General features: G+C 50.7%; 2 protein-coding genes across 5 annotated transcripts in view; both read left to right on the top strand.

Annotated features, from left to right (window-relative positions):
* The window catches only part of KLHDC8A (kelch domain containing 8A), a 20,437-nt gene extending 6,889 nt beyond the window's left edge, over nt 1-13,548 (top strand). For 2 of the 4 annotated variants that reach the window (XM_011957742.1, XM_011957740.1), the window contains 5 exons: nt 6,041-6,605; nt 9,837-10,001; nt 10,236-10,451; nt 11,036-11,137; nt 12,048-13,548. In XM_011957742.1, the coding sequence (XP_011813132.1) occupies nt 6,230-6,605; nt 9,837-10,001; nt 10,236-10,451; nt 11,036-11,137; nt 12,048-12,241 (1,053 nt within the window). In that variant the 5' untranslated portion in view covers nt 6,041-6,229 and the 3' untranslated portion in view covers nt 12,242-13,548. Of the gene's footprint in view, nt 1-1,204; nt 1,420-5,364; nt 5,701-6,040; nt 6,606-9,836; nt 10,002-10,235; nt 10,452-11,035; nt 11,138-12,047 lie in introns of all 4 variants that reach the window. The other 2 variants (XM_011957741.1, XM_011957744.1) reach the window with 2 other exon arrangements.
* Nucleotides 13,549-27,047: 13,499 nt separating this feature from the next.
* NUAK2 (NUAK family, SNF1-like kinase, 2) lies at nt 27,048-47,416 on the top strand. The gene is made up of 8 exons (XM_011957745.1): nt 27,048-27,438; nt 36,986-37,106; nt 40,404-40,555; nt 40,914-40,979; nt 43,155-43,274; nt 44,130-44,262; nt 44,947-46,275; nt 46,309-47,416. The coding sequence occupies exons 1-7, from the start codon at nt 27,079-27,081 to the stop codon at nt 46,008-46,010; spliced, it is 2,016 nt and encodes a 671-aa protein (XP_011813135.1). The 5' UTR covers nt 27,048-27,078; the 3' UTR covers nt 46,011-46,275; nt 46,309-47,416.
* Nucleotides 47,417-63,749: the final 16,333 nt, after the last annotated feature.

Genomic DNA, 63,749 nt, shown 5'->3' on the forward strand with positions numbered 1-63,749 from the left:
ATGCACTGGGTGGCAATAGAGGAGGAGGTGGCTCCGTGGCCTCTCACCTCACCTCATGCTGGTGTTTCAAGTTTCTGACACTGCTGGTCAGGAAATTCTTCCTTGTTTATAACTCAAATCCTCAGGCTTTATTGTAAGCCGCATTTCCTCTTACGACTTTCTCAATAAGCACAGGGAAGTAGCTGAGGTCTTTGAGAAGCATCCCTTCCCGCACGCACTAAACAGCAGAGGAGTGTGCGGTTTCCCAACCCTTTCTTCTCTACATTGTTCAGCTCCTGAATCTGAAAACGAAGATGACCCCCGCCCTTCACTTATCATCCCATATCTGGGGTCCACTTTCCAATGTCCCAATTTTACCTAAATAGGCAGGAAGGTGCTTACAGATGAACAGATACATTCTTTAACGGATATTCACTAAGCCTCTCTAGGTTCCAGGCACCAGCTAAGCACTGGAGCGGGAGGGAGCAGGGCAGATAGCTGAAGGAATGTGGCTGATTCAACTCTCCAATCAAGGCTGCGTGGTCAGGAAGGGAACTTGAATAGCTAAGGCCATTCTGCAGGACTCCAGCCCTCCACCTGCAGGGCAGCAGTGCCACGTGATCACATACAGATCCTGGTTCTGACTGCTGGCAACTGTGTCATGCCATCGCCCATCAAGTCCACGTGAGCTCTAAATCCTTCCTCTGGGCTGATGTTGGGACTGGTGGGGAGGAGGCCCTAATGAGGCTTCTCTATGCTGGGGGAGGAACTACCCTTTCCTTGGTCTGCTGGCAGCCTCAGTCCTAATTGGATGAGTCAGCCTCTCTCCCCACTCCCTGAATAAGGACCATGCTTCTGGTAAGGAATGAGAAGGTGATTAGCTAAAGGAAGGGCACAGCTGTTCTCCAGATTAGAATGCAATTTAGGTTGCAGCAGATGAGATTTCAGCTAGCTAGGAGAAAAGATATCCGGTCTAAGACACAGGCCCAGAAGTGATTGGCTACAGGAGGGTGTGGGCCCTGGTAAGGCTGCCTATCTTGTGAAACTGGCACCTGCTCTGGGGGACACACTACCCTGAAAGTCAGAGGTACAGAAACTTGCCATCGCAAAGGGAAGAAAGACACTAGTCTTTATGAGGTACCTACCACATGCCCAGGAACTATGCCTGGCACCTCCTTCTTCCTACAACTCTAGAAAGTAGATTTTCTTATTCCCTTTTTCACAGATGAGGACACTCAGATTCAAGGACGCAAGTGACTTGTGTATAGTCACACAGCTAGGAGGTCGCTGCACCAGGATTCAGATCCAGCCTATCTGATGCTGACCACATGGTCTGTGGGGTGCTGCAGAAAGAAAACTGCATAAAGAAGGTGATCCTGGCCTCGGGGAGTTCCTGGTGTGCGCCTCCAGCCAGCGTGGTTCCCTGCAGAGTGCACTCCGGTACAGAGTATTTCTAGGGAGGGCTAAGGAGCAACTAATCACTAAACAACTCCTCTTTCCTCCTATCCCCCCAAAATGTTCCCTACACTTGGAATTCCACCAGACCTTGAAACCCTTCACACAGTTACTGCATCCATGGCCTGCCACACTGAGAATCTGCCTGGTTTATCGGGAAGAAACTGTCCCCCACAACACCCCCAATTTCCCCGTAAGGTACCGCAGTTTGGTGAAGGCAGGATCCTGCTGAATGCCCACCAGACAACAGAGACTGAGTAAAACTGTGCATTTCACTGTATGTAAATGAGACCTTAACAAATCCAAGACTTACTGAGCCTGTCAAGGTGGTGCATGTCTGTAATCCCTGCTACTCAGGAGGCTGAGGCAAAAAGATGACTTGACCCCAGGAGTTCAAATCCAGCTTGGGCAATATCGCAAGACCCCATCTTTTTTTTAAAAAAAAAACAAAAAAACAAAAAAAACCCCCAAAACGTACTGAGTGACTTTTTCTGGGGCTGAGCATCCCCAAGTTTCCCTGATGCATCAATACCTATAATAAAGACTCCACAGCACCAAAGGCCTAATCTTTAGAGGCTTTTATGACTTTTCCCTCCCCTAATTCCCCAACCTCCCACCCTACCTTGTGACCAAGGCAAAAAATCTAACACTTACTTTTTTTAAGAGAGACAGGGTCTTGCTGTGTCACCTAAGCTGGAGTGCAGTGGCACAATCTTGGTTCACTGAAGCCTCTACTTCCTGGGCTCAAGTGATCCTCCCACCTCAGCCTCCCTAGGAGCTAGGATTATGTGCCACGAAGCTCGGATAACTTTTATTTCTTATAGAGACAGGGTCTCGCTATGTTTTTGAGGCTGGTCTCGAACTCCTGGGATCATATAGCCATATGCCTCAGCCTCCCCAAGTGCTGGGATTACAGGCATGAGCCACCTCACCCAGCCTAAAAACGCAAACCCCTTTTAAGGCAAAAGAGAAACCCTGGCTCAATGTTATGCAAGATTTTAGAGCAAGAAGGATTTAGATATGACTTGAGGAAGAACAACTTCCTGACCAGAAAAATGGTTACACACTAGAACAGGGTGGGGAGGGATCAAAGGAGTCACTGGACATTCTCCCTCTGCTTGGCACTCCTTAAGGCCCCATCTTGGTGCACTCAGCCCAGGCAGTGGAAACCACAGGTGACTCAGGGAATCTTAAGTGGCAGTTGCTAGGTTACAAGCTTCCTCGATGTGCACTCAGTGTAAGGACTGAAGGATGTTACCTGGCGGAGACGAAGAGAGATGGGGGAGATGGAGAGAAGCCAGGACTTCCAGAACAAGCAATTAGGTCATGGTCTGGAAGACATCCTGTTCTTAGTACTTTTCCAAGGGTCTGAGTCCCTAGATCCCACGGTCTGCATAGAAGATGGTGCCTGTAGGATATGAGCCTTAGTTTAGAATGGGGGCCTATTCTAGGGCTGGATCCCAGCACTTCTTTACCTGCACTGCCTGGCACAAACAGTATGGGCAGCCGCTGGAATATCCTTGGGAGCCTGGGCTCCTTTCTTCACCGCAGTGGAATAAAGACCAGAAGCCAAGTGGAGAGTGGACCTGCTTGGTTTCATTCATAAGGCACAATTCTTTCATTGGTGATTTAATTGTGATAAAGTGAAGGAGTACTAGATCTGGAATTCATACCTTGGACCCACCCTGAATGGCCTGCATGGTCCTAAGTAAGTCACTTCATCTCATTAAGGCTCAAATTCCTCATCTGTCAAAAGTGGATACTGATACCTACCTGGCAACCCCTCCCAGGGCTGTTTTAAGATTACGAGAAAATGGCCATGCAAGGGCTTAGATGATCTCAACAGCTGACACAAATATAACATACAGCGTGGAGCTCTATCTGTCTGCTTATTAAGCTGCCCCAGCTGGGATGGTGAGGGCTCATTTAAGAAGCCTGGCCTCACTGCTTTGGTAGAACGCTCAGTGGGCAAAAGAGGCTGAGGATGGACTCCAACAAGCCCTTTTGAGGAAGGTCTATGGCTTTAAATCTTTCCGATCACCCATTCTGATTTTGTGAAGACAGTTCAAGCTGAGGTAAATGTCCGTTCCCTATTTCTCCAGGCAGTTAGAGACTCCTAGGACGAAAGGGAAATGTTCAGTGTTTCTGTGAAATTTCATTAATTCACACCCCATGCTTTTGGAATTTGAGTTCTGACTGAATAGGGAAAACAGACACAGCTTTCCTCTGTGAAGGTTCTAGAGGTGCTTACTTTGTAAGCACAGAGAATTCAAACTAAAAAACAGTGGAATTTTTAAGCCAAGAACTCAAAGTAGTAAAATGGGCCCGCTGGATGGAGTGCAATTCTGCAATCTCGGCTTGCTGAAACCTCGCCTCCCGGGTTCAAGTGATTCTCCTGCCTCTGCCTCCTGAGTAGTTGGGATCAGGTATGCGTCACTGCACCCAGTTAATTTTGTATTTTTAGTAGAGACGAGATTTCACCATGTTGACCAAGCTGGTCTCGAATTCCTGACCTCAGGTGATCCACCTGCCTCGGCAACCCAAAGTGCTAGGATTACAGGCATGAGCCACCAAACCCCACCTCGACTGTATAATTTTGAGGGTGGAAGGTTTGTTTTGTTTTGTTTTTTTGAGACAGAGTCTTGCTCTGTCACCCAGGCTGGAGTGCAGTGGCGCAATCTTGGCTCACTGCAGTCTCCACTTCCCAGGTTCAGGTGAACCTCCTGCCTCAGCCTCCCGAGTAGTTGGGACTACAGGTGCATGCCACCATGCCTGGCTAATTTTTTTGTATTCTTAGTAGAGATGGGGTTTCACCATGTTGGCCAGGCTGGTCTGAAACTCCTGACCTCAAGTGATCTGCCTGCCTGGGCCTCCCAAAGTGCCTGGATTACAGGTATGAGCTACCTCACCCGGCCGGAACTATTGTATCTTGACTGATCAATTTCAAAACCCTGGTTGTGATATATACTGTACTATAGTTTTGTAAGATGTTGCCATTGGGAGAAACTGGGTAAAGGGTATTCTTTCTTACAGCTGCATGTGAATCTAAAATTTTCTCAAAATTGTAACTGTAGTTTAAAAAATATATCGATATAGATCTATCAAAAATATATAGATATAGATCTATCTATCTATCTGTATAAGAAACTGAGGCTTAGAGTAGTTAAACAAGTTTCAGAGGCAAGATTCAAACCCAGGTCTTCCAGCCTCCCAAGCCTGGGTCTTTCAAGACTTGGCTACATTTGAGAGAACCAAGTAGGAGGAAGATTCCATCAGCCTTGCAGTCCACCAGACCAGGTGGTTCTCTGGCCTCATGGGCACCTTTGTTACTGGGGGCTACTGTCCTGTAAAGGGTATTACAGGGTGGCTTGCAAGGATTGTTTGTCAAGCCCTGTGGGTTGGTGCCGAGGACAGAGATTTGATCATCAGGTTTCCCCTTCCTAAAGCTTGTGAAGGGTGATGGTGGCGGTGGTGGGTTGTGCATGTGTGTGGCAGATGGAAAAACTGCCTGTGTGTGTTCGTCTATGTTGGTGTCTCTGGCTGTGTCCACATGTCTGTCTGTGCATCATTGGTCAGTGTCTCTGTGGATGTGTCTATTTCGGGGGGGAGGGTGATGTGTAAGTTACGCATCTATGTGCAAGTGGGTGTATATGTTATATTTGAAAGTACCTGTGCGAGGTCTGCGTGCATCGCACCCACATAAGTTGTTTCCATGAGGTTAAACTACATGATAATACCTCCCCCCAAGCAAAGCTGGCTATTGAGTCAGCCTGTCACGAACTGAGTCTGTGTACTGTAGATAAACTGGGTAATTGGACTCTTTGCCTCTTCATCCAAAACAAACACAAAAGCCCGCCCCCGCACCGGAGGGAGTCTGTGCCCGTCATCTGGGTGCTTGGTTCTAGTGCCCTGCTTTCCTTGACCCTGTAGACAAGGTGAGCGCTTCCCCGGGGGCCCGGGCGGCGCGGCTTCTGTAAAGAGGTCACAGCACGCTGTGTCCCGGGACGCACGCGGATTCCTGCACAGGTGTGGTGGTTGCGGATGGGGACCGAGCGGAGCGGGCTCGCCGGCTTCCTCCCCGGCGGCGGCTCCGCTTCTCCTTCCCGCTGTTCACTTCATCTCCTCATCTGCATGTGTGACAGCGGCGCGCGGACTGGGAAGGACAGAGCGCCCTCTCCCCGGCTCCCGTGCAGCCGGGCGGGGGCTCCGGGCTCCCCGGTGATGCGTCGTCTGCGCCTCGCCGCCGCGCTCCCTGGGCCTGGCAGCGTAAGTGATGCGGGGGCGGGGGCGCCGAGACTGCGGGGAGGGGGCGCGGGGGAAGAGAGGCGTAGACACCGAGAGACGCTAACTCCTTCCTCCGCCCGGGGACTGCCCGTCGCCCGGAACCCCTGAAAGCCCCAGCCCGCGGATTGCTCCGGCAGTGTCCGAGCAGCGGGTGGGGAGGGGGCGGGGACCAAGCGGTGCAGGGCCTGGTGCCGCCGCCGGGGGGCGCCCTCCGCCGCCGCGTCTTCCGGGTGAAGTTGACCAGGGGCTGCGGAGCCCTCCTGGTGCCCGCCGGAGAGCGCGTGGCCCCGGCTGCCCTTGATTCGCCGCGTTCCTCCCGCAGGGCCAGGCGTGGACGCCACCGGACCGCTGAGACTCGGAGCACAGTGAAGTACTGGCCGGCGTCTGGCTGGGGCTGGCGCTCGAGAACCCGATGAAGGTGGTGAGAGGGGCCATGGGAGCCGGCGCCGAGTAGCCGGGGGACCCCGGCGCTTGCGCCTCTCCCGGCGCCCGGGCGCTCCCCGAGGCTGCCATGGAGGTGCCTAACGTCAAGGACTTCCAGTGGAAGCGCCTAGCGCCACTGCCCAGCCGCCGGGTCTACTGCTCCCTGCTGGAGACCGGGGGCCAGGTCTATGCCATCGGGGGATGTGACGACAACGGCGTCCCCATGGACTGCTTCGAGGTCTACTCCCCCGAGGCCGACCAGTGGACCGCCTTGCCTCCGCTGCCCACAGCCCGGGCAGGGGTGGCCGTCACCGCCCTGGGGAAGCGGATCATGGTGATCGGGGGCGTGGGCACCAGTCAGTTGCCCCTGAAGGTCGTGGAGATGTACAACATCGATGAGGGCAAGTGGAAGAAGAGGAGCATGCTGCGTGAGGCCGCCATGGGCATTTCTGTCACGGCCAAAGGCAAGTGGGGCCAGGGCTGAGGGCGGCCAGAGAGAAGGAAGTGGGGGGGCCACGAGGGAAACACGCATTTGCTGTGGGCTGTGGAGTTTAGTGCCATGTTTCTGCAGACCGCATGCGTTCAGCAGAATGCCTGCACCTCCCGCCGCCACACCCCAGCCCCTGAAACCTGCCTTGCAGGTGCCACCACCCCCAGACACCTATTTGGGGTCCTGACAATACTCACTCCATCCTTTAGTATCACCAGGCCCCACTGAGAGGGGTTTGGGACCTGATTCCAGGGGCCTCTTCCACCTTCAACCTCCCCTTCTGCCTCCCAATCTCAGAGATGCTTAATGGAGACCAGAATGTTCTGGGGGTTGTGCTCCTGAAACGTCTTGCCCCATTTCACTAAGTCCTCAGCGCATGTATGTCCTCACTACATGGTTTTGTGATTCCCATTTTCCTTTCTCAAAGCCCCTCATTTCATTCTTTTCACCCCTAGTACAGCCCAGAACCTAGAGCTCTGAAAGCTCTTTTGCTAAAACACAAAGGGTTTCGTGGGAGATGGTTCAATGGGAATGAGGAGACACCAAGTTCAGACACACCTGAGCAGCACAGGCTTGCAGTGGGGTGCAACCTTCCCTCCGTCTCCTTTTCCTCCCTCCCTCTTCTGCTAAACCATACTAGCTGCATGTCAAATCTACTGTAGATTGGGAACCAGTATTTCTTGAGCACCTGCTCTGTCCCTGGCACAGTGCCAGGCTCAAGGAAGGAAGGAAAGAGGCAGAAGATCTGTTCCCTGCCTTCATGAGTCTGGATCTGACCAATGAAGGTGACCAGAGAGAAACTCTAGTGCAGAATCCCCCAGGGCAGCACAGCCAGTGGGGCTTCTGTAACCTCCCAGTAAGAAGGATGGAAGGCCTGGAGGCCTACAGAGAGCAAGGGAGGGAAAAAGTACATCTTCATCCCAGGCCTCAATAAATGGTCTTGAAAGATTAAGAACTAACGTTCATTGAATCCTTACCATTGGTGCTTTGTATACATTAACCCCTTTGATTCTCACAACCTATCCAATGAGGTAAGTGCTAGTGTTACTCTGATTTTAGAGAGAAGCAGTATAAGGCCCAAAGAGTTAGTTAAACCACTGGTCTGAGGTGACACAGTGATGATTGAATCTGTGCTCTTACTATGGCACTGAATGAGTTCAAGAGTTAGTTTAATAAGCATTTACATGCCTGTGTGCCAGGCATTGTGCCAGATGCTGGGGCTATAGATTTAACAGATTCTCAAGGGCCTACAATCCATTGAAAGAAACAAAGATTATTCAGTAACATGTGGCAATTAGGGTGATGGAATAGGGTGACAGAAGAGCCATCATTCAGGAGGCACTGAGCCAGTGCTGTCGACCCAGCCTTGTAGTTCAGGGACACCCAGATGGGTCTGAAACGATGAGTAAGAATTGGGCACAAAAATAGTAGTGAGGAGTGGATGGGAGGATTCCCAGGAGGAGGTGTTTCAACTAACACAGGATGGGATGGGTGGAGCTCGTGCAAGGTGAATTCCTCATTAGCAGGCACCGTCTTCCAGCCTCAGGCTAGGGTTGGCATTTTTTTTTTTTCCAGTAAGATTGGAAAGTAGGAGGAAATAGTACTCATCCCTACAATCACCTTAAGAATAAAGGCCTCCTGGAGCCAGAAGCAGTGAGGACTGGCTGCTGGCAGACAGAATCCCAGGCAGGGGTGGCTCCCTGAGAGAGGCTCGGGAGGTCCTGGGGTGAGACCCAGGGAAACACAGATGCCTTGCCCATCCTTTCTGGTGTAGTGAAGTCCTTTGAAAGGCCACCTACAGTCACGAGTAGTAGAGAATGAGAGGACTCACTTCTCAAAGTACCCCAGCTCACTTCCTAGGCACGGTTTCTTAAAGAGGCCAGCACTCTCTCCAAAGCTTCACCTTCATTCGCCCCTCGCCCTATATCATTTAGTCGAAGTGACTCCTGGATCCCACAAGTCTCCCAATGTGTGAAGGAAGATGGCATTCCCCCATGGGGCTGGCAGACACAAAGAGACCAGCAGCAGTCCAGTGTCCCATAGGCCAGTGACAGCATGACTCATCTTATTTCTAAAGGCCCCTGCCATATCTAAAAACTTCCAGTTTGTGAATGCCTGGGGAAAGGGCATCAGAAGAATATCTCTACTTGTTGAGGCCAGGCGTGGTGGCTCATGCCTGTAATCTCCACACTCTGGGAGGCCAAGGTGGGCGGATCACCTGAGGTAAGGAGTTCCAGACCAGCCTGGCCAACACGGTGAAACCCTGTCTCTACTGAAAATACAAAAAAAAGTAACCAGGTATGGTGGCAGGCATCTGTAATCCCAGGTACTCTGGAGGCTGAGGCAGGAGAATCGCTTGAACCTGAGAGGCAGAGGTTGCAGTGAGCTGACATCATGCCATTGCACTCCAGCCTGGGTGACAAGACAAGACTCTGTCTCAAAAAAAAAGAATACCTGTTCTCTTTGCCTTCCCCTCTGGCTGCCCAGGGAGGAGGACAGTGAAGGGGACAAGACCTGCAAATAGTTTTCCAGGCCTAGACTTCATGCAGTGTTTCAGGCTTAGCCAAAGGGCTGGACACTAAGGAAGATTAGTATGTACATTTACATACTAATGTACATGTACATTAGTATGTACATGGCATGTAATCATACCATGGCTTCAAAACACCCAGGCAGCTGGGCGCAGTAGCTCACACCTGTAATCCCAGCACTTTGGAAGGTGGAGACAAGAGGATTGCTTGAGCCCCAGAGTTCGAGACCAGCCTGGGCAACATGGCAAAACCCTGTCTCTACAAAAAATACAAAAATTAGCCGGGTATGGTGGCATGGACCTGTAGTACATGCCACCATAGCTACTTGGGAGGCTACTTGGGAGGCTGAGGTGGGAAGATCTCTTGAGCCCAGGAGGTCAAGTTTGCAGTGAACCGTAATTATGGATTATCCCACACTCCAGCTTGGATGACAGAATGAGACCATATCTAAATTAAAAAACGAACAAACAAACAAACAAAAACAGGCTCTCAGGCTCAGCTGTAGCAGGGACTTCTTTGAATGGTGCTATCAACCACACTGATACAGATATAACTCACTTTGGCTGAGCAGTGGTTGAAAGCTTGGTCTGGCCATGGGAGGCAATGGATGCTGGTGGGCCTGCCTTGCTGTACCTGTGAGCTAAGCCAGGGGCATGTATGGCCTTTCTTCTTAGATTACCGAGTATATGCGGCAGGTGGGATGGGCCTGGACCTACGTCCACACAGCCACCTCCAACACTATGACATGCTCAAGGACATGTGGGTATCGCTAGCACCCATGCCCACCCCGAGATATGCTGCCACCTCCTTCCTCCGAGGCTCCAAGATCTACGTGCTGGGTAAGGATGGGTTACTGTTCTATACCTACCCTCCTTCCTTCCCTTGGCTCAGTTCCCATGGGAAGCAGTGCCTGTGTGCTGAGCATCTCGTCGGTACTGGGGATAATCACACTGCCCAGCCCACCGGGAGCTTCCTGTATGAATGAGTAACTGTCAAAAGGGGAAACCCTTTTCGCTGTCCCTGTCCTCAGGGACAACCCTTCTGCCCAACCTCTATCCTGCTCTGGCCCCCAGGGGGACGACAGTCCAAGTACGCAGTCAACGCTTTCGAGGTCTTTGACATCGAGACTCGCTCCTGGACCAAGTTTCCCAACATTCCCTGTAAGCGGGCCTTCTCCAGCTTTGTGACCCTGGACAGCCACTTGTACAGCCTGGGAGGCCTGCGGCAAGGTCGCCTCTACCGGCAGCCCAAGTTCCTGCGGACGATGGACGTGTTTGACATGGAACAGGGTGAGCTGGTCACCCTCCCCAGGAAGCTCTGGCTGCCCACTGCCCTTCTGGCTGGCTCCCCATCCCTTACACCCATTCCAGCCATCCTCCAGGGCCATTTACCCAGCTGAGCAAGCTTCTTGGAAGTCTCAGCACCCCTCTCCACTCAGGGATACTCTTGGAATCAAATTCCTTCATTGCTATAGTTCCCCTTTTTGCTTGGTTGGTTTTTTTCAAAGCCCCTTTTCTACCTATATTGTCTTTTCTTACAATATTCACACAGGACCAGGTCAGAGAGGGATTTTTCTTACTTTTTACTGATGGAGAAACATAAGGATCCTGACTCCTATCCTCACTGCCTCTATTAGCCTCCTAAGCAGAAGTCAAGGTGATGATGATGCCTTACAGAGCAGCAAGCATGGGAGAGGGGGAAGCCACAGAGAATTTCAAACAGCAGGAGGAACTGTGTACTCCCCAAGCATAAAGGATAAATAGAGTGAAGACACTGCCCAGGGTGAAAGCTATTTGGGCCATAATCTGTATTTGGTGGGAGTGGTCTGTATCTCATTCTCTCTATATAACCCACCATTGTCCATGGCCTATAGGGGGATGGCTGAAGATGGAACGATCGTTCTTCCTCAAGAAGCGGCGGGCAGACTTTGTGGCTGGCTCTCTGAGTGGACGAGTCATAGTGGCTGGGGGACTTGGTAAGGATGGCGCTTTCAGGCTGGAATTTATTGTAGTTCTGGTGCTCGGTGGATCCTTGGCACTTTGCATATTCAGGAAAGGGTACTGGCTCCTTGCAGACCACCTGCCTACCACTTTACTCCAAAAAATTCAAAGCACTCCCTTTCTTCCAGCCTGGATATTACCTATCCACTATGGGCCCCAGGTGTGGCCTTTCTGTCCTCCTACATGGGGGAAAGTGTGACACAGAGAGAATAAGGGACACCCATAGCCGTGCAGCACAGGCTTGCTGAGCACAGATCCCTAAACGGGCATGACTGGAGACAAAATGTGGAGGGGATTAGCCTTGGTCTTCCTCTGACCAATCTCTTCTCCTTGGATACCCAGCCCAATCATGGAACAGGAAAGCAATCTGATTAAATAAGTTCAACAGATGAATCTTGGATTTGACATATTAACTCTGCCAGAGATTACTGGTATTTTGAAGGAAGGACTTAAAGTGACAAGTCCCCCATCATCAAGGCAGAGAGGTCCAGGCAGCAGGGCTTCCAGGTACCCCAAGTCTACTTAGTGTGGACAAACTCCCACTTTACTCATGCATGAAGGAACCGTGTGAGCTAGACCATGTTGGTACCTTTTTTAAGAAAGGGCAGCAGTGAGGCAGTAGTGTGCTAGAAAGCTCTGGTGAAAAGCAATGGGTAGGGAAAGAAAGCTTACTCTTAAAGAGACAGAAAGGAAGAAGGTAGGAGGGACAAAGTGGCTGCTTGACAAAAGCCACTGGCTTAGTAAAGGGAGTTATCCTGTAGCCAAGGAATCTGACCTTGCTTGGCTTCTGCTTGTGGGTGCCCAAGGGAGGAAGGTGGGGTGACTGTGGGGCATGGATTGGCGGTTGGACTCCTTTGTAAGGTCTGATTCCCTTGACATTTTCAGGGAATCAACCCACTGTCCTGGAGACGGCGGAAGCATTCCACCCAGGGAAGAACAAATGGGAGATCCTCCCTGCCATGCCCACACCCCGCTGTGCCTGCTCCAGCATAGTCATCAAGAACTGCCTCCTCGCCGTGGGAGGTGTCAACCAGGGTCTGAGTGACGCAGTGGAGGCCCTGTGTGTCTCTGACTCCTAGCTGTCTCTGGGTCCAGTACCTTTGCCCTGGACCATATCACTTCACTCTTGACATGAGGAATGATCTTGTCCAAGCAGTCAGGGCTGCTTCCCAGAATGTCAGCTCCTGTTAGCAGCCAGTAGAGTCTGGCCTTGGGGCTCTAAGTGACCTCTCTATAGCTCCAAATCCTACCAATCTCAGAAAACTGTAAGAGGCACAGATGACTCAACCAGCTGCAGAGCTGACTCTGAAGAGAGTCTCCACTTACTGCACAGGCACAGAAAGGCACAGGAATATTTCCTACCTCTCCCTCCTGTGAGTCCCATCTCCCCCGACCCCCATCTCCAGGAGGCAGGTAGAGCAGTTCTGACAGAGAGGATAAACTGCTATTGCTGTCTTTCCCCAGCTCTAAACTAGTTTTAAGGTTGCTTAGGATGAAAAATGGAGAATAATTGGGGGTTCCAAACCCCTTTCTTCTCCCTTGGTTTATATCTCTTCACCATTTGGTGGTCAACTGTGGGCCTACCCTGGACCTCATCTACTCAGCGAGAATTGGACATGAAGCTAGAGGCAGCTGTCTTGGAAGGGAAGTCAGACTCACTTGGACAGCCCAGGCCATGGCAGGAAGAATCCCTTCCTCTTGGGGTCCTTGCTAGGCATGTGATGATGGAGAAGGAGCAGTCTCCCGGCCATGGGTCTGCTCCCCACATCTCTCCTAATTCCGCTTCACCTTCTTCCACCCCCTCCCCACCAGAGGCCTAGCCCTTTTGTCACCGAAGGCCCCCAGAGGGTTTCTGTGTGAAACCTTCTCATTTACACTGTGGCATCAAAATCCACAAAAGATAGATTAATTGCACTCTGGTTAATAGCAGCAGCACAATGATTAAAATCTATATTCCTAACTTCTCTAGCACCCTGGTGTGGGGGTGGGGCAGAAGGGTGTCTTGAGGGGCAGGGAGGACCCCATAAAACAATCCCTCCGGCATTCTCAGGCTAAGGAGGGCCCGCAGTGACCACCTGTTCTTGGCTGTCCCCTCTGAAGAGCTCTGCCTTCTCACAGCCACCACCAGTTACCCCAGTCCCAGGAAAACAGCACATATTCTTCTTCTCCTGCCTTGAGACTGTATGTTAATCTTCCATTCAGAACTCATCAGCAGCTCAGTCCTTCTTATGTCTATTCTCAGTTCATTCAGCCAAAGCTCATTTTTGTCCTATCCAAAGTAGAAAGGGTTCTTTTAAAAAACTCGAAGAATGTGCCTCCTCTTAGCATCTGTTTCTGACTCCCAGTTATTTTTAAAATAAATGATGAATAAAATGCCTGCCCTGAAGGGTTCTGGAGGAGTCAGGTATCACTCATCAGGTGATAGTGTAATTCTTTCTCCAGGAGGCAGGAACAGAGGAGGATCACCTATCTGGATCTGAGGGGTCTAGGGAGCCTCCTGGAGGGAGGGAGTATGACACCTTCAGCTCAATCTTCAAGGACAAGTGGAACCTGAGTCTTTACAGGATACGGATTTTTTCCCCCTCCCTTTCTCTAGGTACTTGGACTTTTTTCCTTACTTCTGTCCAAGAAGGGCACTGCCACCTGCTGGCCCAGCATTTCCCTTCCCCTCCCCGGGCTGGGAGGCCTCCGGTAGCCGCTGCTGCCCCCTAGTGAGGAGACTGCAGAGAGGCCTCCCCTGCTGCTTCTGGATCCCTATATTTGAGTTGAGCCCCTGAAGTAATTGATAGAAACAGGAGCTGGAGGAGCTGCAGATACTATAAGAGATGATGGAACTGTGCGTTAGGGGATGCTCTTCCAAAGGCATCCTGTCTCCTCAATCCCCTACCCAAGGAAGGTGTTTAGCAACAGTGGTGCCTCCACCCTTTCCAAGAGAAACCCAAGCCTTATGGGAGGGGGCATTTCCAGGCACACAAAGTGGTCCTATATGCATGGATAGGGCTGAGCTTTTTTTTGAGACAGGGTCTTGCTCTATTGTCCAGGCTGGAGTGCAGTGGTGCGACCAGGGTTCACTGCACCCTCCACCTGAGTTCAAGCAATCCTCCCACCCCAGCCTCCCAAGTAACTGGCCCTAGACTCAAGTGATCCTCCTGCCTTTGCCTCCCAAAGTGCTAGATTACAAGCCTCAGCCACCATTCCCAGACAGTGAACCATTTTTAAATGGTCAGACAGAACCTTGGGAGTACAGAGAGCTCTAAAAGGTTGAATTAGCCGCTGGAATCTGTGAGGGTAACTCAGGGCTGGAGCTGGCATCTGCTAAGGACTCACCCCTTGGAAGTCCATTCTGGAAAGACTTTAGGGGTGCCTCACTGAGGAATGAGGGAAATACTGAATGTCTGTTAAGCCATGTGGTCCTGTACCTCATGGAGCTACAGAGGCAGCACAGGATCTGGGGGTAAGATGGCCTGGCCCAGGCCTCGCTCCTCCACCCCCATAGGCTTTCCCGTTCCCTTTCCACTTTGGGAAGGCTCCTCACCTTTCCTGTCTTCATTTCCCAATATACACAACAGCAATCATAATGCTGTCTCACAGGTGGTAAGGCACTTCCTTCAATCCTCAGATCAACTCCATGAGGTAGGTAGTATCCTCCCATTTTGCAGTTAAGAAAACTGGGACTCTAGGGTCTCAAGCTCGTAAGCAACTGAACCAGGTCTGATTCCAAAACTTGTGACCACAGCACTGCATAGCCTCACATGAAATTGTGCTATACTATGTAGGAAGTTGAAAATGTCTCAAAATCTAGAAGGATGGAGACTGTTTCTTAAGGAATGAGTGTATTAGCAAGGAATGGGTGAGAAGGGCTTCCTAATGTGAAATGGGCATAGATTATTCCTAAATGTATACCCCCAGGAAAGTTCCCTTCTAACTTTTTCATTCCATTATTTAACATTTAACACCTATTCTGTGCCTGGCATGGTGCTGGATTCCTGCCCTAGAGCAGTTACAGTCTTGGGAGGAAGACAGGGGACCATGGCTGCCGTTACTGTTTGATCAGTATCAGCCTTTGCTATTGCAACTCAGAGGCACCCCACTCACAGTGGTTGCAGACAGCTGAGATGAATTGAAGAGTTCAGTGCAGGTTTCCAGGAAATAAATCTCAAACTGCACTTTGAAAGAAGAGGGAGGCCAGGTGCGGGGGCCCACACATGTAATCCCAGCACTTTGGGAGGCCGAGGTGGGCAGATCACCTGAGGTCGGGAGTTCGAGACCAACCTGAAAACATGGAGAAACCCTATCTCTACTAAAAATACAAAATTAGCCAGGCGTGGTGGTGCATGCCTGTAATCCCAGCTACTTGGGAGGCTGAGGCAGGAGAATCACTTAAACCTGGAAAGTGGAGATTGCAGTGAGCCGAGATCGTGCCATTGCACTCCAGCCTGGGCAACAAGAAACTCCGTCAAAAAAAAAAAAAAAAAAAAGAAAGAAAGGAAGGAAGGAAGAAAGAAAGAAAAAGAAAGAAAAGAAAAGAAAGAAGAGGAAGACCAGCCAGGCAGAGGAGGATGAGCACAGAATTTGCAGCAAGAAAGATGGCTTCAAATCATGATTGTCATGTACTAATTGATCTTGGGTACATTACTTAACCTGAGTCCCAGTTTTCTTATTTGTAAAATGTGCAAAATAAGGCCTCACTTATGAGGCTAAGAGCTACCCGCTATATGTAAAGTGATGTATGTGTGTTCAGTGAGTAGCTGCATTATTATTTCATTGTTGTTGAAGGAGAGGTAGAGGTGTTCTCAAGCCCACTGAGGGAAAGGGTTTGGCTTATTTGGGGGAAAACATGTAGTGGAGAATGTAGAGGGGGGATGTGGGAAGATGGGGCTCAAAATGCAGTCAGGCAGACCAAGAAAGGCCTTACTACATGCCTTGTTAAGGAGTCTGGAGTTTATGCATGTGGGAAGTTAGAAGTAAATTAAGGGTTTTAAGTGTAAGAGCAGTGTGATCAGAACTGTACCTCTCTAGCATGGGATATTCCAAGTTCTTTTCTAAGGAATAGAAAGTAAGTGAAATCACTAAGGCATCATCTAAGATCAGAAGAAACGGCTGGGCATGGTTGCTCACGCTTGTAATACTAGCACTTTGGGAGGCCAAGGCAGGTGGATCACCTGAGGTCAGGAGTTTGAGACCAGCCTGGTCAACCTCATCTGGTGAAACCTTGTCTCTACTAAAAAATACAAAAAAAATTAGCCGGGCATGGTAGCTGGCGCCTGTAGTCCCAGCTACTCAGGAGGCTGAGGCAGTAGAATCACTTGAACCTGGGAAGCAGAGGTTGCAGTGAGCTGAGATCGTGCCCCTGCACTCTAGCCTGGGTGACAAGAGTGAAACTCCATCTCAAAAAAAAAAAAAAAAAAAAAAAAAAAAGAAGGAATCCCAGCTGCGGTTGGAGTCCTAGGACAATATGCAGACCAAGCTTTTTAGGCCTTCTCTTGCGGAAGGCCCACCTACTGGGCAATCAGAGAGGGCCAGGAGGCTCCAGAACTGCAGGAGAGTGGACTAGTCCACGCCCTCCATTACTTCCCTTTCCCCAGGATTGTTTTCTAACAATCTCTTGCATTTGCACTGGACTTTATGACTTGCAAAGCTCCTGCATGGGAGGTAGGGTACAGTTAGTCTTTTCCAATCCCCATTTTACAGAAGAAGAAACTGAGAACTGGGAACCGTGTGACTAACCTAGGTGGCACAGCTAATAAGTGATAAGAATGAAAATCTAACCCAGCTTGGTGTACAGTGTCCCTCTCCCCTCACCTGCTGCTGTCTGTAAGCTCTATGGTAAGGGGAATAGCAAGGGAGGTCAGTGTATCCATCCATGCCGCCATGTGACCTACAGACCATGCCCAAAGCTTTGAGCCAAAGGACTCCAGCTTGAGAGAGAACTCAAGTTGTAGTTTGAGTGAGATCAAACATGAGTAAGGGCAGGAGCTTCATGTCAGGATAAAACACCAGCAGAAGTACAACACAAGGCAGGATTCAGGCAAACGCTGACGAGGAGGGCACACAGAAGGACCCAGGCAAGCTGGGCAGATCAAAATGACCATATGTATTAGTTCCCTAGGGCTGCTCTAACAAAAACACCACAATTAGGCGACTTAAAACAGAAACGGATTGTGTCACAATTCTGGAGGTTAGAAGTCTGAAGCCAAGATGTCAGAAGAGCTGTGTTCTCTTGGAAGGCTCTCAGGGTGGGGGTGGGGAGGGCAGGATTCTTCTGTGCTTCCTCCTAGCTCCTGGTGTTTGCTGGTAATCTTTGGTGTTGCTTGGCTTATGGCAGCATAACTCCAGTCTCTGCCTCCATCTTCACATGACCGTATAAGGACAACAGTCATTGGATTAAGGCCTATCCTAACCCAGTATGACCTCATTTGAACTCAAGTATGTCTGCAAAGACCCTGTTTCCAAATAAAGTCACATTCACAGGTACTAGGGGTTAAAACTTCAATATATGTTTTGGGGGGTGTCATTCAACTCAAAACTCAATGTAATGGATCGATGAGCAATACGGGAAAAGCAAGAGCTCCCTAAGGACTGAGCACCTCTGGGAAGGCTCCCTGCAGGAGCCCACTGTTATAAGTGAGCCTGCAGGGAAGGGAGAGTTGAGGTGCCAAGCACACTGAGCAAAGGGGTCTTTTGGGGAGTGGTGTGAAAAGACTTCAGAAGGCACGTTGGAGTCTGTGCAAACCTTGAGTTGGGGAGTTAATGCCTCAAGAGGAAGGGTTTGGGGCAGGTCAGCCTAAGTGTGATGGAGCTGTTCTGGCTGTTCCTCTCAGACCTCACCCCTCTCTACCCACAGGGCAAGTGGTGACAGAGGAGGGAGAGACAATCCCTGGGGGAAGGGGAAGGGCCAGTTAGCTGCAAAATGTCTTTAGAGTTTGTGTGTTCCCCCATGGTATGATCCTTTTTATTTTAATGGTTTAATTGTGGGCTGTTTCCCAAATATTTCCAGTTCATTTTGAGCTCCCCAGGCAGGTACTTGGCTCAAAGAAGGGGGAGAAGCCCTGTTCCTCACTCCATAAAGCAGAGCACCAAGAACCCACCATCGCAGCACAGAGGGCAAAGTGTACTTCTTTCCAAGAGTGAGCTCTTTGTGGATCCTGTGCAGCTGCTATTTCATACCAGATGAGCTTCCCGCAACTCCAGCCAGCACACTCTGGACCCGCCTGCCCCAACACACACACACACACACACACACACACACACACACACACACACACTCTCCACACTCTCCCCCTTCTTTCTTACTCTCATGCCTGCACATTCACTCATGTCACATACACGCTCTCACACATCCCACCAATACACTCACACACGCTTATCCCACAAACCGCCCACTCTTACACACTCACCTTATGTAAACACTCACATATTTACGTTCACAGGATGATTCATGCTTACACACACACCTCACATTCATGCTTCACACTCACCTTGTGCCCTTACCCCTCAAATCCACACATGCCTTACACACACTTATCCTCATTTGTAAGCATCAAATAATACACCTTACACTCTTACACCATCATATACACACCCATATGCCCTTCCACACACATGTTCATGCACATACTTTTGCTCTTACACTCACACACTCACATTCCCAGACTCACATTCTGAGCACGCATCCATGCTCAGGGTCCTTTAATTTGGGGGTGAGTGGCTGCAACGTTACCCAGGCCTCACCACTCCCTCCGGAACCCCAAACTGCAGTTTGCCATCGTGGCTAGGGGAATCTTTTGCACCCTTCTAAAGATGGTGAGGTGTTTTACAGGTGAGGAAATGGAGACCCAAGAAGTCCTGTGACTTCCACAAGAGCTCCTGAGCTCCATGAAGCAGGGAACCCGGTCTTCCTCACTTACCCTCACATGCTTAGCTTCCTGTGCCTGGCACAGAACCAGCACTTGATATACCTGTGTTGAGTAAATGACTGGATGGCTCCCTGAGGGGAAGAACTGGGAAAGATCCTAGTGAGGGGAAGTCCCAGTTCCTAATTTAGCCAAAGTGGACTCTCCTGGCTCTTGAGACAGTTTCTTTTTTTCATGCATAATCCCTCAGCCACTGCCCCCCTCCAAAAAGGAAACAGATGACTAGGAGGGTCCATGGGATGAGAGCTGGAGGCCAGAGACTCATCTGAACACTTGGTGCCTGAAGTGACATTTCCGAGTTGATGGGTTTCCAGGTGGTTGGGGAGAAATCTATCCTCCTCCCTTCAGCGTGCCTGCAGCATGGACAGTGGGACAGGAAGGAGCTCCAGGCTGCCAGCTGCTGGCCTTCTGCTCTGCTTGGTTTCTCACTGGGCTGTTGGGGCTCCTCCCCTGGTCAGCCTTGGAAGGGAGCACATGGCTGTGCCAGCAGGGCTGTGAACCCCCATGGCCCCATGCACTGTCTCAAGGTGGCCCACCCTGCCTTCCTTACCTGAAGGATGACACAGGACCTTGGGGCACTCTGCCTGCCATTCAACAGACAATGGGCCTTAGTCCTAATCACAGCCTAGCAATTCATAGTCTCAACACCAAACATTTGTAAGGGAATAGTAATTTACAAATCCCTTTCCCAGGCTCCCCTGTTCCAGATCTGATGGGCCCATCTGTAGAAGGAGACTGGACTGGAGCTTCCCTTCCAACTTCATCTTACTCCACCCCAAACCTTCGCTCCCAGTGTCTCGGGGCAGCCAGCTCAACCCTGGGTGGCAGGTGACCTCGTTATCTTCACTCCTCTCTCCCTCACACAGCCACTAGCTTAGTCCAGACCGTCACCATCCCTTGTGAGGACAGTTTCAGTAGCCTCCCAACTCCATCCCCTACCTTCAGGCTCCCCACCAGACCCCCTCCACATGGCGGCTAGACTCCCTCTGTTCTTGTCTACAGATCTGACCATATCCTTGTGGAGCGTAAGCAGCCTCCTTCTAAGGATCCTCATGAAGTCCCACCCTTCCCACCTCCCCTTCTTACCTCTGCCCAGTGCTCCCTGAATGCGTCCAGCTGTTCCTCAACTCCTTGTCCTGAACAGCCTGTCCCCTCTGCCCAAAATGTCCCCTCAATGGTGTACCTGGCGAATCCAAGCCACTGTCTCCCCACCCCACCTCATCCCCATGCACACAAAACTTTTAAGGTACTTCTCAGGACTGTAATGATATTATTAACTCTTATAGGCCCCGGGCATCACACAGAGTGCCTGGCATGCGACATCTAATTATGTAGCAAACAACTGAGTTGAATAAAAGCCAGAAATCAAAGAGCCCAGAGGCAGCACCAGTGTTGAGGGAATCTTTAGGGTGCTCCCTTTCCCTCTGAGTTCCTCGATGGCCTGCAAATGACACAAGGAACCAGATCCAGGAAATAAGCAATATTTCAACTCCCCCTGCTTAGGGATTGACTGTGGGCACTCTCAGGGGTCCTAGGTCAGACCTGAGCTTTTCATGAGTTGTGGGTGAGAACCAGCTGATTAACCCAGTCTGGCAATAATAGCCCCTCAGTACCAGATTGTGCTAGTGTTATTTGGGGCCAAGAGAAATGCTGGCTCTTGCCTTTCCTTACCAAGGGCCAGGAGCTGGTGACCCAGCTAAAGAATGTGCTTTGCTTGGGGTTTACATTCCAGAATCGGCTTGGGAGGCCAAGGGCTCAGGTTGCCAGTGGGAGCCAGGCACAGGGCAGGGGGGTGGCAAATGGACACACCTTTCTCCCACCTCCCTCCTGGGCACACTTGCCATGCCCTGCCCTGCCTGGTCATTCCGAGTGGAGGTGGGGCCAGGAGGAAGACCCTCAGCCCCTTCATAGGGAGCAGCATTTAAATGGAGTGTGAAGTGACCTCGTATCCACTGCCATAAACCCCCACCTGCTGGAGAGCCTTTAACAGCTTACAAAGTATCTCCAAGTTTGGGGTCTTCTTTGAACAATTAGGAACTAAGGGCTGGGAGACTGAGTCACCTGTCCCAGGTCATGTGGCCAGCAAGCAGCAGAGTTGGGTGTAGCACCTCATCTCCTGACTTCCATTCCCAGGCTCATTGTACCTCCTGCCACGTCTATATCAACAGCCTCTGTACCCCAACGTCTAACCCAAAGCCCCGACTTCACAGGGTCAGTGAAGGATCAATAAAACAGTGAGTGTGAAAGGGTGGACGGTAAAGATGGGGGTTACTTTTCTTTACTCATCCTTTACTCACAAAGGATCTCAGGTGACTACAATGTAATAGAGCGAGTTAGTAGAAAGTACTTGAAGACCCATGGAGGAATCCCATGAAAATTTTCCCCAGTCGCTGGCATAGCTTCCCCCTCTCCACTTCCCAGCACCCACACTTCCCAACTCCACAACAATGGAAGTGATACGTCCTCCATGACTGGGGAAAGGACACAGGAGTGAAGGGCAGAAAAAGAGAAAAATCTCTGGTTTTGCTACTAACAATGGGGTAAGGAGACCCTTTCTAAAACATTGACTGGAAGTTCTAGACTTTATTTATTTATTGAGACGGAGTTTCGCTCTTGTTGCCCAGGCTGGAGTGCAATGGCGCGGTCTCGGCTCACTGCAACCTCTGCCTCCCAGGTTCAAGCAATTCTCCTGCCTCAGCCTCCCAAGTAGCTGGGATTACAGGTGCCTGGCTAATTTTTGGTTTTTTAGCAGAGATGGGGTTTCACCATTTTGGCCAGGCTGGTCTCGAACTCCTGACCTCAGGTGAGCCGCCCACCTTGGCCTCCCAAAGTGCTGGGATTACAGGCGTGAGCCACCGCGCCCGGTCCCTCCGGACTTTAAATCTACACATATATCCACCCACTCCACCTCCCAACTCTCAGAACAACTTCCTTCAGGTGTTCAAATCTAGCACTAAGAGTTGTTAAGAGGTCCTTTTCTTTTCTCTCTCAGGTCATCAGCTCCTTCCTCCCTCCCTTGACACAAAGCTCCAGCCCTGGGCTGTTTCAATGACTGCTTCCTAGCTCTGAGCTTAACTGTCTTCTATCCCAAATCAGATCAGCTAGAGCTCAGGGCACTCTGATAACCCCTCGCTGTCACACACACACTAGGCGGGCATACACACTCGTCTCTCTGCCAAAATTGGGGGAGGGAACTTGGGAGGACCAGAGCCCAGCAAAGCCCCAGGCAGACTGATGGGAAACTATCAATCTGATGACTTCACTTCTAATTTCATCCCACAGCAAACCCAGGAGGTAGTCATTTCAGATGAGGAAACTATGACACAGAGCAATTTAGTGTACTTGAGACTCTGGGCAAGGCAGGAATCCTCTCTAAGCCAAAGTATGGTGGCTAAGAGTGCTGTTTCTGGGGCCAGATTGGACCCCAGGCAATCTGGCTTCACCACTTGACAGCTCTGTGACCCTGCATAGGCCCTTAATTGCTCTGTGTCTTACCTTCCTCACATCCAACGGGGATATCATAGGCTAGTCCCTACTTCATAGAGTTGTAGAAAGGATTGAATTCTTTAATACAGGAAATAAAGGGAACAGTGGCTGGCACACAGTATGTTAGCAGCATAAAAGAATAGTTCTTATTTATACATGAAGTGGTGAAGACAGAAGTTATAGTCGCAGTCAGAGCAAAGCCTGAAGCCCAGGATGCCAGATTCTTGAGCCAAAAACATTATGCCAGCCTGGAGATGCGAGATGGAACGGGGCTCCTAAATGTCCAGTACTGAGGGAATCAGTTACCAGGTGGCAAAAGAAAGCGAGTGGCTGAGATTTCTAATTTGTCCCTGCTTAGATATTGCAGAGAAGTTACAGCAGATTTGAAACGAAACCGAGAGTTGGTTTATCCAAATCTTCTTTTACAGATAAGGAACCACCCCTAAAAGGGAAAGTCCTTGGCTGCGGCATGGCATGGGTTGGTGGTGGAAGTGGAACTGGACCCCGGCACACCTGCCTCCTGTCTCTCTGCGTGTGCTCTCCCTCCCACTCCAGGCGGGAGACAGGGCAAGCTCTTCGGCCTGGGGAGAAGAGCTAGCTTCTCCTTCAGTCACATCCCCTCCCAGGCCTGGTCTGTGAATAACATTCGGTTTCTCAGGGTAATTGAGAGCTTGAGGGCTGTCTTCAGTGTTTGCGGCACAAAATTCTCCAAACTTCCGGCAAGACGTACCAGAATTTAGAATTTAGAACCAGGGCTGGCTTAATAAATGTTAGATATTTTTATAGCTGTTATTACAATTACTCAGTCCATATTTGTTGAATGAATGAATGAATGAACAAATGAGTGGCTTACTGGAGGAACAAATGGCCTAAACCGACTTCTGTTTGTGGTCACAGCTTTGGGCATCCCATAAAACATGCTAGGCTTAGTTTGGTCAGAAGAGGGCAGCTTTGAGCTAGGCTTCCCAATTTGCCAGCGACTAACAGGATTTGCATCCCTCTCTTGGCGGGGAGTTGGGGAATACTACAGGCTGTAATTCATCCTCAGGGCTCAAGACTCATCTTACAGGTTATCTGAGATCTGCCTTACCTGCTCCCAACCCTCACCTGACCCCCATAGCATGGCCTTGGTGCCTCTCACCTGTGTTCCTGCCTGCACCCTGCTCCCACCAGGACACATGATAGCAGTCCACACTCTGAGCTGCTTTCAAATCCCCTTTTACCAGTCTGGACCCACCCTTACTCCCCTACAGACACACACACAGATTGTGAAGCGTTTAAGGACAACGACAGACATTTGTTCCCCCTTGTTTTCCCAGCACAGCACATAGTAGATCCAATAAACAGCTTTCTCCCATGACCCCCTCACACATGGATCAGCCATGGGACTTGGGGCTGGGGGTTAGGCGTTTCCCTTCCAGGAGTCAACAGTGGGGCAGGCAGGATTGAGAGTAGCTTAGCTCAGCCCAGATATCTCAGCACATCCACACATCCGACCACATGACCCAGGAATTCCCCAAGACTGCTGGTGGCAGAGTCCCTGACCAACACGGATTCCCAGTCAGGCACTCTCGCTCTCCCACCAACCAGACCTCCTTTAAGGAATTTGAGATCTGAGTTTTAGCAGCTTAGATCATTTCCGAGTCACATGCTGTTCTGGCTCTGTGTCTTCCTTGCCTGCCTGCTGTGATCTTTGGTCACCCATGGTTCCTCACCTAGATGGGAATTCAGATTGTAGTCAAAGGAAGCTGGAGCAAGGGTGAGAAGGTCCAAGAAGAGGTTGCAGATGACTCCCCGCCGACCGTGGCCAGATAGCTGGTAATGGAGTCGGCCTAATCACATGTAGGTGTTTTTAGTTTCATCTTTGGATTCCATCGCACATCCATTCCTTCAGTTCATAAGCATCTATGGAGCACCTTTTGGGTGACTCACAGCACACTGGGTGTTGTGTGCTGGAAAAAATTACAGGAGTATAGCTAAATTAAGCCTTAAAATAAGTATTAGGCTCATCTGTGTAATTCTTTCATCTTATTAAGAAATGTTGATTCAGCTGGCCAATTGCCCCTTGTCCTTCAGGTCTCAACTTAAAAAGCCCTGGCCTTAGGAACCTACCCCTGACCAGCCTCCTCCCACCTGGGATATATATCTTAAAGGTAATCTGAGCTGGGTGCAGTGGCTCATGCCTGTAATCCCAACACTGTGGGAGGCCGAGGCGGGCAGATCACTTGAGGTCAGGAGTTTGAGACCAGCCTGACCAACATGGAGAAACTCCGTCTCTACTAAAAATACAAAATTAGCCAGGCGTGGTGGCACATGCCTGTAATCCCAGCTACTCAGGAGGCTGAGGCAGAAGAATCACTTTAACCCAGGAGGCGGAGGTTGCGGTGAACTGAGATCATATCATAGCACTCCAGCCTGGGCAACAAAAGCAAAACTCCATCTCAAAAAAAAAAAAAAAAAAAAAAAGGCAATCTGTTCTTCATCCATCGTAGACCCTTCTCCCTCTGTACAGGATTTACTTGTTTATTTCTCACTAGACTCAGAACACTCCAAAGCCAGGGATCTTGTCACCACTGTATCCTCAGGCTCAGCACCTAGTGGGCACCAGTATTTGTGGAATGAAGTAATCAGTAGAAGGCCACAGAACTGGTTAGTGTCAGAGTCAGGACTCAAACTCAGGTCCCCCAACCCTAGGCCCTGTGCTTGCTCTTATGTTACCCATGCTTCCTTTATAGAATTGTAATCGTCTGGATGAGCCCCCAGGAATAGAAGCAGATTTCAGAGGGGAAAGGAAATAGCAAATCAGGGCAACTATCTCTGGGGCTCATCCTATTTGCACAGATAACCCATAGCAAAAGGGGAGGCTGGTGGAGGGAGGAATGCCAAACCGGCCACCATCTCCTGTGGCCCTCCAAATTTGGGACAGATACATTGGTTTCCTGTGTAAGATGGATCCTCTCCAGTCACAAAGGAGATAAAGAGCTCCATGGAGGGATGGAGACATCCGTAACTCACACTAGAAAAAAAATCAAAGGATCAGTGGAAGTAGAAAAGTGGGCAGCCACTGGGGGTGAGTCCTTCTCCATCCTCAGCATGCCCTGGATACACAGGGGAGGCACTATCCTCCTGAAGGCCTGAGGGGAAGCCTGGCTCCCCAGCATAGCTGGAATCCATCCACGGCCCTAAACTGGCTGGCAGAAGGGGTTTCCCTCAAGGAAGGGGATCCAGGTCTATTGTCCTTCATTCTCTTCCTTGAGGACCAGGGTCTAAATCCTGCCACTTTGTTACCAGTTGGGTGGCCTTGGGCAGAATAATACTCATTTCACGGGATTAGGTTATCAAGATGGCCAAAGGGGAAATGTTCCCTCTCCCCCATTTAAAGCAAGAAGGAAAACCTATGGCCATTCTCATTTCACTCTAAATGAGCACTCAGAGTGGAGATTCTGGACCTAGCAACTCCAGGCCTCAAAAACCAAGTCAAACCTCATAACCTACCACCAATGCTCCTGGCACCAAAATCACAAGAAAACTTTGGGTGGAGCAACTATTTTCAGATTTAGGGACACAGGTTAGATAGCTGGCATATAAAAATTTTAAATAAATACATGTCCCTTTGGGTTCTCTCCACCTTCGGCCAACACATCACAAATAAATTCCACCAAGTGGTTGAGGGAATCTACTCAACCTTAGAAGTCCTCTTTTTTTTTAGACAGAGCCTCACTTTGTTGCCCAGGCTGGAGTGCAGTGGTACCATCTCAGCTCACTGCAACCCCTGCCTCCTGGGTTCAAGCGATTCTTCTGCCTCAGCCTCCTGAGTAGCTGGGATTACAGGCCCTCACCACCATGCCCGGCTTTTGGTATCTTTAGTGGAGACGGAATTTCATCATGTTGGCCAGGCTGGTCTTGAACTCCTGGACCTCAGATGATTTGCCTAAGAAGCCCTCTTTGAGGAAGAAGAAAGAAGTTTCCAGGCCATTGGATTCCAATATCCAAGTAAGGTTGATCTAACTGAAGACAAGTGAACTCGAACCATAGAATAGCTTTGCACTAACCCTCCCACTAGGCTGGATTCTGCCTTTGTCCTATCCCAGCTCCCTTTCTCCTTTATGGACTTAATAAAGTGGTCAAGCAATTATAGATTTTGGCTTGGGACAAGCAAATTACTCAGGATGAAGAAATACTTTGGTGACCTCTGAGCCAACTGAGAACACAGTACAATAAAACAACAGGGCATTAACCAGGACCAAGCACCACTCAGAGGCAAGTGTAGCCCCGAGGGCCCTCAGAGTAAGGTTCTGGGCCTCAGGCAGCCTCTGCTAGAATCCCCCAGTCCCCATTCCTGGTGGGCGGGGCTCCATTGACACCTTTCCCGGCCACGCCTAGGGGGAGGAGGCGGGGCCTGGGACTCCGGAGAGCCAATGTGGACGGCCGTGGTCACGCGCTGCCGTCGAGCAGGCCAATGGGCGCCGGGGGGCGTGTCCAGGGCCTCGGACTCAGGGCGTTTATAACTACTTGGAATGCTATGCTTTACTGCGCGCTCTGGTACTGCTGTGGCTCCCCGTCCGGCTGCGGGACCTGTGCCCCGCGCTTCAGCCCTCCCCGCACAGCCTATTGATTCCCCTGCCGCCCTCGCTCACCTGCTCGCCATGGAGTCGCTGGTTTTCGCGCGGCGCTCCGGCCCCACTCCCTCGGCCGCAGAGCTCACCCGGCCGCTGGCGGAAGGGCTGATCAAGTCGCCCAAGCCCCTGATGAAGAAGCAGGCGGTGAAGCGGCACCACCACAAGCACAACCTGCGGCACCGCTACGAGTTCCTGGAGACCCTGGGCAAAGGCACCTACGGGAAGGTGAAGAAGGCGCGGGAGAGCTCGGGGCGCCTGGTGAGTGCAGCTCCCTCTCGCGGCGCGGGGCGAGCTCGGGCTTGGCCGCCGGCGGGGAGCGGAGGAGGGCGGGCGGGGGCTCGCTCGTTGCTCGGCGGAGAGGCCAACGTGATCTTTACCGCGCTGAGCTTGCGTGGCTACCGCGTGGTGTCCCTGGCAAATGTGTCGGTCCGTGATTGCAGGGACAGTGGTCGCAAACTTGCGAACCCCAGCCAGCAACACCACACTGCTGTGATGATTGTCAAATAAAAGGGAGGCTATGGATAGTTGGCGCGGAAAGACGAATCGTGTCGTGTCCTGGGATAAGATTAGTTGAATTTTGCTGGGAACAGACTGTTCAATCGAGTACAATGGGAAGAGGAAGTACAAGGCACCCCATCTTAATAGGTATTTGGTAAATATGTGTGTGGTTGAATGAATGGATGAGGTGTGGAGTTCCCCAACTCCAAGAATCTGGCAGCCCAGCGCACTGGAGCTCTGGCACAGCGGGTAGGTTTTGACATTTAGGTCCTTTCCAGCTCTAAAAGTTAGTTGAAGTTTCATTATGATGAGTTTTTGATTCTGGAAAATGTGAAACCACGTCCACTGTACCAGAGACACCTTTCGGTTTGAGGGCCTTTTCAAGAACATGCCCTGTTACTTTGGTGCGAGTGTAGTAGTTTAGCAATCTGTGTGACCTTGGGCAATTTCCTTCATCTCTGTACTTTGTTTCCCCTTTTGCAGAACTGTAGAAAACACAGCCTGCCTCACAAGCTGCTGTGAGGATTGAATAAGATCGAAATGTGAACTTTTATTGCTCCTGACACATAGTACTTGCAGTGAGAACTTCTGGAAGGCCAGCCCAGAAAGGATGGCAAATTTGTCAAAAGTTAGTTAGCAGTGGTTAACTGGTTCTCAAACTTGAGTTTAAAGTACATAAGAATCACCTGGGATGTTTGTTTAAAATACATTCTCTGGTTCCACACCCGGAGTAGTTTATTCTGAAGGGCTAGGATAGGGCCATATAATGTATATTTTAATCAGCCTTTTAGAGCAGGTGGTTTAGGCATTATTATGTTTTGCCAAATCCAGTTGGGTGCTGGTTGTGAGGGTGTGTGTGTGTGTGTGTGTGTGTGTGTATGTGTGTATGGTTTGCCCTGTTGGCTACATCAGCAGTTACTTCCCCAGATTGTGTTTGCTTTTGCAGCCAGTAGCTGGTTTGAAATTCAAGAAGTCATTTCATTGGTGAAGGAGAGTGGATGTTGGAGAAAGGGATAGATTATGGCCCCATCAATAGCACCGAGTATGTTTTTCCTGCTATCGCCTGGCACAGTCCCCAGTTGCCTGCTGCCAGGTTACAGCTATTGGGCAATCATGTACTTCCTGGCTTGCCTTTTCTTTCTCTTTCTACAAAGTCTGAAGGCCTGGTGAAGCTCCAGGCTTGAAGCTGTTGGACCCAGGCTTTGTCAGGGGCTTAGCTGGAAAATAACTGCTGGTGGCTTGTGCTGCATGCCTCTTGGGGGTGGGGAGACTGGGTCGTGGGGACTGGGGTGGCTCAGAAACTGAGAAACTGAGATTGAAGTTCAGAGATCCCATCAGGCTCTTGACCCAGGTCACTGTGGGGTGTGTGTGTGTGGACATGCGTGAGAGAGAGTAAGAGAGAGATCTCATTTGATTCCAGAATGGGATGAACTAGCTTTCAGTTTTCAAACCTCAGTGGATTTAGACAGGGATTCCAGCTCTTATTACATCAGAAGATACTCCCTGGCCTCATGCCTCTTGCTCTATGTAGGAAGCCAAGATCAGTAGGCATGGGACCTGCTGTGAACCTCACTGATCCATAGACCACCCAGTTCTGCAGCTGGGAGCTTGCTCAGGGTCTCCTTCCTTCTTGGAGAGCGGCTGCCTGCTGTGCTAATGGTTTCTCAGTTCTGGAGCATTGCCTCTTCCCCACCCCACCCCACCCCACCCCTGCCTCTTGACTGTCCTCTGTGAATCGTGAATTGAGAGAGCCCTAGTATCTCAGGATACTTCAGTGGGGGAGAGGGGTGTGGGAGCTTGCCCAAGACCTCCCCCAGAATGAATTGAGATTGTTGGTGGGAGCTAGATTCAGAGGAAAGCCTGCTGGGTGACTTCCATCCCAATTTTCTCTCCACCTTTCTAGCATGCTTCCCGCTCCCAACCTGTGTAGATGGGATTTTCGGGGCCAGATGGGATTGGCAGAGGGGAAGGGCAGGTGGGCGGAACTAATGGAACTAACTAGGAGGGCATCAAAGGAAAAACAAATATTTGCTCTGGCTCTTCAGTACATTCCTGGTATCCAAATGACATTTCCTCCTGGGACTCTCCCAGCTCCCCCGGCCACCCCTCCCCCTAAAGAGAAAAACACATGCTGGGGTCTCTGAAATGGAGTCCACCAAAGCCTTTGGATGATCTGCATGGAAGTCTTACCTTCAAGGGGCACCATGAGGGGCATGAGTCCAAGTGGATGGTGCTCTGGAGCGAGAGTGCTTCTGTCTTTTTCATGTAGTGGAGTGCAGTGCAGGATTTCAAGATGCTTGAAAATGACTGAGGTGGTCTGATTCCTTCACTGACAGATAGAGTAGCTGAGGCCCGCAGAGGGGAAGTGACTTATCCTATAGCTGGTGAGTGGCATGCCTACAACATGGTCTCCTGGATGACCAAGTACTGAGTCCTAGACTGGGAGTTGGCCTTGAGATGAGCCCGGGCTTGCCTCAGTGTCTTTGTTATTCCAAAAGTTAGCTCCCGCTGCCTTTCCCAGCGCTCCAGGCTGTGCTTCAGGTGGGAAGAGTCACTGGGAACCAACCCCTACCCTCACATACAATGACTGTGTTGAAGGATTCGGGGTGGGTGAACTACACTGTATTCCTGGGTTTCAAACCTTGTTGGGGATGCTGCCTAGCTGAGAGTCAAGGCTGCGAGCGTCCAAATCGTGGCTCCATTGCTTACCAGCTGTGCAACCTCTCTGTACCTCAGTTTCCTTATCTGTAAAGTAGGGGTGATAATCATTCCTACCTAGTGGGATTCTCTTAGGATTAAGTAAGACAGCATATGTAAAGTGCATAGCACAGTATCTGACACACACAGTGTTGTTATCCCAGCAAGGCTGGCTTTGATGAAGTCCTGCCCTTCCCTTTCCTGGGAAATCCCTGTGTCCTGGAGGTCTGTCCTACCCTAAGAAAGAGTAAGGATTGTGCTGGGCTTCCCTAAGCCAAACCACTTTGGTTGCTGCTTTGTTCAAAGTCCTCGTTTCTCCTTCGGCCCCAGCTCCAGAGAAGGACTCCTGCCTGGCTGGCTGCCAAGGGCTTGCTTGGCGGAACACTGCCCTCCCTGCTCCCTCTGCACCTGCCCACTCAGTGGCAGGGAGGGAGGCTGCAGGCCACTCTTGTCCTTGAGCCCCAGCCAAACCACACAAGAAGGCTGGGCAGGGAAGCTCTTTGCCCAGCAACCCAGTAGAGGGGGCTGGAGGATGGCAAGGAGGGGGCAGCACAGTATGGGGAGGTGGCTCAGGCTCCCTTTGGAGCCTATTCCTGATCCCTGCCTAGCTCTCTGGCTAGTGTGGTGGGATGGTGAGCCACCCCTAGGCCCATCCCCACTCTGCCCAGCCTGGGCCAGCCCAGCCCAACCTCTCCTCCGTTATCTAAATGGGTCATCCTCCAGCTCCTTGCCCTGCCTCCCAGACAGCAGCTGCTCCACTAAAGACCAGAGAGGAATCAGGAATCTTGGCTCCAGCTCCAGGTGATAACTATGACCAGAGATGCCCAGCTTGTACCTTCTCTCCCTCCACCTGGAACCAGCATCTCTGGATCTTTTTCTAAGACCTTTCTACCATCCTCTCCTGAATCCAGATCATTCCTGATCTGAGTCCCTGGGAGGAAGGCGGTGTTTACCAGTTGAGCCACAGCACCTACCTCTCCAGGGTGTTGGTAAAGGAGTGGGCATATTTGTATGTCTGTAAGTGGGATGGGGTAGCTGGGTGATACTGCACAGCCTGGCCTAGGGCAAGATATAGGGCATTCCCTTCTCCAGGGATGGGAGGCAGGCAGGGAATCTCCATGGCTGAGATGGAAGCTTCTCCAGGCACCATCCTTCCATCTTCAATCCTGATTGTGGGTTGTGGAACCTTGAAAAATTCAGTGCACCTTTCTGGACTTCAGTGTGTGCTGTTTGCAAACTAGGATGAGGAATTAACCCTGCTGCCTTTTCCAATGTTCAGGACCGCAGGGCAAGAAAACCACTGGGGCGGAATCAGAAATTACGCTCGAGCAGGCTACTGTGGCCATAGTATGGGGCTCCTTATAATAATCCTTGGCTAGCACCTTCCTGGCATAGTAGCAGATGGCCCATTTCTGATGAAGTTCAGCCTAGAATTCTAGAGTTTGGAAGGGTGTGTAGAGATCCTGATGTGCAAATTCGTGAATGTCTCTTTCTGGCCTTTGCTCAAAACTTTCTTTCTGCCTGGAATGCCCTAGTCATCCCTCCGTAGCCCGCCTCCCTTGGCTTAGCAAACCTCACTCATCCTTCAAAATCGAAAGCAGTTTTCTCCCAGAGGTGGTTTTCCCTGCTCCTCCTATAGGCAAAGGAAGTTCTTTCCAGTGCTCTTGGAGCCTCTCTGCAGGCAGGGACATCAACTACCACATTCATCACAATAGAATGGAGTTTATTTAATTGTTAGCCCTCCCGCTGGACTGTGGGACTGTCCAATTTTTATCTGAATCCCTAACACCTATCACAGTGCCAGCCAGGCACATAGTAGGCACTCAGCAGATGATTTAAGAATAAATATCCTTTCATTTTTCAGATGAAGACATGAAAACCAGCCAGATAGGTTAACCAGACTTATTGTCTGGTCAAGTGACTTATCTTGAGTTGCATAGCTCCACAGGGACAAATAAGGATTAGATACCTGGGCTGTTGATGCCCTCTCCACTAACCAGATATTCAAGTTTACGTTATTATCATTGAATCTGGTTTTCCTTCCCCTTCTGAGTAGGGTGGCCATATAATGTACTATCTGAACTTGGATACTTTGGAGAGTAAAAGGGGCAGTATTAATAATTAGACCAGGACTATCTCAGGCATGTGGCCTTCCTGCCTCTGGGTGATTAGTTCAGCAATTGTTACCCTCTTCCTTGGTTTTAGTCATCTTATTTTTATTTTTTATTTTTATTTTTATTTTTTTTGAGACGGAGTCTCGCTCTGTCGCCCAGGCTGGAGTGCACTGGCCGGATCTCAGCTCACTGCAAGCTCCGTCTCCCGGGTTCACGCCATTCTCCTGCCTCAGCCTCCCGAGTAGCTGGGACTACGGGCGCCCGCCATCTCGCCCGGCTAGTTTTTTGTATTTTAGTAGAGACGGGGTTTCACTGTGTTAGCCAGGATGGTCTCGATCTCCTGACCTTGTGATCCGCCCGTCTCGGCCTCCCAAAGTGCTGGGATTACAGGCTTGAGCCACCGCGCCCGGCCTATTTTTTATTTTTTTTAAGACAGAGTCTCACTCTGTCACCCAGGCTGGAGTGCAGTGGTGCAATCTCAGCTCACTGCAACTTCCGCCCCGCTGGGTTCAAGCAATTCTCATGCCTCAGCCACCAAGTAGCTGAGATTACAGCAATGCATCACCAGTCCCAGCTAATTTTTGTATTTTTAGTAGAGATGGAGTTTCACCATATTGGCCAGGCTGGTCTCGAACTTCTGGCCTCAAGTGGTTTGCCCGCCTCAGTCTCCCAAAGTGCTGAGATTATAGGCATGAGCCACTGCGCCCAGCCTAATCAACATATTTTTATTCTAGAGAATATTGCCCGGCTATCTTGCAGATGAGAACAAAGGTCCCGAAAAATTAGTCTTTATAACCAAGTGAACTCCACCCGTGACTAGGAAGAAGAGGAGAAAATCTTATCTGAGCACTGCTCCCATCAGTCAAAGATCATCAGCCCAGTGACTTAACTAGTAAATATTTGTGATTTATGTTCACCAGTAACAACTGTTGGACGCTTTCTGTATGCTGAGCTCTGTCCAGGCCTGAGCGGTTGCTCTAATTTACTTTGACAGGCCAGCCAACAGTTAGCTAGAGCCCTCTCCTGTGCGGTCAGGATAGGCTGGAGAGTAGTGGCCCAACCACACCAGGGCAGTGATGCATGGCTCTTCTTGTCTGCCACCTGCTTGGGGACTGATGGAGGCCTGATGACATAACTTGTTTGCTTCCTGGAAAGTGCCAGCCATACTGTGATCTGCTGGGACCTAATATGGATACCAGGTGGGTCCCTAAGCTACCCCCTGATACCAGAGCACAAACTTGCAGGAGGCTGGAACTGTTCAATGACGATTAACAATTCTGATGTAGAATCATGGGCTTCTGGAGTTGAAAGAGATGGATCTTGGGGTTCAACTTGTGCACCCTCCCCCGTGCAGAGACTCCTCCCAGCCCCTCTAAGACGCCTTTCTCCCTTTTTTGGAACCTCATTTATTTTAGGCCTTGTCATCTTTAGAGTTCTGCCCCCTAAGCCTGTGATGATTTAGTTCACTATTGTATCTGCAAGTACACAACGGAACATCCAAGATGTGCCTATGTGTACATCTTAAGTTCTGAAATAGTTTTGATTATCTAGATATGGGATTTGTGTTTATATATGATTGATCATTTTCTCTTTATGGACCTTTATCTCTGAAGAGCTCATAGAACTTTATCCATTGTTTTATTTTAAACAAAGAATTTTAGTGAGAAAATAACTTGTCCATAAAATCTCCCCTTCAGGGAGAGGAAAAAGGGTATGAGGTGAGAGGTGTGTGGGAATTATCCAAGCTGAATCCAGGAAAGAGAGGTGCCTCCTAGTTGAAGGAGGATTCAAGCCCTCTCTACGCCTACCCCTGGCCCCCTGCCCAATTCCAAGCCCAGGTTTTTGTTTTTTGCTTAGCTCACTAGGGAGAGATGTATGGTTTGGAGCAGAAGGGGGATAGCCCCATCGCATCCCCTGCAGCTGCAGCATGGGCCTCTCCAGCATCTTGGGGAGGAGGCTCCATGGTGACCATCCCTCCCACCTGCCATTGTCCTCCCTGCCTTGCTCAGGGAGGGCCTGAGAGCAGGGCCTCCCCTCTTTCAAAGATGAAGCTAGGGGGGAGGAGCAGGGCGGAGGGCACGCCATCCCTGGCCCGTTGCCGGGGTGACCGGGCCAGGGCATTGTGAGCAGCTTCTCTTATGGGATTAGGGCTGTTCCGCATTCTTGTCCGATGGAGAACACAGGCCGGCAGGGCCTGCTGCCCCTGCAAGCCAGAAGCCATTGTCTGCCTCCAGAGCCCTGTGAAAGGGTGGATTAGAGGCTCCTCCCATCGAGCAGGGGTTTTCTTTTTTCTGTCTCCCTTTGAATCTTGAGGGGAGGCAGACCCTCCTGGGAAATTGAACGAGGAGCTGTTTACCACAGTCTAGGTCTTCAGATTTCTCACAACTTGCCTATCTCCCATAAGAGGAAGACTTGTATTTACCATTTGCGTCGTTGGGCAGCACTTGCCAGGAACTGGCCAGCCCTATGACACCCCACCCCCACCCTGCTCCCGCCCAGCCCTGCAGCCTCTGAGGGCCCCGTGGCATCTCTACAGCTCATTTCATAGACTCAGAGCAGGAAAGCCCCTCAGATCTCTTAGTTCAACCTGTTAGTTTCACAGAAAAAAAAAAAAAAAAAAAAAACCCGAGGCTCTTGAGAAGCGGTGGGACTCGCCCAGGGGGACAGTGACAGACTCCCCAGGCAGCGTCTCTCCCCAACTCTGCGCCTCAGGCCCTGCTCCCTGGTGTTTTCTGGGGTTTTGTCCAGGAGCTGCTGCTGAGGAGGGTGGAGCAGAGAGGAACCGAGACCCTTGTTGGCTCAGAGCTTTGCTAGCTGCACCGCAGGAGCCCTCTTTCCATTTCCTCCTGCCTCACTCCACCCTTCTGCAGCCCACCACACATACTGCCCAAAAGGCTTAGTCCTCCTGTGGTGTTTTTCTCTTGCTGGACTAGGGTAGCAAGCCCTGAGATAACAAGCAACTGTTGAGTTGTTTGTTTGTTGTCAAGGGAGGAATATTTCTTGTCTGAACTGAATAGACTGGTATTTGGGGGCTTTTTTTTTTTTTCTCATAATTTTGGGACCAATTTTTTAAAACGTGGTAAAACATACATAATATAAAAGTTACCATTTTAAGTGTACTGGTAGCGTTAAATTTAATGTTGTTGTAAACCAATCTCCAGAATTCTTTTCGTCTTACAAAACCGAAACTATACACATTAAACAACACCTCTCCATTTCCCCTCCCCCAGTTCCTGGTAACCACCGTTCTATTAATACTTTCTGTCCCTATGAATTTGCCTATTCCCAGTACCTCATTTAAGTGGGATCATACAATATTGATCCTTTGGTGACTGACTTATTTCACTTAGCATAATATTTTCAAGGATCATCCATGTTATAGCATGTGTCAGAATTTCATTCCTTTTTGTGGTTGAATAATTTTCTATTCCATCCTATGGACATACCACATGTAGTTTATGCCTACATTTCTTTTTTTATTTTTATTTTTTTTGAAACAGGGTCTCACTCTGTTGCCCAGGCTGGAGTCCAGTGGTGCATTCATGGCTCACTGCAACCTCTGCCTCCTGGGCTCAAGCAATTCTCCTACCTCAGCACGTGCCTATAGCTGGGACTACAGGCATGTGCCACCATACCCGGCTAGATTTTGTATTTTTTGTACAGACAGGGTTTCACCATGTTGCCCAGGCTGGTTGTGAACTCCTGGCCTCAAGTGATCCTCCTGAGTTGGCTTCCCAAAGTGCTTGGATTACAGGCTTGAGCTACAGCACCCAGACCTATCCCTACTTTTCTTGATGGACATTTGGGATGTTTCCACTTTGTGGCTAGGGACTGATTGCTTATAGCAAGTTACAGTGCTGGGGCAGAAAAAGCACCAAACTGAGAATCAGATGGCCAGTAGTCTAATCCAGTTGCGCCAGTTAGTGACTGTGTGACTGAGCACATCATCTAACCTCTCTGGGTCCCAGTTTCTTTGCCTGTAAAGGGTATTAATGATGTTTTTTGTGTCCACCTCCCAAGGTTGTCGTGAGGGCCAATTCATTTACTAATGCACCAAGGAGTTGTTCTGTGCCTACTGTGCATCAGGCAGCGTGCTCAGCGTCAAGAATTCAGTGGTGAGCAAAACCGGCTGGTCCTTGCGCATGGTGCAGATTGGCACATTTGCTTTATAATTCATAAAGCATCAGCCTTGCAAATGCAGGTTTTTTCCTTCCTTGTCTATCTGTAGACTATGAATAAGGAGGTGACTGGTCCATATTCCTTCCTGCTGCATGGACCATGTGCACTCAGCTCAGGTGAGATCTTTTCCTAGAGAAAGTGCTCTCCAGCCTCTCTGCCGCCTACCCTGGTGAAGGATGGAGTGGCTTCTCTGGGTGTACTCTGTGGCCTTTATAGCAGCTACAGGCAAACCACCAGGACCAGGGCCCCCAGAGTGTCCTCTGCCAAACCTTTTCCTGCCAAACCTTTCTCCTCATTCTCCTGCCTTCTATTCCCAGGTGGCCATCAAGTCAATCCGGAAGGACAAAATCAAAGATGAGCAAGATCTGATGCACATACGTAGGGAGATTGAGATCATGTCATCACTCAACCACCCTCACATCATTGCCATCCATGAAGGTACAGGGGGCACTTAAAGCCAGAAGTTGGGGGTGTATGTGTGTGCATGTGTGTGTTCACATGCGTGTGTACATGTGTCAGAAGAAACAACATAAAGAAGTAAAAAAGATACAGACTCTAGAGGTGGGCAGCAGCTGGATTTGAAACTCAGCTGTATGACTTTGCACAGCTCATTGAATTTAGTCTCTGGGCCTCAGTTCCTCATTTATAAAATGGGGTAATCCCATCTACATCACAGTGTGGTTGCAAAGATCAAACTGTTTATGTCGTTGAATGCTCCACTCATGGGAGGTACTCAAGGAATTGCAGGGTTTTTTGTTGTTATTATTCGGTTTTCCCTACTTGAACACCACCTTCCCAACCCAATGAGCTCCTTAGCAATCTGGGGGGGAAGCTGAAAGATACCTAGACCTGCACCTGTCCCAGATGTGTGGGTGCTATTCTTCATGCGTCCCAAGAGCCAGATCTCCTAGAGTCTGACCTGGGCTCTGAATCATTCCTGCCACAGGGCTGGCTCCTACCACTACTTGTCTTTCTTGGCCTCCTCTTCTCTGACATCAGTGCTGATTTCACCTCTCCAGCTGCCCTCCTCCCCGTGACCCAGACAACAAAGTGAGCAAGAGAGGGTGACGAAGGAAAGATGGGGAGCCCTCTCCTACACACACCTTTCTGCGCTGAGCCTTTACATGATATCAGTTAGATGGGAAGCGAGGGATAGCAACTGGAGGGAAGAAAGGGAGCCTGTAGCTCTGCCCTTTGTCTGTCTATTCCTGGTGGGGGAAAAATAGAGCAGTGTCTGCTCTTGGGTCATGGTCATAGAAAGATTAAGGGTAGAGCCACTAACATGGCCCTGTGGCTTCAGCCTGTTCCATGAAGAGCCAGGCAAGTGGCTGAGAAGGTTAATTGTATCTCTGTGTGCTTCCCTCAGGGAAGAGTGGGGAGATGACAAAGTATTGGTTAAGCCAGGCTGAGTGTGGTGATTGGGGTGTGTGTGTGTGTGTGTGTGTGTGTGTGTGTGTGTGTGTGTGTGTATGAAATCTGCCTTACACCTGTATTTCCAGGTAGGCTGAGTGCGGTGATTGGTGTGTGTGCATGTGCGTGCGTGTGCGTGTGTGTGTGAATTCTGCCTTATATCTCCAGCTGGATCTGGCAACTGAGTGCTGCAGCTCAAGATATGACTTCTCTGGCACCTTCAGATTCAACAGACATAAGAACATCATAGTTACTCTGTGACTGGAGGGGGTCCCCCAAATTCATCCCCTTCCTGCTACGGGCTTCAAGGGATGTGAAGTAATGGGTGTGCCTCAGTCCTGGGAACTGACCTCTAACCTAGCTGTTCTCCAAAATGTGCCCAGGCTGGCTTTTGACTCCCAATTTTATGGCACAAAGGTTGCATGCATCCTTGCAGAAATGATGAGAGCCATAGGGGTGGAGTCTCAGCCAGGCATTCCCAGGAGGCTGGGCCTCCACAGATAAGGGCCATTTACTCCTGTCCCCCTGGAAATAAGGACAGTCCTCCTGGCCATGTATCCAATTCCCTGGAAGCTGGGACTCCTCTAGGGAGAAGCCTCTTCACTTCACTCCTTCTCAGAGCCTAGACAACATTAGCTCTGGGGCAGACCCAGCAAGCCAAACTCATAGGACCCGTTTGACACAAAGATGCAGTGTCATGGACATACATGTTCTAACACACACCAGGCAGAAGGGCCAGTTTGATGAACCAGCCACTCCCTACCTAGTCTTCAAGTGGCAAGAGGGCCACTCCTACCCAGAGAGATGAGCCAGCTGGGATGGGGTGGCTGCCAGGAACCCAGCCAGTCAATTAATTACCAAATATGTATTGATTGCTTCTGTGTAGAAGCCCTTATGCATGAGGCCCTGCCCTGGATCCTCTGGATGAAAGTCAGAGATGGTGATGAATATCTCAGCTCTCTGTGGTGCTTTATAGTTCATGATCCACTTGAATATACTTTTATTCCCTCTTCTTTTTTTTTTTTTTTTTTTTTTTTGAGACAAAGTCTTGCTCTATCGCCCAGGCTGGAGTGCAGTGGCCGGATCTCAGCTCACTGCAAGCTGCGCCTCCCGGGTTTACGCCATTCTCCTGCCTCAACCTCCCGAGTAGCTGGGACTACAGGCGCCCGCCACCTCGCCTGGCTAGTTTTTCATATTTTTTAGTAGAGACGGGGTTTCACCGTGTCAGCCAGGATGGTCTCGATCTCCTGACCTTGTGATCCGCCCATCTCGGCCTCCCAAAGTGCTGGGATTACAGGCTTGAGCCACCGTGCCCGGCCTATTCCCTCTTCTGATCCTCAAGACAGACATTATTATTGGCCTTATTTTTCAAATGTATGCATGAGGGCATTGATTATAAATATAACTGTGGCTGGGTACGGTGGCTCATGCCTGTAATCCCAGCACTTTGGGAGGCCAAGGTGAGCAAATCACGCAGTCAGGGGTTCAAGACCATCCTGGCCAACATGGAGAAACCCCGTCTCTACTAAAAGTACAAAAATTAGCCGGGCATGGTGGCATGCACCTTTAATCCCCACTACTCGAGAGGCTGAGGCAGGAGAATCGCTTGAACCTGGGAGGTGGAGGTTGCAGTGAGCCGAGACCACGCCACTGCACTCCAGCCTAGATGACAGAGCGAGACTCCGTCTCAATAAATAAATAAATAAATACATAAATACATAAATAACCAACCGTAGGTACCATTTATCAAGTGCTTGTTTATGTGTCAGACCTACACCAGCTTGCTCAGCCAGCCCTGGAACTGCTGCTGACTTTTTATGTTTCTCACCCCAGCCCTGTGAGGTTGCCTTATTATCCTGCTTTTCAAATGAGGAAACTGAGGCACAGTGGTTTAATGACTTGTCCAAGATCACCCAGCAAACCTGCATTCTTACTCATGTATCTAGAAGAGATTTGCCCAAGGCCACAAGGTGAAAAAGTACCAGATTCTTGAACCAAGGAGCCTGGCTTTTCATTCCCATCTAGTGACGTCTCTGCCTTCCTGAAAGGGCTGGGTAATTTTTCAGAATTCCCAAAAGCCTGAACTTCCAAGGAGGCAGAGGGTGAGCCAGTGTCTTTGGCCTTAACTCATGGCTCCTGGAAGATGCTGAGAACTTCCAAGGCCCTTCTTCTGCCCTTATTTGCCACCATATAGCCCCAATAGCAGATATCCCTGGAGCGGGTCCTGTCTGGTTTGGGGCCCGGGGTCGGGGAGGAGTGAGTCACCCCCAGTGGAGAGCAGTGCACTCTGGGAGGGCCTGACGTTCCTTTCTTTGCTCTGCCCAGTGTTTGAGAACAGCAGCAAGATCGTGATCGTCATGGAGTATGCCAGCCGGGGCGACCTTTATGACTACATCAGCGAGCGGCAGCAGCTCAGTGAGCGCGAGGCTAGGCATTTCTTCCGGCAGATCGTCTCTGCCGTGCACTATTGCCATCAGGTGAGCACCTACCTGCTCCAGCCGTGTTCTCAGGGGCTGGCCACTGGGGCTCTGGGGCTGTTTTGGACCAGAGAGGTTCCATGACTTATCCAGGATCACACAGGGAGACAGAAACAGAGGCAAAACTAGATTCTGGACTCTCAGAGAAATGTTGGTGTCTCTAACTTTGAGCCCCTTACCCGGGGATAGAAGGGCCTGTGATTTCTTGCGGCCCACACCAATAAAGATGGGCATTCCCAGCCTACCTGTGCTCAGACCCACTTGGCTCCCTTTGTGTTTACCTCAGTCTCCAGACCAGGCCCCTCATCACCTTCCCTTCCCTGGTGACCTTCCCCTGACTGCCCCCTCCTTCTTTCAGAACAGAGTTGTCCACCGAGATCTCAAGCTGGAGAATATCCTCTTGGATGCCAATGGGAATATCAAGGTGAGTCCCACTTCTTATTTCTAGAAGCCTCCCTGCCCACCCCAGCTTTTCTGTACTGTCCCTAGCCAAGTAGCTCTAAGCTCTTGGTGGATTCCTGAAGGAGCTGAGCAAGGCTGACCTTCATTGGTACTGGTAGGGACCTCAGCCGTCATCCATTCCAACACCTCATTGTGTGGATGGAGAGCTGGGGCCTCAGCTGAGAGGTGCTTTGCACAAGATCACACAACTAGTGTGTGGCTGAGCCTGGACTAGAACCAAGATCTTCTGACTCCCAGATCAGTGCTCCTTTGATGTCATAAGGGTGACAGGAGTCTAGATCTAAGGTCAGGTTTAATACAACCTTGGGATGGGCCCGGCCTGAGTTCGTCTCCCTGCCCATGTGTGTACACACTTGCATACACACACACGGACACTTTAATCTGCTACAATTAGCCAGGCGCAGTGGCTCACGCCTGTAATCCCAGCACTTTGGGAGGCCGAGGCGGGTGGATCACGAGGTCAGGAGATCGAGACCATCCTGGCTAACACGATGAAACCCCGTCTCTAGTAAAAATACAAAAAATTAGCCAGGTGTGGTGTCAGGCACCTGTAGTCCCAGCTACTCAGGAGGCTGAGAGGCAGGAGAATGGTGTGAACCTGGGAAATGGAGCTTGCAGTGAGCCGAGATCGCGCCACTGCACTCCAGCCTGGGCGACAAAGCGAGACTCCATCTCAAAAAAAAAAAAAAAAACTGCTACAATTAGATAGCCCTTTGGAAACTTCAGATGAAGGACCCCAGCTCCAGCTTCCTGCTTTCTGCAGCTGCTGGATTTCCATGCTTAAGTAGTTAAATTCAGGCATGGAAAAGTTCATGTTGATGGGATAAACTGAGATCTCAGGGCTGGAGGAAGGACGTGGCACTGGGAAGGCTGGCCCCTGCAGGCACCTGGGAAGGTGACGCTGCACTCTGACCCTCTTCAGAATCTTCCTGAACCCAGGCCATAATCTCTTCCAGTGGCTCCTGACCTGTCCCATAAGGTGCCCTGGTACTGAGTTCATTCCCTCTTACCAGTCAATTCCCGGAGCAGGTGGGGCAGTCTTTGATGCTGATCAGAAGGGAGGGAAGCCACAGCCAGTAAACCCACATAATCGGGCACCAACATGGACAGGCATGAAGTTTTCTATCTCTACCAATCATGTGCTTCATTATGGGCTTCAACTGGCCACTGCTTGATAAGAGGCCAATAAAACCATAAACAAAGGAGCCAGGGTTTCATAAACAGCCCCTCCCCACCCTGAACACACATAACCCTCTGATGGGGTGAAGAGGTGGGGAGCACGAGGGCATGGCCTCAGCCTCTTACTGAGGATAGGTGGGAAAGGGTGTCTCTGGGGAACGAGACGATGGGGTCGGGTTCTCAAGCCCTCAATATCAGATGGTTCAGGGAGTCCTGGGCTGTAACCACAGCCCTGACGTTTGTTCTGCCCTCATTATTGCTTCTGAGCTATATTGGGCTGACCCCAGGTTTCTGCCACCAAGTTCTTGCCCAGGTGTGCACACAAGAATAAGCCCTTTGCTAGGAAGGGCAGCTCAAGTCTTATGTGGTTCACTGGTTATAGGGCTTGCTTGTTCCTGAGGGCCATGACATTATCACAAGATGCTGGCTTTCCCCTTCCATCTGGCTGACCCTCCTTTCCATCACTAAACATCCTTAGAATCTCATGCAGGCTCTCGGCTGGGCTAGCAGCTGCAGGAGAGGTGGGGGCAAGGAGGTCAGCATGGGAGTGTACAGTCTGTCTGGAAGGCAGATCTAATGAGCAGGGCTGCTCCAGGGAGGCACTGGAAACTCTAGGCTTCTAGAAGAAGGAAATGGAAGACTTTCCAAGGGATATGGGCATGAGAGAGCATCTCTGTAGTGGAATGCCACGTAAGCAAAGCGGTCTGGGGAGCAGTGAGGATCCTGAAGCCCCCACATACCTCTGCCTAGATGCTCCTTATTGACACAGCTCCTCAGGGTTCGTTCTTCCAGGGCCTGAGCTATGCTGACAGTGCTCAGTGTGGGGTAGGGGTCATGGGGACCCTTTCCTCCTGCTGGAGCCTGGGTTTCCCCAGGGTCTGAAGAGGGGTGGGCCAAGAGCTACAGAAAAACCCAGGCCTTGACATGACCTGTGCCCATGTTTGATTCAATCCTGCAGATTGCTGACTTCGGCCTCTCCAACCTCTACCATCAAGGCAAGTTCCTGCAGACATTCTGTGGGAGCCCCCTCTATGCCTCGCCGGAGATTGTCAATGGGAAGCCCTACACAGGCCCAGAGGTAAGTGACCACCCTCCCCTGCCAGCCCGCCTCGGGTATTTACTATGACTTTAGATCCTGGGAGATTGATGGGCTAGTTTTCTCGTTATTCACCTTTTCAGAGCACAAAACTCAAGCCTCCCAAAAAGTAGTAACTTGCCAGGTGTCTAGCCACGAGTGGCAAAACTAGAACTAGGCCGGGCGCAGTGGCTCACACCTGTAATCCCAGCACTTTGGGAGGTCCACAAGTGGACCACTTGAGGTTGAGAGTTCAAGACTAGCCTGGCCAATGTGGTGAAACCCCGTCTTTACTAAAAAAAATACAAAAGTAATGGGGCTTTATGGCATACACCTGTAATCCCAGTTACTTGGGAGGCTGAGGCAGGAGAATCACTTGAACCTGGGAGGCAGAGTTTGCAGTGAGCCGAGATCATGCCGCTGCACTCCAATCTGGGCAACAGAGCAAGACTCCATCTCAAAAAAAGTGAAAAAGAAAACAAAACAAAAAACCCTAGAACTAGAACTTAGGTCTCCTGACTCTTAGGTTAGTTCTTTGCCTCCCTCACTTTCCTTGTTCCTGTTACCTTTCCCGGCACCCGGTCCAGCCTCCCAAGAGTGACGTAGAGATAATATCTGTCACAACCACCCCTTCCCCAGCCCAGAAGAGATGACCTGGCTATAGCTCTTGTGCTTGTAGCTGTCCCTCCCAGGGAAAGCGACTGGCAACATCTCAGCCCCCTTCTGCAGTATCCCCGTCTTGGCCCCTGGGTAGGAGAGGTGGGTTGTCCTCAGGTGTGCTGGCCTCTGAGTTCTCCAGCATGTACCATTTTCTCATCTGGTATGGACATCCCTGCTGACCTCCCCTGTCTCTCTCAGGTGGACAGCTGGTCCCTGGGTGTTCTCCTCTACATCCTGGTGCATGGCACCATGCCCTTTGATGGGCATGACCATAAGATGCTGGTGAAACAGATCAGCAACGGGGCCTACCGGGAGCCACCTAAACCCTCTGGTGAGTGAGAGGGGTGGGTGTTCTTATCCAGGCCTGGGGTGTCCTTCACTCATTCCTAAGGCAAGAACTACACAGTGGCACAAAAGTCAAAAGGGCAACAGTCCATCATGGCCCATGGTAGGTTAGGGGACCGTCCACCGTATGTCCAGTGTCGAGACCTCTGGGGAAGGAGGGGATAGCTCTTTCTTCCCATAGGGGCGTGCTTGATTATATTTGGGAAGTGGTTCCTAAGCTCTCACTTAGATCTCCTTTGCTACAGTTGTCTCATTTCCTATTGCTTTTGTTCTCATCCTCAGAAACCTTTTTGTCCTTGACTATGACTTAGAAGGCAGGAAGAAGGGTGTGAGAGCCCCAGTTTACCCTGAACACAGTCTCTACCCTCAGAGGGTTGAATTTCAATGGAGAGAGAGAGGATAGATACCAACATACACACAAGGGCTCATGAAGGGGTCGCAGTCCTGAGGGGTCAGAGGACAGAGAGGCAGCTGGAGGAGTCAGTCCAGGAACTGTGGACTGGGGAGCTGTCCTGGGCCAAGGCATGTACAGAACCGTAGGCTGGAAGGGACGCATCCAACCCAGGAATAAGCAGTGTCTTAGTTCAAAAGGGGATGAGCTGGGGACAGGGGACAGGGAGTGCCTATTCTGGGAGCTGCCAAACTGAAGCACCTGCCTTTTGTCTTCCAGATGCCTGTGGCCTAATCAGGTGGCTGTTGATGGTGAACCCCACCCGCCGGGCCACCCTGGAGGATGTGGCCAGTCACTGGTGGGTCAACTGGGGCTATGCCTCCCGTGTGGGAGAGCAGGAGGCTCTGCACGAGGGTGGGCACCCTGGCAGTGACTCTGCCCGGGCCTCCATGGCTGACTGGCTCCGGCGTTCCTCCCGCCCCCTCCTGGAGAATGGGGCCAAGGTGTGCAGCTTCTTCAAGCAGCATGCACCTGGTGGGGGAAGCACCACCTCTGGCCTGGAGCGCCAGCATTCACTCAAGAAGTCCCGCAAGGAGAATGACATGGCCCAGTCTCTCCACGGTGACCCTTCTGATGACACTGCCCCTCGCCCTGGCAAGAGCAACCTCAAGCTGCCAAAGGGCATTCTCAAGAAGAAGGTGTCAGCCTCTGCAGAGGGGACACAGGGGGACCTTCAGGAGCTCAGCCCAATCCCTGCGAGCCCAGGGCAGGCTGCCCCCCTGCTCCCCAAGAAAGGCATCCTCAAGAAGCCCCGACAGCGCGAGTCTGGCTACTACTCCTCTCCCGAGCCCAGTGAATCTGGGGAGCTCTTGGACGCAGGTGACGTGTTTGTGAGCGGGGATCCCAAGGAGCAGAAGCCCCCGGAAGCCTCAGGGCTGCTCCTCCATCGCAAAGGTATCCTCAAACTCAACGGCAAGTTCTCCCGGGCAGCCTTGGAGCTCGCAGCCCCCACCACCTTCGGCTCCTTGGATGAACTCGCCCCACCTCGCCCCTTGGCCCGGGCCAGCCGACCCTCAGGGGCTGTGAGCGAGGACAGCATCCTGTCCTCTGAGTCCTTTGAACAGCTGGACTTGCCTGAACGGCTCCCAGAGCCCCCACTGCGGGGCTGTGTGTCTGTGGACAACCTCATGGGGCTTGAAGAGCCCCCCTCTGAGGGCCCTGGAAGCTGCCTGAGGCGCTGGCGGCAGGATCCTTTGGGGGACAGCTGCTTTTCCCTGACGGACTGCCAGGAGGTGACAGCCACCTACCGACAGGCCCTGAGGGTCTGCTCAAAGCTCACCTGAGTGGGGTAGACATTGCCCCAGGCTGGGCAGGCTGTCAGCTGCAGCTAGCTGCACCCCAAGGGGAGATGCCTTCTACCCCACCTCCCAGGACCTGCATCCCCACTCAGAAGGCTGAGACAGTTTGCAGTGGAGCCCTGGGCAGGGCTGGATGTGAGAAGCAGGCAAATGAAGTGTGTCAAGGGTTCAGTGTCTGTCTTCAGCCCTGCTGAACCAAGAGGATAATAGAGAAAGAGAGGGGAACGGGAAGGCCCGTGACCGAGTCCACGTTGCCCTTTTCTTGTGCATGACAGAGTCCAAGTTGCCTGTTTCTTGTGCATGTGGTGGGGCCACAGAGACCTGGAAAGTGAACTCTCCCAGGGCCCATCTCCTGCATCCCATGAATACTCTGTACACATGGTGCCTTCTAAGGACAGCTCCTTCCCTACTCATTCCCTGCCAAGTGGGGTCAGACCTCTTTACACACACATTCCTGTTCCTACCAACCACCAGAACTGGATGGTGGCATCCCTAATGTGCCTGAGGCATCCTGGGAATGGTCTTCCTTATTTTTATATTTATTTATTTATTTATTTTTTTGAGACGGAGTTTCACTCTTGTTGCCCAGGCTGGAGTGCGATGGCATGATCTTAGCTCACCTCAACCTCCGCCTCCCGGGTTCAAGCGATTCTCCTGCCTCAGCCTCCCTAGTAGCTGGGATTACAGGCACCCGCCACCACGCCTGGCTAATTTTGTATTTTTAGTAGAGACGGGGTTTCTCCATGTTGGTCAGGCTGGTCTCAAACTCCCGACCTCAGGTGATTCACCCGCCTCGGCCTCCCAAAGTGCTGGGATTACAGGTGTGAGCCACCGCGCCCGGCCTAACCCTTCTTATTTAGCCTAGGAGTAAGAGAACACAATCTCTGTATCTTCAGTGGTTCTCTTCCCTTTTTCATCCTCCAAACCTGGCCTGAGCCTCCTGCAGTTGCTGCTGTGAATCTGAAAGACTTGAAAAGCCTCCGCCTGCTGTGTGAACTTCATCTCAAGGGGTCCAGGCTCCTCTGGACTCCACCTTGGACCTCAGAGACTCAGAACTTCTGCCTCTAAGCTGCTCTAAAGTCCAGACTATGGATGTGTTCTCTGGGCCTTCAGGACTCTAGAATGTCCATATTTATTTTTTATGTTCTCAGCTTTGTGTTTTAGGAAAAATGAATCTTGCTGTTTTCAATAATGTGAATTCTATGTTCTGGGAAAATCCACTGTGACATCTAAGTTTTGTGTACAGAGAGATATTTTTGCAACGATTTCCACCTCCTCCCACGCCCCCTCCACACCCCACCCCACACTCTTGAGTCTCTCTACCTAATGGTCTCTACCTAATGGACCTTCGTGGCCAAAAAGTACCATTAAAACCAGAAAGGTGATTGGAAGCAGGCCCTGCTGTTCTCTTTGGTGATTGAGGTGGGGAGGGATGGTGCTGAGCAGGTTTTTGAGCCTTCTCCTAATACTTGTTCCCCTAGTCTGCCAGGGATGGGAAATGGAAAAACTGCCAAATCAAAACAAACGTGAGCTCAGTAGCTCTGGCCTGACCCTAAGCACACAGGTGGGAAGGCCCTGGGCCCAGGGTCCCAGTTGTTCTTCCGGCCTTTGGCACTAAAGTAGAAGTGGATTTGGCAGATTATCCCACCCTGCCCCCACCACCTGCCTCCTCCCACCCCCGCTCCTGTCTGCTAGAGCCCTGCTCCTGCTGGGTAAAGACACGCCCACTGCCTTTATTCTCTCCCTCCTAAGAAATCCCCTTTACTCTGGTGCTGGGCAGCTTCTCCCCCCTCCGTCCTCACTGCCTGACTCCTAGAGAAAGCAAAGAATGCCTGGAATGTCCACCCCCACCGTACGCCAACTCCCTCAGCCCCCTGCAGAGCATTCCCCACACGCCTGCTCCATTGAGAAACTCCCAGGCTCCGAGGGCTGGGGATGAAAGGGAGGATGAGGACAAAGTGCCCGCCAGCAGCCGGCTGGCTCTGGCTTCAGGCAGCCTCCCTCCCCTACCCGCGACCCACCCTGGTAGTCACAGGAGGCCTCCAAACATCCCCAGCTCTGGCTCCGGCCCCACAACACACCTGTCCTGCCAGCTGTCGGTGCCTGCCCAGTGGAGCGTTGGACCTCCCCTCCCACACCTGGAGAGCTGAGCTGGCAAAGTCACGAGTCTGCAAAGGAGATGGGGAGGGCGAGGCAACTATGGGGTCAAGGTGGGAGAGCAAACAAGACATTGCTTAGGCGACACTGGAGTACTTAGGTCTTAAGTCTCTGAGGTCCTACTCAGTGCTGAAACTCTGGGCTAGACTCTGGGTAAACATGGAAAAAATCTAGGGGGCGGGTTTATCTCCAGAAGCTTAGAGTTCAGCTGTGGGGTTAGCAGTGCTCCTTTATTCATTCCTCTCATGAATCAAGCCTTTTTGTGTGCTAAGCTTAGTAGAAGACAGTGGTAATTGCTGTATCCCTGGTGCAAAAAACAAAAAAACAAAAACAAAAAGAGATCTTAGCCTCAAGGAGGTTACAGACTAGGGGTAAGGTAGCATGCAATAAATCCAATGAGAAATTGTTACTGGTTCAGATCCTGTTGAAAGGAGTTTGGATGATGGAAAGAATTGCATCTTGGGAGATAATAATAGGGGCTACCATTCACGAAGTGCTATGGGTCAAGCCCTTTAGGTGTCTTGCCTCACGTAATGCCCACGATAGCCTTGTTAGTTCAGTACTATTTTTATCATTCTCATTTTATAAAAGAAATGGAGACTCAAAAACATCAAGTAAGCCAGGCGCAGTGGCTCACATCTGTAATCCCAGCACTTTGGGAGGCCAAGACAGAAGTATCGCTTGTCAGGAGCTCGAGACCAGCCTGGCCAACACAGTGAAATCTGACTTTACTAAAAATACAAAAAATTAGCCACACATGGTGGCTCACACCTCTAGGCCCAGCTACTTGGGAGGCTGTGGCAGGAAAAACCCTTGAACCTGGGAGGCAGAAGTTGCAGTGAGCCAAGATTGTGCCACTGCACTCCAGCCTGGGCGACAGAACAAGATTCTGTCTCAAAAAAAAGAACTTGACAGCAAATGGGGAAATCAGACCTCAGACCCAGGTTTGACATCCCACAGACTCACGTGAACTGCATGGGGTTTGGAGAATTGGATAAAAGAATGTAAGTGTAGGAACTATAAATATATATGCCAGGTTTATTTATAAATATTTATTCTCTGCCATATTTATTATATGAGCATCCATTATATGCCAGGTTCTTTTGCAGGCACAAGGAATATGCCAATTTCTGAAGTGCCCTTTCCTAGTCTCCACAAGCCCTGAGAGAAAGCTAAGAAAGAAGAGAGTGAGGCCGGGCATGGTGGCTCATGCCAGTAATCCCAGCACTTTGGGAGGCCAAGGTGGGTGGATCACCTGAGGTCAGGAGTTCGAGATCAGCCTGGCCAACATGGTGAAACCCCGTCTCTACTAAAAATACAAAAAATAATAATAATAATAATAATGCCCAGCTAATTTTTGTATTTTTAGTAGAGACAGGGTTTCACCATGTTGGCCAGGCTGGTCTCGAATTCCTGACCTCAGGTGATCCTGCCTGCTTCTGCCTCCCAAAGTGCTGGGATTACAGGCATGAGCCACCATGCCAGGTCTATTTATTTATTTACTTATGAGACAGCATCTCACTCTGTTGCCCAGACTGGAATACAGTAGGGCAATCTCTGCTCACTGCAACCTCTGCCTCCCGGGCTCAAGCAATCCTCCCACCTCAGCCTCTCAAGTAGCTGGTACTACAGGTGTGTGCTACCATTCCTGACTAATTTTTCTTCTTTCTTTTTTGATACAGGTTCTCACTCTGTTGCCCAGGCTGGAGTACAGTGGTACAATCTTGGCTTATTGCAGCCTTGACCTCCCAGGCTCAAGCAATCCTCCCACCTCAGCCTCCTGAGTAGCTGAGACTACAGATGTGAACCACCACACCCACCTAACTTTTGCATTTTTTTGTAGAGACAGGGTTTCGCCATGTTGCCCAGGCTGGTCTGGAACCCCTGAACTCGAGTGACCTGCCCGCCTTGACCTCCCAGAGTGCTGAAACTACAGGCTTGAGCCACTGTCCCTAGCCATGACCTTTTAATATACTATATCATTTACTTATTTACTATACTTGTCTGTCTTTCTCCACTAGAATGGATGCCCCATAAGACAAAAATCTCAGTTTTGTTCACAGATGTATCTCCAGAGCCTGGAGCAATATACACTGTTGGCTCTCAGTCAATACTGAAGGAATGACTGAATGACCGAATGAACATCATACTTTTTTTTCTTTTGAAACAGAGTCTTGCTCTGTCCCCCAGGCTGGAGTGCATTGGCTTGATCTCGGCTCACTGCAATCTCCACATCTCTCTTGCCTCAGCCTCCTGCGTGGCTGGGATTACAGGCACACGCCAACACACCTGGCCAATTTTTGTAATTTTAGTAGAGACTGGGTTTCATCATGTTGGCCAGGCTGGTCTCGAACTCCTGACCTCAAGTGACCTGCCCGCCTCAGCCTCCCAAAGTGCTGGGATTACAGGCATGAGCCACCACACCCGGCCTGAATGAACGTCCTATGTAGGTGGTTGCCTTATCAAGCTGAATCTAGTGTCTGAGTAGCCCCCACTCAATGGTCCTGGTCCTGCTCTCTGAACCATGTCCTGTACATCTATTCTCTTTTCCAAAAAATCAACCCTGTTGTCTATTACGTGATTCCCACCCACTCCCCTTCCCCTACTTTAGAAGTGCCCAGGCTCTTCAGCTAACACTCAGGACTCTTCCTTTGTCCTAGGTCCATCCTTGTCCTTGAGACGTGTGTGGGCTATCAGTCAGCAGGCTTCAGATTCTGAATTGAAGAGCTGAAGTCTGCCTCTAGAAGCTCTACTGGAGTGTGGGCATTGTGCTTTGCAGGGGACTGTTGCTTCCCGACAGTGCTCTGGATCACTGTCTCCCCTCTCACTTTATCTGCCCAAGGAGGGTCCAAGGCAGCTGTTGGGATGGGGCAGGGGGAGAGGTGAAGGGGTCATCTTGATGGTGGGAACTAACATGCCACTGCAGTTTCCCTCCCTCCACACAGAGGACTGCCTGGACTTGCCCCGGGAAAGGGCTGAGGACGGGAGAGGATTCCTACCAGGATTTCATGGTCTTGGTTGCAGAAGGCCCTTTCCTGTCTCTTAAAACTGCTTCCCCACCTCCCCCAACCCTCGTCATCGTCTGGGTTCTTCACATTCCCGAAGCACTGATGTGGCACTAAATATTCCTGCAGCTCCAGCCTTCTCCCTTGGGGGCCCACATCATCGCTGTGAGCCTGGTTTCTGGAATGTTTTTGGTATGAAGCGTCCAGGCAGGTGAGGAGAAGGGCTGTGCAGGGTGGGATCCACAGCCCCTCATCTAGGTCTCTTTGGAACCAATAAAATGGATACTCTCTTCCAGCTCAGATTTTCTTTCCCCAGAAGGCTTCCCCCACATCCACCCCCTCACCTTGCCCACCCTTTCCTCCGCGTGGCTTAGAAGAGGTTACATAAGCAGATGCAGGCGGACACAGATGTCAGGACTCTCCTTTCCTGAAAGTCCACATCCCCCAGTCTCTGCTGAGACAGCACTGGCGGAAAGGGCTGTGTCCTCTCCCTCCCTCCCCATTCCACACCCTGTGCTTCCCTTAGGTACAGGCTGTCCCTCCACTGTGTCCTCCTCTCCTCCATCCCCTCCCATTCTAGTCCTGTCCCTCACCCTTCGGCTTCTCCCACTCACTCTCTCTCTCTCTTCTTTTTTTTTTTTTGAGATTGAATCTCGCTCTGTCACCCAGGCTGGAGTGCAGTGGCGCAATCTAGGCTCACTGCAACCTCCACCTCCTGGGTTCAAGTGATTCTCCTGCCTCAGGCTCCCAAGTAGCTGGGACTACAAACATGCTCCACCATGCCTGGCATGGTGGCGGATACCCATAATCCCAGCTACTCAGGAGGCCAAGGCAGGAGAATAGCTTGAACCCAGGAGGCGGAGGTTGCAGTGAACCAAGATAGTGCCACTGCACTCCAACCTGAGTGATAGAGCAAGACTCCATCTCAAAAAATAAATAAATACATAGTCATGATGAGAATTCGGAAAATACTAATAATTAGGATTGGGTACGGGGATGGAGAGGAGACAGAAATGAAATTTTAAATAAGGGTGATCAGAGAAGGCCTTCCTGAGAAGGTGGCATTTGAACAAAGACCTGGTGGCAGGGGATGCAGGTGGAACTAGCTATGTGGCTATCTGGGGGAACAGTGTTCAGGGTGGAAGGAACAACCAATGCAAAGACCTTAAAGCAATAGCAGGTTACAAGTTCTAGAATAGCCAGTGAGGCTGGAGCAGAGTGAATGAGAGAGCAGCAGGAGACGTGTCAGGAGAGGTAAGAAGGGTGGGGAAGGTGGATTACACAGGGCCTTGTGAACCATTATATGGGCTGTGGCTTTTATTCAGAATGAAATTGCAAACCACCAAGAAGTTCTGAGCAAAGGAATGACTTTTTTTTTTAGATAGAATTAAAAAAAAATTCTTCTGCTTGTTGAGAGTAGCCATGGGAGGGTCGATGTTGTGCAGTTCTGGAAAGAGGTTGTCCAATTCTGGAAAGGGGCTTGGACTGGAGTCTGTAGCAAAGAAATGACAAGTTGTCAGATTTCTGACATATTCTGAAGCTAGAGCCAACAGGCTTTCCTGATAGATTAGATGTAGGATATGAAAGAAAGAGGGAAACCAAAAATCACTCCATGGCCTTTGGTGTGAGAAACTTGGAGGGTGGAGTGTCCATTAGCTGGGTTGGGAAAGGCCTGCAGATGGAGGAGGTGTGAGGTGAAGTCAGAGGCACTTAGGCCTCCAGGTAAAGATAAGTGGTATGAGGAGCCTGGAGTTTGAGAGATTTGGGTTGGAGATAGAGATGTGGGGGCTGTTGCTAGAAGGAATTTCTGCTTCAGGTGGAAAATCCAGCCAGATGACACCTGAAGAAGTCCCTTCCATCTGTAAAGATTCTAGGATTGTATTGACTAGGAAAGCAGACAGCACTTCTTTCCAAAGCTTGTCTGATATGATTATGTGAGGAGGTGGGCAGTGCTGCCATGAGAAGGCATGTTTTGCCTGCTGGGGACTGGCTTTCTCCACCCAATAGAGTCTTCTTTTTTTTTTTTTTTTTTTTGACACAGAGTCTCACTCTGTGGCCCAGGCTGGAGTGCAGTGGTGCCATCTCAGCTCACAGCAGCCTCCACCTCCTGAGGGCAAGCGATCCTCCCACCTCAGCACACCCTGCTCCTCCAGTAGCTGGGACTACAGGTGCACACCACCATGCCCAGCTAATTTTTTTGTATTTTCAATAGAGAGAGAGTTTTGCCATGTTGGTCAGGTTGGCCTTGAACTCCTCACCTCAAGGATCCACCTGCCTCGGCCTCCCAAAGTGCTGGGATCACAGGCTTGAGCCACTGGGCCTGGCCAAAGTCTTTCACAGATTTTTATAAGAAGGTTAGAGAAGTCGCCCTTAGACCAGGGCTCTGCCTCTGACACTGGCCCCTACAGAGGGGTTGTGAGTCACTTTATACAGCAGAGGCCCCAGGCTGGGAGAAGGATTCCCACTCAATATTCTTTCTGTGTTTCAGAACTTTCTACTTCAGATCCCTGAAGGAGCCTGGAATTGGAGCGCAGCCCAGTGAGGGCACGGTGATCTCTGCATTTTCACAAGCACAAGCACGGCAAGTGACTCTGATCACACTAAAGTTCCAGAATTTACTCAAGGTGAGGGCCTGAACCTACCTTAACCTGGAATAGTTTTACTCTGCCAGGCATGCAGCTTCCCCCTGGGATGAAATCTTTGTCTCTTTCTCATTCTGCCTCTTTTTGGCTCTGAAATCCTCTCCTCACCATCTCTTTGCAAAGGAATTCCCCATCCTTTTCAGTTGTCTTTTCCTTTCTCTCTCCAGCCTCCAACCCCCTCCCTGAGCTAATCCCACCGTCTCAGTTTCACCCTTTCCCCTCTCTAGGGGCAGTTGGGTCAAGCTGGGGGATGAGTCATCCTAGGTGGGGGAGGGGATTTCAGGTCCATAAATGGGCAAAAACTCAGATTTCAGGTTTCTGTGTCTAGGAAAAGGCCAGTCTGTCCCCTCTATCTCTCCACCCCCAAAGGAATTCCCCAGGGAAGAAGAGGAAAGAGTCTGGGGCTGGCTTTGACCGGATGGAATCCTAGAAATAGCAGAGCTTTTTAAGAGATAGGTTTCAGTGTGACTCAGCTTCCCTGATAAACAGACACTGCCGGCCAGGATTTTCCCAGCCCAAGAGGCCAAAACCCCCACTTCCCAGTGGAAGTGTTCAGCTCTGCCTTTGGAGTTCTGGGCCCAGCCAGCACCGCTGCCTCCATCCTCCTCACCATTCTCTTTCTGTGATCAGAATTCGAGCTCCGGGCTGCATTAACCTGAGCTCTGGCCTGTGAGGGCACCCAGCTATTGCAGCAGAACTCACCACATGTCCCTCCTGGAAGCTAGGGTCAAGGTGCAATGACCCTTCAAAGTTCTTCCAGCTAGATTCCGAATCACCTCTTTATGACCCCTGGCAGCAATCACCCATCACCTTTGTTGTGTCCATCCGGAGGGTCCTCGGTAAGTGACAACTTCATACTCACAGCAGGCTAGCTACTGGCAGGGGATCCCTCCTCTGGTAAGGGACCCCTGGCTTGCCCTGTGTCCCAGTCCAATGTGCGGTCCTCTGTGAATCCAAGAGCCATTGGTGAGAGGCTGAATGGGGCCTGGGGAGAGCCTGGCCTGCCAACAGGGCCTCACATGGCCAGGCTCACCTGAAGACCTGTTTGCCATTCAGAGCCTCACTTTGCTGCTCAGAAACCTTGCTTATCAACAGGCTAGGAGGCTCAGGAGCAGACTCACTGAGTTCTAAGAGAGGAATGGATTCAGCCAACATGCCAATTCATTCATTTCTAACGAATAACAAAACCCCTGTCAAACCAACCAGATACTTGGGTTTGCTGATGAGCACATTCACTGCCTGTGGCAATTTCACCCAAGGGTATTCTGAAGTTCAGTGGGAAGTTTCCTTGAAGAGCGTGGAAGCTGGGCTGGGAGAGCTGGTTGAATTGGTCTTCATGGTGGTGCCAACCTCTTTGTCAAGATACATCTGGTAACCCCGTTCAGGACACCCCTCCCCAGCGCAGCTCTTGGGAGTGCCTCCCCACACACGCACACATTGGACATCCCAAAGACAGCCTTGCTGGGCTAGCACATTCTTCCCACAGTGTGCGTTGTAATGACTTAGAGAGTCACTTTCACAGTCAGCTCACACCCATCACATTACTGCAAGGATTAAATGAGACAACACATGAATATGCTTTGTAAGCAATACATCACCGGAGAAAACCTAAGGAGTGAGAACAGGTACTCAATAAATGTTTAATAAAGGGCCTCCACCTGCTTTCCTGGCCCCAGCCCCTTATGAAGGGGAATCTGATAGTTAAATCAAGTGAAAACCCATTCCCTAATAAACACACCAACATTTATTAAGACCTTACTATTGTTCTAGGTGCCACGTAAAATGCAGAACAGAAGCAACTGAGGCATGTCCCCTCCTTCAAGGAATTTACATATAATAAACTTGGGGCCATAAACTAACAGCTACAGGATGGTCATTAACAGCACAGAGGTGGCAGGCTGGTGGCTCAGGCCTGTAATCATAGCACTTTGGGAGGCTGAGGCAGGTGGATCACCTGAGGTCGAGAGTTCAAGACCAGCCTGACCAACATGGAGAAACCCCATCTCTACTAAAAATACAAAATTAGCCGGGCGCATGCCTGTAATCCCGGCTACTCGGGAGGCTGAGGCAGGAGAATCGCTTGAACCCGGGAGGCGGAGGTTGTGGTGAGCAGAGATTGTGCCATTGCACACACCAGCCTGGCCAACAAGAGCAAAAACTCTGTCTCAGGAAAAAACAAAACAAAACAGCACAGAGGTGAGTGTGCTAAGGGTGTGTGTAGTAAGACGCCCCAGTTTCATTGGAGCTGGTTGTCATGGGACTGCTTGTGTTGACGTGGCTAGACTGAAAACTGGCCGTTTTCAGTCCCCACTCTTGCGTCACTGGATTGGTCAGTCAAGGAATAAGCCCCCCAGCTGTGGGGCTCTGCACGCCTGGGCCCAGGGGCAGAGTTACTGGAGCGGAGATTTGAGAGCCCAAGTTGTTCCTCATAAGCAATGTTAGCCTTGCTGTCCCAGCCCTTGCTGCAGATGCCCACGAGGGTCAGAATGGGCAGACAGGCTGGGCGTAGTGGTTTACATCTGTAATCCCAGCACTTAGGGAGCCAGAGGCGGAAGGATAGCTTGAGCCCAGGAGTTCAAAACCTGCCTGGTCAATATCGCAAGACCCCATTCTCCACAAAAAGGGGGGGAAAAAAAAAGAACAGGCAGACAGATGCCGGGTAGGGGTGAGGGGTGGAGTTGGTCAACTCCCTCCCTCACCAGTCATGGTTGGGGGTGGGGTGAGCAGCACACAGCTGGCTCCTTGACCCTGGCCTCCCACCAGGCTCACCCATTCTGTCTCCCTGCCTAGCAGGGTTGACTTTCTTTAGATGCCTCTTAAAGGCTCCGGGAACACAGAACTGCAGTTCTCTCTTTCACAGCTAAGTGAGCTTGGTCCACCTCACAACTGAGTCCCATACCCAGGCCTTTTGGGGCAGTCTATCTGGATCCACGTTTCCCCACATCTGCACCACTCATCTCAGAAAAAAGAACCAGCTTGGAATTGCATTAAATTATGTGCATGGTGTCACACCATCCCCATCCCAAATTAACTTGCAGGGCAAAGGAGTAGATACCGATCACCACTGAAGTCTCTAGCATTGTGCTAGAGCACTGGTTCTCCAAGTGTGGTCCAGGAACCCCTGGGGGCTCCCCAAATCTTTTCAGAAGGTACACACAGTCAGAAGTGGGATCTGTTGGTGGTGGTGGTGGTGGTGGTGTTTTGAGGCAGGGTCTCCCTCTGTCACCCAGGCTGGAGAGCTGCAGTGTGATCGTGGCTCACTGTAGCCATGATCAAGCAATTCTCTTGCCTCAGCCTCCCAGGAAGCTGGGATTAGAGGCATCTGCCACCACACCCAGCTAATTTTTCTATGTTTAGTAGAGACGGGGGTTTCTCCATGTTGGTCATGCTCTTCTCGAACTCCCGACCTCAGGTGATCCAGCTGCCTCGGCCTCCCAAAGTGCTGGGATTACATGTGTGAGCCACCATGCCTGGCCTTAATTACTACTTTTAAAATGTCTGTTTTCATTTCTAATATAGTAAATATCAGTAACTGTCACTCATCCACATAAACAAAAGTTCTTTGGGTGTCCTCAATAATTTCTAAGAGTGTAAAGAGATCCTGAGATCAAAATGGTTGAGAACTGCTGCTTTCGTGCGAAGGAATACAAGGTTGGGTGGGGCGACTCACGCCTGTAATCCCAGGACTTTGGGAGGCTGAGGTGAGTGGATCACTTGAGGCCAGGGGTTCAAGACCACCCTGGGCTACATGGCAAAACCCCATCTCTACTAAAAATGCAAAAATTAGCTGGGCACAGTGGTATGTACCTATAATTCCAGCTATCTGGGAGGCTGAGGTGGAAGGATCCCTTGAACCTAGGAGATTGAGGCTGTAGTGAGTTGAGATCGCACCACTGTGCTCTAGCCTGGGTGACAGAGTAAGACTGTCTCCAAACAAAAAGAGAAGGAATACAGCAGGTAGGGAGTTGCCAGATAAAATAAAGGATGTCCAGTTACATTTGAATTTCTGATAAACAATGAGTAATTTTTTTAGTATAATATTACATAGGACATGCTTAACTAAAAAGTTATTCATTGTATGTCTGAAATTCAAATTTAAATGGGTTTTCTGTGTTCTGTATTTTTACTTGCAAAATATGGCAACCCTAATAGCAGGAGAGATTTGGGTTAGACAACAGGATGAACTTGGATCAGATATTGGGATTCTGACCCAGGGAAGGATGGAGAATCCACTATTCTGGACAGCTTTAAGAAAGGAGAACGTGGGCCAGGTACGGTGGCTCACGCCTGTAATCCCAGCACTTTGGGAGGCCAAGGCAGGAGGATCACCTGAGGTCAGCAGTTCAAGACCAGCCTGACCAACATGGAGAAACCCCGTCTCTACTAAAAATACAAAATTAGGCAGGCGTGGTGGCGCATGCCTGTAATCCCAGTTACTTGGGAGGCTGAGGCAGGAGAATCGCTTGAACCCAGTGGGTAGAGGTTGCGGTGAGCCGAGATCGCACCATTATACTCCAGCCCAGGCAACAAGAGCAAAACTCCGTCAAAAAAAAAAAAAAAAAAGAGGAGAACGTGGTCAGGTGTGGTGGCTCATGCCTGTAGTCCCAGCACTTTGGGAGGCCGAGGCAGGCAGGTCACCTGAGGTCAGGAGTTCAAGACCAGCCTGGCCAACATGAAGAACCCCCGCCTCTATTAAAAATACAAAAATTAGCCAGGTATGGTGGCACACACCTGTAATCCCAGCTACTCAGGAGGCTGAGACAGGAGAATCGCTTGAACCTGGGAGGTGGAGGCTGCAGTGAGCCGAGATTGTGCCACTGCACTCCAGCCTGGGTGACAGAGTGAGTCTCCATCAAAAAAACAAACAAACAAACAAAAACAAACAAACAAAAAAGAAAGGTGAGTGTGTCTGAGGACCTGAAGGGCAAGCCTCTAAATGCTTAGGGGTAGAGTTTATAGTCAGAGGGACCTTCCCACAGCTGCGCCAGAGACTCCCCCACCCTCAAGAAACCTCAGCAGCTGAAGATGAACAAAACCCACAGGAAGTGGTGGAAGTGAAACTTGGTGTCAGTGTTGTTGTTATTAAAAGGGGGAAGTGCCGCCGGGTGAGTGAAGGGTGGGTGGAGGCAGGAGATCGAATTTTCTAGAGGTAATGAGGTCATTCAGCAGCCCCTCCCTCCTGCTCTGCTAAAAATAGTTATGGTTGTGATAGGGGTGCGGGTTGTCTGAGGCTGGGGGAATGACTCTTGCTTGAAGTCTAGATGGGGCAGAGCAGAAGTAGTGCTGGGGTGGTCGGAGCTTCAAACCAGGTAGCAGGAAAACCTAAGAAGCATTTTTGGGTTTGGAAATAAACAAATAAGTAGCCTCAGAAGCAGCTCAGAGGAGAAGGGCCCTGCCCTCCAGCTAAGAGAACTAACTGTAAGAGGGAAGAGGGGGCCGTGACCATGGCAGTCCCTCCTTTGGTCAACATGGGAAGCTCTAAGAAGCTCTTTCCATTAAGAGAGACAGGGGTGCTCCAGAAATCAGGATGGCAGGGAGGTTGCAGTGTGTTTTTGTCTTTAGCATTTATTGAGCACTTACTGTGTGCTTGGCATTGTGCCAGGCCCTGAGGCTCCTGAATTAAATACAATGTGGTTCCTGTGCTCCAGAGCTTGGAAGTCCAGTGGAAGAGATACGCATAAAACTAATATAAATTCATGAACTCATTGTGATCAGAGGTAATAGTTGAAAGCCCAAGCAGCAGCCGACCTACTGTGAGCCTGAGCCCGCCCCTCAGCAACTCTCCCCAGCCCTGGCCCAGGCTGCAGACCAACAGAGGCCGGAGTCACCCAGCTGCCTGCAGAGCAGTGCATCAAGTCAGGACCCTTTCTCTGCCCAGACGTCTTTGCCAACTGTTTGGAGCAAAGGGAAATAATCTGGTTTGGGAAAAGACATAAGAATGACAGTTTTCTTTCCTAAACCTTCACCCTCTCCCATTTCAGCCTGAGAAAAGCTGTTAGATGCTTCTTCAGAGGGTTTCTAAGGGCCACAATTGCCTTCCACCTAAGAGGGAACAGGGTGGGGAGGGGGGCAATGGCCTTCTTTGACCGCAGAGGTTTTGGATTTAGCCTGAAGACACAGAACAAGTGAAGCTGAAAGACAGTTCACCCTTTCTGGTATCTAGAGCTTATTGAACAAATGTCCATTGACCCCCTATTGCCAGGGGCAGGGGTGAAATATTGAGTTGAGTCCAGGGCTCCAGCCTACTAAATGCACAGTCTTCAGAGGAGTCAGATAATGACCAGGCAGTGCCTAAGCAGGATCTGAATCCAGGGCCGTGAGGAGGGAGCAGGCCCCTTAGTCATCAGATGCTTCATGGAGGGAGCTGGGTCTTGCAGGCTGAATAATTTTCTGGGTCAAGTATGTGTTTAGGGAGCAAGAATTCCTTGGAAACTTAAAAACTTGTCCCATGGACAAGTCTGGTGCCTGTATGTGAACATTATACACATGGAACATGGCTCTGTATCCTGACTCCTATGCCCCGCTGCCACATTTTATGCTCCTGGGTGTGTGCTCCTGGCCAGTGAGGTGTCTGCACTCTTGGAACAAGTGGTGGTCAGGGAGTCTTTGTCCCCCGGGTTCCTGGAGTTCAGGCTACAGGTCTGGTTTCTGCCATTGCCCCTCCTTCTGGTTCCCTCCTTCTCACAAGCCACAGCCTGGCAACCTGGCCCTCTCTCTGCCTTTTTGAGGAAGGAGGCTGCTCAAACCACAGCTCACCACAGAGGCCAAGCTGGGTGTGCCTCTGTGGAGCAGCGGCAGGAGCCGGCTGAACACAGCCAGGACCAGTTTCCCCAGGGGCCAAATGCAACCTGTTCTCCACTGCATCTTCCCCACTGGTAGGCAAACTGTGTTGGGCTTCTGTGAGGCCCCATAAAGGTAAGAGAGTCTCGAGTGACTCTGCCCAGATTGACTGTGTGACCTTGAGCAAGTCACTGGACCTCTCTGGGCCTTGACCTCCTTTATTCAATTATAATCCAGACCCTAGGGTCTATCCCAGCAATGTATGTGAACGTGCATTGTGAGTTGTCGAGCACAGCACTCATGTGAGAGGTTATTACTTTATTACTTTGAATTTGCCCTGAGCCCCACAGTTCGGGTAGGGAGGTTGCCTCAGAATTTATTTTTGGGTATCAGCTTCCAGATGGAGATTCCTAACCTGGGATCTGAGAATGGTCTGCAGGGAGTCCTGGTGTCATATACAGAATTTTTGAGTAGATGCATTTTTCTTGGAAGAGGATGCAGAGTTTTCATTAGACCCTCAAGAGTCTGATGAAAACCTGGTAAGAGCCACCATCTGAGCCCTGGGGCTCCCTCCATGGGGGGCAGGCAGAGGGGCCTCAAATCCTTGGTGGCAGTATTCATGAACCAATGTGACCCGCTCAACAAGGACATGCCTATGTGGGTCTGAAAATACCAAGTGCAGGCAGGCAAGCTAACAGAGCTCGTGGGAACCACAGTGCCAGAGCCTGCAAGGTGAATTTCATCACCACCCTCTGTGCTGGCCTGACCTTAGCTGGAGCACTGTGCTCTGTTCAAAACAACATGCTGTTTGCGGGTTTTTTTTTTTTTTGGTTGGTTGGTTTCATTTTTTTTTTTGAGATGGAGTCTCACTCTGTCACATAGGCTAGAGTACAGTGGCGTGATCACAGCTCACTGCAGCCTTGATCTCCCAGGTTCAAGTGATCTTCCTACCTCAGCCTCCCAAGTAGGTGGCCCATGTCATCATGGCTGGCTAATTTTTTTTCTGTTTTCTTTTTTTTTTTTTTTTAAGTAGAGATGAGGTCTTGTCTTCTTGCCCAGGCTGTTCTCAAACTCCTGGACCCAAGTGTTGCTCCTCCCTCAGCCTCCACTTTGAGATTACAGGCGTGAGCCACTGCACCTGGACAAAGATATCATGTTTTAAGAAGAACTTGGGTAAATGGAAATGTTTCCAGAGGAAAAAGGCCAAGCTGTCAAAAGGTCTTAAGCCCATGTCTTAGGAGAAATGACTGAAAGAACTAAGGGTATTTGGCTTGCAGCAAAGAATATAGGTTAGATGGGAATTGGAAGTGGGCAGTAACTTCTTGAAATGCTGCCTAGTGAATTCTACCGGGAGGCAGACAGAAACTTAGCAAAAGGAAATACTTTCCAGCGGGAGCCCTGTCCCTCCTGGAGTGGAATAGGACTTCTCTCTGCCTCACATACTTGGTTTTGCAGGATGGAATACATTGCAGATAGGATCCAAGCTCTATCTAAGAAGGGAACAAATAGATGACAATGACCACTTCCCTAGGGTTTGGGAGACTGAGTGATGCTTTGTGGGTCAGGCAGGGGAGTACTGGCTGGACTTGGGCCCTTGCAGCCTCTGTCACCAACACAAAGGAGTCTGCTCTGTCTGCCTGGGTCTGCGGTGGTCAAATTCCTCCCTCTCCACTTCACAACCCTCTGATATGGTGTTGCACAAGCAGCGGGGGAGCCAGGTTGGGTGAAGAGAGAGGAAGCTGGCGGCCCTGGGAGGCTGGGCTGCAGCTCCCTTGGAGGATAAGCTAGGCTGTCGTGGGCCAGGCTGGAGGGGTGGGGAGGGGAAGATGGCTCACTGGTGAGTCACGGTGGCCATTGTCTGCTCCTGCTCCCTCTGGGGGAGGGTGACTGAAAGAGACAAGCCCTCTGGCCAGCTGGGCCTGTGAGGGCAGGTTTTCCACCCTTGTCCTCACAGCTCTGAAAGCAGCTGGGGTTTGGCTCCCTTACCCTGATTGCCCATCATGCAACAAGGCAGGGCTGGTGGCTGGCATTGGATGGATGCTGAGGGGAGGGTGTCCAACCCCGCTCACACCTTGCTAAGGGGCTCAGGATGGTCAGTGGATCCTAAAAGCCCAGGCTTGGGGAGAAGCTGTCCTGCCCTGTCTGGCACGGCAGAGGAAGCAGGCAGGCGTGCCCCTCTCTAGTGATCACACTGAACCTGAGCGGCACACCCTCCCCACCGCACCCTTCCTAAGCCTCCTTCCAAACCTGCTCCCATCTAGCAGGCCTATCCAGCACCCCACCCTCCCTCAGGGCCCCAGGGGGAGCCTGCAGAGAGCGAGGTCACTCTGGGTCGGTGCCTGGAGGCACCACCCTTGCCCCTCACCACAACCTGGTCTGGTCCGAGTGTCAGGGCCTCCATCCTGCCCCCTGTCAAGCCCAAGTTTGGGTCCCTGATAACTCCTAAGGCTGACGTCACAGAAGCACAGAATGACAGACTGTCAGGGTTATTGTATGTTTGGGGAAACTGAGGTTCACAGAGGTCAGACACATGCAGCAGGGGTGCCCAGTCTGCAGTGGGCAGGTGGGGGAGGGAAGACTCCCTGGTGGGGGACAGCTGTGCTTCCAGGCCCTGGCAGGCCTCCGAGTTGGGGACAGTCTAAGGTTTAGGGCCACCTTTCAGTTCCCCTGCCGCTGCCTCCTTTGCTGCCTCATTCTCATTTGGGTGGAACAAAGGTGTTCCAGAGCTCAGGGGGTGAGGTGAAGTAAGTAGCTGCCTTTTGTGGGCGGCCGTGTGGCTTTGGGCAGACGTAGGTTAGAGCCTGCATTCCTCAACCTTCTGCCGGTGGGACCCTGAGAGGTGCCTAGATCTCATTTCCCATCTGCGAAATGACAGTAATAAGCATCTCACAATGCAAAATGCTTTGCATATATTGTCTCTTGTATCTTTGAAGAGGAACAGAATATGCCACACCAAAATATGCCACTTCAGCATAAGGGTTACTCTCATTTGAAAAATGGCTGATGCAAAAGGCACACTCTGACCTCTTCTCTTTTCTCCTTGTCCCCAGGGGAAAGAAACATTTTTGTCACCAGAGATGAGGAGTTGAGGCTGAGGCAAATGTGCACAAAAGGATAAAATACCTCTTACCTTCCTTAGC

Source organism: Colobus angolensis, unplaced genomic scaffold, assembly GCF_000951035.1.
Source record: "Colobus angolensis palliatus isolate OR3802 unplaced genomic scaffold, Cang.pa_1.0 Scaffold449, whole genome shotgun sequence".
NCBI lineage: Eukaryota > Metazoa > Chordata > Mammalia > Primates > Cercopithecidae > Colobus > Colobus angolensis.

Coding starts and splice junctions, on each gene's coding strand:
- NUAK2 (XM_011957745.1), top strand. CDS start 27,079: ATGCTATGCTTTACTGCGCGCTCTGGTACTGCTGTGGCTCCCCGTCCG. Junction 37,107..40,403: donor CATCATTGCCATCCATGAAG/GTACAGGGGGCA, acceptor TGCTCTGCCCAG/TGTTTGAGAACAGCAGCAAG. Junction 44,263..44,946: donor GGAGCCACCTAAACCCTCTG/GTGAGTGAGAGG, acceptor TTTGTCTTCCAG/ATGCCTGTGGCCTAATCAGG.